The following is a 72,089-nucleotide window of genomic DNA, read 5'->3' as shown; positions in this document are numbered from 1 at the left end:
AACTTGGAGGAGAAAAGATTTATTTTGACTCACAGTTTCAGAAGTTTCAGTCCATGGTCAGCTGGCAACATAGCTTTGGGCTTGAGGCGAGGCAGAACATCATGGCAGAAGGACAAGGACAAGGAAAACTGCCATCTCACGGAAGCTAGGAAGGAGAGGGAAAGAGAGAGAAAGTCAAATCAGTGGGTAGACCAGTGACAAGATATAACCTTCCAGTGACCAACTTCCTTGGAATAGATCCCACTTCTTAAAGTTTCTACCAACCTCCAATAAAATTAAAACTGCACTGAGATTTCACCTCATTCCAGTCAGAATGGCAATTATCAAGAATACAAGCAACAATACATGTTGGTGAATGTGGGGGAAAAGGTACACTCAGACATTGCTGGTGGGATGGCAAATTGATGGAAAGCAGTATGGAGATTCCTCAGAAAACTTGGAATGGAACCACCATTTGACCCAGTTATTCCACTCCTTGGCATATATCCAAAGGATTTAAAATCAGCATAATATAGTGACACAGCCATATCAATGTTTATAGCAGCTCAACTCAAAAAAGCTAAACTACGGAACCAAGCTAGGTGCCCTTCAATAGATGAATGGATAAATAAAATTATATATACACACACACACACACATACATATACACGCAGTGGAATATAACTCAGCTATGAAAAAGAATGACTTTATGACTTTTGCCAGTAAATGGATGAATCTGGAGACTATCATGCTAAGTGAAATAAGCCAATCTCTAAAACCAAAGGTCAAATGTTTTCTCTGATATGCAGATGCTAATACACAATAAGAGGGGAGGAGGAAGAATAGAAGTTTAATGGATTAGACAAAGAGGGTGAGGGGAATGGAGGGGGGATAGGAACAGGAAAGAAAATTTAATGAATTGAACATAACTTTCCTATGTTCATATGTGAATATACCACCAGTGAAATTTCACATCATGTACAACCACAATAATGAGATTCTAATTAGAATAAGTTATACCTCATGTTTGTATGACATGTCAAAATACCTTTTACTCTCATGTATAACTAAAAAGAACAAATTTTTAATGAAATGGAATAAAAACTCAACCAATTAGTCTACTGTTGAGAATAGAGCCTTCAAGATCAAATCACTTCCCAATGTTCCACCTCTGAACACTGCTGCTTTGTGGGGCCAAGCCCTTAACAAATGAGTCTTTGGCAGACTTTCTAGATCCAAACTATAACAGAAATTCATGCTTCTATATGCTTCTAAATAATTAGTAGGCCATGATGGGTAGGGATACTTTCACTGTTTAAAGTTTAGTACTAACAACCATGAGAATATTGCATATGCAACATATGGGGTACTGCAAATTTCCATGCATTTATACAGTCAAACCCTTTATTTGTATTAAGAGAACAACTTCAGATACATTAATACAGCAGAGTTTATTAGAGCAAAGAAATGATTTATGAGTTAGGTAATACCTAAGCTGAGAAATGACACACAGAAACAGCCTGATGAAGTAAAGCCTTATCTGGACATGTCTCAGTGGTTTTCAGCCTGTGATTGGCTGAGAGCTCAGCTGCTATAATTTGCTGAGACTCAGCTTCTTGCTAACAAGAATATAAGTCAATTAGATTGCACTTTATTTACACACTAAGTCAGGTTTAAGTTTTCTACATAAGGAGGCACCATTAGGCCAAATTTAATTTAATAGTGATTTCAATATTTAAAGAGAAAGAATACAGTAAATGAAATAATTATTTTCAAAAGTAAATATGAAGAAAAGAGGACAGAAGATAATTAAAAACCTAAAAAGAGCCATTGATAGACTTGAAAAAAGAAAAGAATGAATAGGTACATTCTAGAGCTAGATTGTTTACATATGTGTGTATGTAAAATGTAGGCATACATTTGAGATCTGAAATAGAGTAGAGTAACAATAGTCAAGTCCACACCATAGGGTATAAACCTGGTTCAATCACCTACTAGTTGAGTGGTATCAGTCAAGTTGCCCTGTACCACAGATTTTATCTCAGAAATGTCAGTAATGGTTCTGCTTCTTTCATAGGGAGATATCCACTCAGCACTCATGCTTTACATAATGTAAGTAATTATTATGTAGTATTCTATTTACTCTAATCCTTAAGAAATCAAAGAGAGAAATAGAAGAAGATAACATTGTATAATGCATTATTGGCAAAAAAAAAAAAAAAGTTCCTTTAAAAATAAACAATTTGTGGGGAAGGGATTAAGAATTACGCAAATTAACCAGAAATCTTGTCCAATATATTTATACTTTCAGGAAACAAATAATTATTTCTTTGTAACATCATGTAATATGTGGGAAAAAGTCATGCCAATATTTTATTTCCAATGAACTAGTGGGCTAAGGATGCGGCTCAGTTGATAGAGTACTTTCCTAGCATGTATAAGGCCCTAGATTCAATCCCCATCACAGCAAATAACAAAAAACACAAATAGCTTTTATATCAAAACTTGACACAGAAAAATTTTAAGTCAACACCTTTTCAAAAGGATTCTTCAGAGTCATACTATAAACCAAAAACATTAATGTTTTGCTTTCATATTGTTTTTCTTGGCCATTTTTCGTCTTTAAAAAAAAAGACTAGAATAAGGTAGAAATGAATTCTTTAAAAATAAAACTTTATATTTTGAAATTTAAAAATCATCCAAAAATATTACATTAGAGGCAGTTCCTGTTCCTTAATTCAGTTTTCGCAAATGAAACCTTTTATAGAATCACAGTCAAAACCAGGAAGCTGAGAGGGTACAACACTGTCAACTAAAAGCCATATCTCCTTAGATATTACAAATTGTTTACCACTTATTAAAATTTCTTTTTTTTTTTGAAATGAAAAAAAGTTACACTTTTAAAAGAAACACCATCCCACATTCAGATTCATATATTCACAACCCCATGCAGGCCACAGAGCCGCTCAGTCCATGAAGACACACCACCCAACACCTTGTGGGCACTATCTCCCTGTCCCAGTCTCTACCAACCTCCAACCTCATTTCTGTCACTGTAAATTTGTCCTCTCGTGAACTGGATATAGATAAAGTCCTGGAGCAAAGATGGCTTCTTTCACTCAGCAGAATGCCCATTCAATCCTCTAAGTCACACCATGTATTAATAGCTCATTGCTTTTTATTGTGCTTTTGTAAATATTTCATTTCATGGGTGGATTTACAGTTTTTCTTTGGTCTTTGGAAGGACATTTGGGTTGTCCCCAACTTGTTTCCATATTTTTGAGAATCCTACATTGTATGCCCTAAATTATACCTGTACACACATAAACACTATGCACACTAAATCTAGGTGGGAAATCTTGTGTTATGGTAGGACCTGGTCTCTCTTACTACAATATTTATCACATTTTTTTCTTAATTGCTTATATCTCCTAGCCAATTCCACATTACTTGGAACAAGAATTATGTCTAACTTTTGGTCATTGTATTTCTAGCTCTATTAATTTTTGTTGTTTTAGAAAGACTGTTATAGAAGAAAATACATTATAATCCAAAAGTTTTGAAAAACCTCACTTTAAAAAACCATTAAGCAGAAGTCCTGCCTACAAAAATTGTTCATTTCGAATCTCTTAACAGAGAGAGACAATATACATTTCTAACACTTATCTGAGGATAGACATGATTTCTTAAGATAACTTTAATACTTGTTTGCCCATGATATAAATTTAGGAAACACTCTTAATAACTATTTCACTTACAATTATTCATGTATACCAAATAAAATATGAGCCAAAGGAATTCACTATTTTATTTTTAAATCTTTCTCCTTTACAGAGTTTATCAAAAGAATTCAAGGATGATTGATTTTTAATAACTCTATTGATAAAGTTTATCAATAGGTCAGAGAAATAAAAACTATATAAATTTACACAGACACACACACATTTATACATATGCACTTAGAATATCAGTACTGAATTTTTTTTAATAAAATTTAACTCTCCAGAAGTAAAACTTCTGTAAATTATTGCTAGAAAAATACTTTCCTCATATGCGAAAATATCCATGTTATACCCAACAATTATAGGCATCTCACAAGCCACCTCCTGGCTTTCTGTTTTCCCTATTCCTAGCAAATTTCTTAACTCAGACCATGTGACACGGAGGCAGAAATTCATTCTGAAGTCTTATGCAGGATGAAGAGCTTCTACTCTAATTTTATACTTGAATTTATGTCTGAGTAATCCACAAACAAAATTAAAAAGCAAATAATTGAAGGAAATTTTTCCAAACATGAGAAAAAGGGAAAGTATCTTTATTATATGGAGTACTTACTTATTAATATGAAAAGTTATCTAGAGGAAAGTAAGTAAAAGGTATAAAAAAACTAATGAAGACACAGTATAATTCACATTTTATATTCTATTGATATATCTTCTGTGTTATTTATTATAGATATAGTATGTTATATATATATATTATATTATATATTAACTCTATATATTGTATTAACTTACTCTGATTTTTCTAATTCCTTGATGTTAAGTTTATTTAAAACCTTATAATTTAGCCAGGGGTATAGCACAGTGGTACAACACTTGCCTAGCATGCACAAGGCTCTGGGTTTGATTTAACACACACACAAGCTCATTATCTCCAACTGATTATAACAGTTCTATATTTTGCCCACTCAAGTAAATCATATATCCCATAAGATTGTCTAAAAACAAAATTCTGATGGTCTACACAAAAACCACCAAATACCAACCAAACTGTGAATATAGTTTTCTTCCAAACAGTTTTGACATTAAAGAAAAACATCTTGTGCTTTGGGAAAGCATGTGGACTCCTAGAGAGGGCCATCATCCGAGCCAGAAATTCATTCATTTATAAAAGTTGTGTAAGCCTCTAATGACTACAGGCACTGCACCAGATGCTGGGTGTCAAAAGTTGAAGAAGATATAGTTCTTTCCAACGGAGGATCTCAGAGTCCACAGTAGATAAGCAGAAGATCTGATTCTAGAATTATAGTAAATTAAGTGCCACATTGGTCCTGTTTATAAAGTGATGCAAAAATATAAAGGGATGTACTTAACACAGAATCTAAGTCTTCTGGGAAGATACTATGCCCACGCTGAATCTTAATGACTGAGTAGGAGTTGCTCAGAGAAAGAGAGAAAAGGGACAGAGCTTTCCTGGTAGAACTGACAATATAAATAAGGGCAGAGAGCACATTTGGTATTCGATGAATATTGCTATATCATAAATGGTAGAGAATTGTGAGCAATACGACAGACAGTAAGAGGTAAATAAAGATAGACCATGGGAGTTCCTTTCTAAGGTTCTAAAAATTCTAAACTTCTCTAAGGTTCAAAAATTACAAGTAATTTTTACATAAGAAAGAAGACTCTAGTAGGTTTGAGGAATGGATGATACTGTTATTAGAGACCCTGCAAGATTTCAAAAATGAAGAATTTAAGGAAGGAAGATGAGTTATAGAATAAGAAGTAAATCGTGAAAGTGGCCCAGGGTATAAAACATTCTAGCCTGAATTAATGTGAGGTTATCAGACATGGAAATTGAGGGATGGATTTGAGAACTGTTAAGAAGATGATATTCAGGGTTTAGTGATAACCTTGAAATTTATCTAAGGAAGGCTTGTGACATGTGTGCATACAATAATTAAAACTGGGGTCTGCAGAAAGAGAGACCCAGTGGAGGGGAGAAGAGGAGTACTGTTTAAGCAAGTTGATTTTGAGATTCTTTTTAGTGACTCAGGGCAACATATGTCTCAAGAAGTTGGATATGTAATGCTGAAATCTGGAAATGTCACTGAAGCTAGAGACACAGTTGTGCAGATCACCAACACCCAGGGAATGTTACAGCCCATAGAAATAAATAAAGTCACCTTAGAAAAGGGACAGAGCAGAAGGCAATGAGGAGAGCACTGGGCACAGGATGAAACACTGAGAAACGCGAAGTATGAATAGAAGGCAGTCAAAAATAGGTCACTATATTCATACCATCAGAAATGTGTGTTCCACTGAAATCAAAGAGGTGTTAAACTGCAAGGAAGAGGGCAATCTGAGATGGCATGAGCAGCAACAGCTAGCTCCAGAGAAGGCAAAGACTGAAACTCTTTTAGCTTCAGGAGATGTTCACTGACATTAGCCAAATGGGTATTTGAAGAGGGGTGGGGAAGAAGTCCAAGTTAAACAGCTGAAGCTAGTAGATCAGAAGAAAAGACTTTGGATAGAAGGATTAGAAGGAAAAACAGGATAAAGGGAAGATTGTTATCTGAATGAAAGGAACATTGCCAAACTTATATGCTGCAGATTGAATATTCCTTATATCTGAAATGCTTGAAACAAGATATGCTTCACATTGGGGATTTTTTGGTTTTTTAGATCTTAGTATATTTTCTACTACATAATGAGGTATGTTGGGGCTGAACCCTAAGTCAAACATAAAATTATTTCATATACACCTTATACATATAGCCTGAAGGTAATTTATACAATATTTTAAATATAATCATCATATGAGGTCAGGTGCAGAATTTTCCACCAGTGGTTATCATATCCATGCCCCCCTCAAATTTTCAGTTTGGAGCATTTTGGAATTTGGGTTTTATGACTGACCAGTCTCGTATTATGAAGGATCTAGTAGGAGGAAGATGTGGAAGGTACTAGAAGGAATGCTGAGGAAACACATTTTGAGAGGAAGCAGGAGGGAAGAATATCCTGCAGGCTCTGTTCTGACTGAATATCTACTTATTCTAGATCAGAGTGTTTCAAAGTTTAGCATGTAGCTGTGGGTGTAGCTCAATGGTAGAGCTCTTGCTGAGCATTCACAATGCTCTGGGTTCAATCCCCAGCACTACAGGGGGAAAACACACACACACACACACACACACACACACACACAGTTTAACATGCATCAAAACGACTTGGGAGTGCCTTATAAAAAATACAAATTTATAGCCCCAAACCCAGAGATTCTGATTTAGAAGGTCAAAGCTAGGCCCTAGAATTGGTGCTTCTAATAACTTCCAGGCGATGCTATTGCTACTTGTCAATGGACCACATGTTAATTATCTTTCCCTCAAGTTCCACTCTATTTTCATTCTCTATGCATCAGTTCATTCACTCTGTTTTCTCTGTCTAAAGAACAATCTCTAATATAACCTGCAACTTTCTTTCTACCATCTAATATTTTTTAACAAATGCTCTCATTTAAAAAGCCCTTTCCAATTTATTCCAACTGAATCTCAGTTCTACCTCTGTAGGGCCAAGTTAGTCTATGTTTGATAGCTTCCTTTCTCTCAGCACCTTTTATTATGAGTATGTGTTTACTTCTCTTTGCTCCTAATAAACTATAAGTTCATTGAAGGTAGGGATTCCTGAATCTTCTTTACATTCTTACACATATGGTAGTTAATAGCCACTTATATCAGTCCATCTTTGCATTTTCAAATCAGCTGGAAGTAGGCAAATGTTGTGCCTATCATAAAACCCTTGTATCAAGCTGAAAATTTATGTTTTTAGGGCAAAGATTCTCAATAACTCAGAATGCACAAACTTTATTTCTCTGGGGCTTGTTTCTCACTCCTCTAAACCCCTGACATTGAACTTCACTGACTCATTTTGCTAAGATATGAAGTAGATATAACCAGAGGGAGAATGCGTTTGAACTCAAGGTTTAATTCAATTCCAAACCAGAGCTTCATTGTATGCATTATTTATCAATAGCATTTAAGTGCCCATGGTGAGCCAGCCCTGACTTGGCTCTATAAATAAATCACATCATACTTGGTTCCTGTCCTCCTAGTTTTCATATTCTGAATAGTAAAAAGAACAACATATATGCAGTTTCATCAAGAATTTCATAACTAAGTGATGCTTAGCTAATTGGCCAAGCATGACAATTTGCCATTTAAACCTAGGAGACAAGAACTGCTGTTTTGCACCATTTTTCTTTCTTTCTCTTTTTACTTTTGTTTTTTTAAATAGCATGTCCCTTCTACTAGTGTAGAGATGTTTTAACTTGCTTCATCTCATCTTTAAAGGGAAGATCTCCAAGTAAGAATGTCTTCAGTGATGGAGAAGATGTTTTCTGGCTTTGTAACACCTAATGGAGAGCATAGAATCTCAGGAACTGAAAGGAATTTAGTGGACAAGAATGCCAACTTCCCTTTCTACTTCTTATGGGATAGTGTTATTTTTGGGTATTACAAGAGGTACAGGGGAAAACCATGAGGACCTTGGAGTTACTCATAGTCTGAGATCTTTAGTATTGGTGAAAAAGAAGTAGGGAATGGAGTACAGAGATTGAAATATAGAAGAGATCATATGAAATGCTGTGGTTTGAATAATACAGAAAAGTCCTAAGGCTGGTATGGACTCAACAAAGAAGGTGAAAAGATTCTGTGCATAGTGGGTAAAGTAAGCACTAATTAGAGGTGATGGGACACAATTGAAAAGGAATGGAAGATGGTAGACAATAGAAAGGAAATCCTGAAATTGAAATAAGGAGGAGATAACATGGCAGGAAGTATAGACATGATGGTTGTAGGAGCCATTGGAATTAAGTGACCTGTCTACTGATAAGAGGTAGCCCTAAGGAAAGAAAGAGGATTTCTGTAAAAGAGGAAAAGAAGGAAGATATGGCAATGGGTAAGGAATTAATGCCAGATATAAAATCAAAGCAAGGAAAGACTCCAAAATAACAAATATGCATTGAGTTAATTTCGAGAAATTGAAATACACAGACTGCAACGAAGTCATAAGTAAAAATAGAATGCTGGGCAACAATCTCATACAACCAGTCCAGGATGCCCAATGATTCACTACCTCTGTAGCAAATTTTCTGAAATGACCAGGACTGGATCATTTCGTTGTTGTTGTTCTTGCTTCCAATATGGAAATGATTAGAGAAAGCCAAATGGGCCCCCCTACCTAATCACACAGGATACCCCACTTCAAGACAGCCTGTCTCCAGCTTAGCCCCATGCCAACATTCTCCAGTCAGAGTATACCCAAAGCCTTCCTCATTCCCTGTGATAAAGCTTTGTCACTCTTCTGCCGACCTTTGAGTCTCTGCTAAATGCAGATGATGGAGGCTGACTTCCTTACTATAACAAGCTCTGAATGAATATCCTTTGCTTGCTCTCATTGGGTGGACTGTGTTTATTTCCATACCTCTACACAACCAGCACTGTTCTAGATGCAGGGAATAATGGTGACCAAGGCAGAAAAATATGTCCCTGACTGTATGTGACTAATGTTCTATCAGGACAGATATCACCAAGTAGAGAAACTGAGCAATGTGATAATAAAGTATTAAGAAGAAAATAAAGTAGGATGATGTAATAGACAGGGCTGTGGATGATGTTTTGTGAAATAGCAGAGGAAGACCTCAAGTAGGTGATATTTCAGCTGAAATCTGAAAAAGAGCCAGCCTTATGAAAAGCTAAGGGAAAGACTCCAAGATGAGAGAACAGCAAATAAAATAATCAGCCAGTGCTGAAAGCCACTGGTTTATTTGGGAAACACAGGAAAGGCCAGAGTGGCAGGAATGTAGGAAGTGAGGCCCAGAGGGAGGTGATTCTGCAGAGTTGAGTGGGGTTGGATGCATGGGGCTGAAGCTGGACATTTGAGGGATGTCATTGGAAGGTTTTAGGCAGGAACACTTGAGATCATAAGACAAGTGCAAACGTACAAGCAGAGTGTTTTAAATGTTTCTTTCCAGTCAATTACCACTATGGAGTCAGAGCAGTTCATCCTAAAGATTTCAAGTGTTTATAGTGATAACAGAAGTGCTGCTGGGATAATGGTGCTTCAGTGTAATTAAGCACCTCTGCTCTTCCATCATGAGATACAACAAGCATCCAGCTCTTTTCTGAGATCCCACACACAGCTGATAATGGACAATCCATCAATATCCTCTTCTCGCCACCCTAGGACTGTTTTATGAGGATGCTGAAAGCTTTAATAAACCCCCTTAGATAATTTCTTTATGAGGCAGAGAATTAGTAGAGCAGAGAATGAAATAGGTTAGGATCTGTCAACAAATGGGCCACCATTGTTTTTATGGCTCCTACCACTGGTCCCCGGGTAGAATGTTCTAATTAGCTAGAATATTGATATCATATGTAGTTGCATCGATCTGCTCTCTAAACAGCAGCTACCCCTTTGCTCAAGTGGAGATGCTGCTCAGATTGCTAAATCACAAAAGTCATTACAGGTAATGAGCCAAATTCTGCCATCATGAAACCTGCTCCATCACTGAAAGCAGGCCCCTTCAAAAGCTAAGTTCACTCATTTCCCCCAGTCATGAAAGAGTGCTAGCCTAACACACTCACAAAGAAAAGGAAGTGTCACAGCTGGATGATGCTTATACTTTCTTGTAGTTTCTGCCTCAGTCTGATTTATAACTGCAGAGTCGTTCTGGTATCAGTGTAATCTTGCTCTGCAAACTCTGCAGCCCATTCCAGAGAAGATAATGCATAATGATGCAGCAAAGGCAGTATTGTCTGAGCAGCATTGTCAGGCTCATGGTCAGTAGTACTGGGAAAGACTCCTTCTATTGAAAAAGTCATTCACTGGAGATAGCATCGACATGTGCCTAGTGTGTCTTGCTATAGCACTTGCAAATCTCAGATGAGGAAGTGAAAAGAGAGGTGAGGAGAATTTTAGCTAGCACTTTGTCAAGTCTGTTTCTTCTTTGTCCCAGGCACATTGGCAGACTATGTTCCCAGCCTTCCTTGGCTTTTGATGTGGTCAGATGATAGAGTCTTAGCCAATAAATGAGAGTGGGAGTGAAGTTCATCACTGCCCTCCACCACTAACACATAGGGACTTTCATGCTTTCCTTATCCTCCTTGGCTTAATGCTGATGAACAACACATTCTTGGGATCTACTTTTAAAATATTCAAGATGGAACGAGTCTGGGTCCCTGAAAAAGCATTCGAATTACAGCTTCCTACCAATGGGGGGGGGGGGGGCATGCATTTTTGAAGACAAACAACAAGGATAAATATCTACTATTTTTGAATATATATGTCACAGCTGCAAGTTGAGCCTAACTAAAATAATGGGTTTCTAACAAGCAAAGCCAGACTTACAAAATTCTCTCACAAAAAAAATATGTTCGGGATATTTATCACATTAGGGTAACTGCTAGGGTCCAGTGATAGACCAGTAATGCTTTTAAGAGTTTTATAGAGGTTTAAGTTATAAACCATGAGATTCACTCATTGTAAGTATATACTTGTGTGATTTTTAGTAAATTTATACAATTGTGTAAGACACATGCCTCATTTCTAATACATAAATCTCTCTGTGTTAACTACACTATGAGTTCCTTAAAACAAAAAGATGCTTTTTATGACATGCTAATATTTGAAATAGTGATGAGTACAGAGTTGGGTGTTTATTGAACAAATCAATAGCCAGAAACCTTGAGATAAATCAGCTATTGCCTAGTCCATGTGCTGGATTGTGTTATGTCAACTTGGTTTACCCTAGGAACTGGGTTCCAGGATTCTCTCTCTTTGTAATCCCAGTTAGAGTTGGCCAAAGAGAAAAAATATTCATGAGGTAAGGGAAGAGGAAGTGAAACAGAAACAATTCCTCTCCCAAGGTCATGGTGCTGAGATGCTGCAGTGGACAGAGTGGAGGAGGCTGGCAGGTCCCGTTTGTTCCTATTTCCTCTGCTCTCTCTTCTTGTTCCTCTTTCTCATTTCAGGTCCTGCTGCCCAACAGCTGTCCCAGGTCCACCACCAGATGTTTGGCACATTGAGGTGAGATGACCCTCCTTCAGTGCCTCCTTTTGTGATCTCACTTGAAGGACCAAATGCCCTTGTTTGTAGAATGTTCCTCTAACTTCTGTTATCACTCACATCAGTGTTGCAGTAAGGCTAGTTAGCAGATGGTTCTCTGTTTCTTCAATTTCTCCTCCCAGATTTGCACTTCCCACCAGTTTCCACAATTGTAAAAGACCTGATTCTCATTGTAAAGCCCTCATTTAGTACTGGTCATGATTGCTCTTCTTCTTCCAGGCTGAACTGTGAGCAATACAGTCCTCCAGGCATGGACCATATGTAAATCCTCATTCTCCTGAGAACCTAGAGTTGCATCCGCTGCTCCTGCAAAGCTGCCTACTCTGCACTGAGAGGTGGGCCGTCCCTGTCCTATGTGACATTTATGTTAAAAGGCCTCCCCATGCACAAAGCATTATCCACAAAATCTAGGAAGAATTTCGTTTCCAGAAATAAAATGTCATTATAGATTTTGTTTCTCTTTCTCTTTGTCTTCAGTTGGAGTTTAAATTTTTCCTGATAACATTTTAATTGCCATTAGAATTCCTAGGTAATTGACATCTCTTAAATCTCCCCTATTGGTGTTAATTGCATGCCTGAATCCTGGGGAAGACAAAAACAATTTAAGGTAAACATGGAAAGAGACAGATCTAGTATTTAAAAAAAAAAAGGACAGAGAAAAAGGGAGGGAGAGAAAATCTAAAAAGCAATTAAGGGCACTGTCATCTCATTCTCTTATTTTTTACTTTCTTTTCACACTTGCCTTCAATCGTTTACTTTATACTAAAGATACTTTATTGGGTAAAATCAACATTTTCTATCCTGCACCTTTCTCAAACAGCAGAAGGCACTCAATATTCCTGCCTGGCTGTAGACTGTCTCCTGATATCTTGTCAATTGTAATTGGAGCATACTGCAGATCAGAGACAGGAGTGTCACCATTAGTGGTCTTTTCAGTGAGTTATTAGAGACGGATGTTCACTGTCAAGCAGGTAGTTGTCTAGTCATGATCTCCTGTGACAAAAGCAAAGTTCTCTAAGAGTCATTAGATAATTGGTGGTCATGTCAGTACTTAGGGGCATTAATGAGTCTGATTTCTGAGAGCTTAACTTATGAAGTAGGCACAACATTTTGCTGAATCTTGTTTTAACTCAGACTTCCTTTGACCTGCAGAGAATCACTTGAGCAGTCCCCTGCAGTATACATTTGGAGGGTCAGTAAAGGAAGGAGAATTTACTATTTTTAAAAAGCTGTCCAAAAGATGCCACACCTGTTGCCAACTGTTCACTGCAGAGGAAACCATCAACTTAAGTACAAGTAAACACCAAGAACCAATTTGTGCTCCTAAATGGAAGAAAATCATCCTCATTAGACATGTATCTTTAAAGATAATGTGAAAAGAGGATAAATTTTGTGATAGAAATTCAGGCTAAAAAACAGGACCAAAGTGTTCAGTGACAGTGAAGGGGAAAAGAGCTGATGTGAGCACAGCCCATGACGTTGCTTGAAGATCCTCTGACCCTGCCACTCCTGATATCCTGGTAGTCCCTGCATAGTATGCCATGGCCATTCTACAGGAGACTCAGAACAGCACAGCTGTATAACATGGTTGATAAGTCTAAAGTCTCACCACCTGTGAATCCCAGGTATTGGACTTAGAAGTTGAGAGACTGTGAGAAAGTGATTCAAGTGTTTTTATGTCTCAATTGCTTTTCCTAAATGAAATATGTCATTTCCAGGAAAATGGATGGAACATGAAAGCATTATGTTACAAGAAATAAACCAAACTCAGAAATTTAAGGGTCCTATGTTTTTCATATGGAAGCTAGAAAGGATAAAGGCAGGAGGTCAGGTGGGGCGTGGGGGGGCGGTTCATGAAAAACAAGGCAGACCAGTAGAGAAAGAGGAGGAAGAAAAGGGAAAGGAGAAATACTGAACAAATTATATTGCTCTACCATATGTATATACAAATACAAATATGTAGCAACAAGTTCTACTATTAAATCTAAATAATGTGCCAATAAAAATATAGAAAATAATTTCCTGTCCTTAAGAGTGATCATAATAATAGTAGCAACATCACAAAGCTAAAAAATGAATTAATATATGTAAATCTCTACAAAGTGTTTGCATCAAGATTTGCTATACTATCTCTGGAACCATGGACATGCATGCATATCATCACAGGAGATTCAGAAACAAGCTTACCCATGTTTCATAATCACAGCTCCATATTGGTATGGATCTGAGTGTGTATTCATGCACATACACACACCACCTTTTATTCCATTCATGGGCACTTGGTCCATTCAAAATATATACACCACTTAGCTACTGGTTGCCAATTACAGCCTCTGTCCCATTTCCTATTTCTGAAGAACATGGTCTAGAGTGCCTTTGTATTCCCCCTGGATTCACTATCCATAGCCAGTAGATTACTAGTCAGACAGCCCTAGGAGCTTCATTCTGAATGTCATATGAGCTAGGGACAGTAATCTATATTCCTTGTCTTTCCACACTGTAGTTTATACAGAATGTCATACACCCTATGACCATAATATAACTTTTTTCTTCCACTCCAGCTGATAAACCAAGCAAGTTGATTGGACTACACCAGAAGTTCACTCATTGTGGGCTACCTAAGAAATGCAAGGAATTTATTAATATTGATAACTTTTCATTCTTCTCACAATAAAGCATTCACTGACTTCTTTCAAAGTTTATGCTCAAAAAACAATTTCCACTTATATTTCAATGTGGTTTTTTCCCTGGTTTATTATTTATTTAGTCCAAATCAGTTGGTCTTTTCTTTGTTCTTTAGGATTTCAGCACACTTCTTAATATTTCCTGAAAAAAATGCATTTTTTACTTAAAATAGCCCAGAGATTGGCCACCAGTTGATCCAAGTACATTCTATTTCAACAACCTCATCAATCACTGTAGGTTTATGTATCCTGCAGCTTATGAGATATTTTGGCCTCATAATACTCTCTCATATCTTGTAAGTCTTTGTCTCATCACTACAATTTTAATGAATGGTATTCAGCCAATGTAATAATGCATGCATTCATTCATTCCTTGCTTTTTTTTCTATATAAAGCACTAACATAATTTTAAAAGACAGTGTGTGGTTAGTGAAAGCAAAGCAATGGCTGCAGAGTACCCCTAAATGTTCTAAGTTCTGCAAAAATGTCTAACCTGTGCCACAGATTAGACTCTGAGCTTCCCAGCAGCAGTGTCAAGAGGGAAACTTTCAGTGGCTATGCACGTGAGTCTATTTGTGAACTCCATGCCAGAGATTTGTTGGGAGTTATCTGTAGATATTTCTGTCATTAAAGTCTTAGAAAAATTGAAACCCTGACAAACAGCTTAATAGACTTTTTTCCCCTTCATCAACTCAAAAGCTACAAAACTTCATCATGCACGTACCTTTGTCACTATATGCAGCTGAACTGCTTAAACTGCATCTGTCTCACAGACAAGAAATACTGGAGTTGGATTTCAAAACAAGAGGTTGGTCCTTAGAAAGGTCCTGATTAACCCCAAGAGGCTACATTTCTTCTCTTCATCTGTATGAAGCAATATGTTATTAATTTGCATTGATCTCAAATTCTGTTTGTCCCTGGTATTTTCTAGGGAACAGAATCCAATTTTCTATAAAAGCAAGCTGGTATGCCTTCAACTGGTTTAAAGATCTGCATGTAGGCATCACAGTGACATTATCCAAAGTTCCAGATCAATGATTATATAATGGCAACTCATTCAGACACTGGAGGGATTTATTATCAAAATGAAAAATCATAGCAATGGTATAAGATGCAGTGCTTCTCTATTTCTCTAAGTCTTTTTGTTTGTTTTAATCAAAGCAGTAGTATCCATGTGGCATGTATAACTTACTAAGAAGTTTGAGCTTACATAAATAAGGTTCAGATTTGAAATCAAGCAGAAGTTTAATTGATCAATTTTGCAAATTTAATAATATATACAGTAATTTCTTTGCAGAATGGTAATGAGGTATACATAGTAGGCAATGCGAAAATGATTATAAATTGCTTTATATTACAACCACAATGAGCATTTCGTGGATAAGCTACAATAAAGGAGAGTGAAATGGGGAGGGGTGGAAAAACAAGTTCTATTGATATCCCTCTGAATGTCCTTGAACCAGAAGCGGAGAATGCCAAAGTTTAATATTTCCAAAAGGACTCTGGTAACTAAACATTTGAGAAGATAGAGACCATAATCTCCTTTTCAATAAGAGAAGTTCTCTAAGTCCCCCAAAATATTTCATCTGAACAGATTTTATTAAATGTTTTTAAGCCTGGAACTAAGATGTCAATTGCTGACATTATTTTTCATTCTTTAGATATTTATATGTAACTACTAATTTTAAATTGGCAATCTAGATAATATATGCATTGGATGACACAGACATGGGGAAAGGAAGAAAGATTTGTAAGTCATGTATCAGTACTGTTGACCAAGTACCTCTAATTCTCTAAAGTAGAGGTAGTGTTGTTCCCTGCATTCTTTCAGTTAGGTGGGTTTCTCAAGATGTGGGCAACAGTGGCATGCCTTAGTTGCCTGCAGAAATTTTATGAGCTCACACTTGGTTTGCCATGGAAACCAGGAAGTGTCAAACTGGAAGCTCCTTTGTCAGCGCAGGTCCCTGAATGAGGATGACAAGGAGAAAAGCAGCTGGTCAACCTATAGTATACTATTAGCTGCACAATGTCATTATGGAGTTCCTTGTTCTAAGTGTAACTTAACCAGTGTTTACTGATTGGGTTATAAAGCAACTAGATCATGATGGGTAGATTATGCTGCAAAAATCTCAAGTGATTAAACTAAGATTCATTTGTTGATCACACTACATTCCCATCATGGGCTATCTGATAACTCTGCTCAAGGTAGTCACTCAGGGACTCCGGACTCCATTGTGATTGGACAAAGGATGTCACTCACTAGTTCTTGAAACATCTGTTTATAAGTTACACTAATCACTTCTACTCACATTTCTTTGACCAAATGTGAGTCAAATGGTCACATATACCTTCAGTGGATGAAGGGAAATCATATTGTATGGCCAAGAAGAAGATTAAAACTATGTTCAAAATAAAAGTGCCAGGTGCACTGGTGCACACCTGTAATTCTAGTGGCTCAGTGGCTGAGGTAGGAAAATTGTGAGTTTAAAGCCAGCCTCACTCTCTAAATCAAATACCAAAGGATCTGGGAATGTGGCTCAGTTGTCCAGTGCTCCCGAGTTAAATTCCTGGTACTCCCCACAACACACACACACACACACACACACACACACACACACACAAAATTGTAGTATGACCCTCTATGGTTTGACTTTGGAACATCCATCAAAGTCTCATGGCACCAAAATAGACATGTAGACCAAAGGTACAGGATAGAAGACACAGAGACCAACATAAATACATATAGCATGCTAGACAAAGATGTTAAAAGCATACATTGGAGAAAGGATAGCCTCTTCAACACTGGTGCTGGGAAAACTGGAAAAATATATGTGGCAAAATAAAATTAAACCTCTCTCTCTCACCATGCACAAAGCTCAAATCAAAGTAGACCAAGAACCTAGGATTTAGACCAGAGATCCTGAACCTAATAGAAGAAAAAGTAGATCCAAATCTTCATCATGTTGGATTAGGCCCTGACTTCCTTAACAATACTCCTAAAGCACAATAAATAAAATAAAAATCAATAAATGGGATGGATTCAAACTAAAAATCTTTTTCTCAGCAAAAGACACAATCATTGAGGTAAAAAGAGAGTCTTCGGTATTGGAACAAATTTTTTTTTACCACGGACACATCAGATAGAGCACTAATCTCTAGGATATATAAAGAACTCAAAAACTTAATACCAAACATCCCAAACAACCCAATCAATAAATGGGCTAAGGACCTGAAAGACACTCCCCAGAAGAAGATATACAAGTGATCAACAATTACATGAAAAAATGTTCAACATCTCTACAAATTAAAAGTCTCACGTTGAACACATGCTCTCCAATGCAGCAAGTTTCAATGAGAGGTGGGGCTTTTAGGTGAGGGCTCTGGCCTCATCAGTAGATTAACCTATTTGATGGTTTAATCCACTGGTTGCTGAATGGACTCCTGGAGGTAGGATCTAGTTGGAGGAAGTAGGTCACTGGGACAGAAACCTAAAAGGATTTACCTTCTCTCAGGTCTCTGCCTCTCTCTCTGCTTCCTGGCAGTCGTGATCTGGGACTCTTTCTTCTGCCATGCCCTTCCACAGTGGTGTTCTGCCTAATCTCTGGCCCAAGATAATGAAGTCAGTTGACCATGAACTGAAACCTCTCCAAATGTTAGCCAAAATAACCTTTTCCTCCTAAAATTTGTTTCTGTCTGATATTTTGGTCACAGCAATAAAAAGCTAACAAATCCCATTATCTAGATGAGAATGCCAATTAAAAAAGACAAATTAACTAGTTTCAATACACAGAAAATGGAAGAAAAATAATCTAAGCTCTCATAGCCCAAATTCCAGATGTGAGACATCTTTAAACTGTACAATCATAACAATACTCTAATACAATTACTAATAACTAGCATTTGAGGGTGGTGCAGAGAAGTATGCAGCATTACTTGGTATAATTAACAAATGGTAGTAATGGCTAATAGCAATAGCTAATCAGCATTAACTAATGATAATGGAAAATAAAGAAGCAAAATAGCTTAATAGTTAGATGAAGTACCAGCTCCTGGATACGTGACCTTGGACAAGTAAGTTACCGTCTCTGTTTCTTAGTTGCTTCATCTGTAATATGGTGAGAATAGTAGCATTTCAGCACAATTTTCTGTAGAATTGTGCTGAAAATTAAAGTTTAATAAAAAGCACCAAACAAAATACATAACCCATGGGAAACCCCCAATAAACATATCCCAAGTTGTCACTATGCATTGGGCCCTCTGGCAGAGGCTCTGCGTAGATTGCATGGTACAACGACCCCAAAGCTGATATTTTTTATGGCCCCAAGGGGTTGGCTTCTATTCTGACCTTACCTAAAGTACTCTAAGTTATGTACCAGTCTAGATCTTTATTCCGATATGATCTTTATTCTGCTTCTGGAATTCTGTCCAGATAACTAACACACAGGCATGAAAAGTCACTTCCTCCAATTATGAACATATCTATTTATTGCTTCATTATTCCCATTAATAAATTTGTATATATTCCTAATATAAATATGTATCAGAATGAAGAATAAAATAGAGTCTAGTCCCTCAATGGATGTAAAATCTAATTCAGAAATAAGAACTTTCTAACAACAAAAACCATATAAGACTGTTTTTACATGTGAAAGTCTGACCTCCCTAAGAAAAGATTTACCTATAATTGTTCCTGGCAGTTGACTAGCTCAGAGTATGAACCTAAGGAATTGTTATTTAGGAATTTCAGGTATGCATCCAGAACACACAGTTCTACCAAGAGAGTTGAAATCAGGTTCCAACAATGAACCCTCAGTAATAATTCTTTACAACTTCATGAGAAGCTGGGGAAACCAATGACTCCTCTCTACCCCTGCTTAAAAAAAAGAAACCAGACCCACTACAGAAGGGGTTGTTCAGAAAGCAAGTCCATGGTGAATAAGGACTGGCGGTTAATACAAGCGCTTAGCTATAAAGCATGTGGAGTTAGTTCTATATATGAAGATGTGACCACATCTGGATAAAATCTTATTGTATTAATTAATTTAAAATGGCTCCTTGGGAACTTCAAAATAGATTGACACTCTAGACTTCCATCAGTCCTTTGGTAAAAAATCAAGAGGATGGCCTTCATTATTTTTGGTTCCATTTAACCTCTGAAAATGTCGGCACTTCTCCCTTGAATTGGTACAAGATCATCAGGAGTCGATTTACGGTGAATAAATTCTAATAATAATCATGCCTGACAAATTAGCTTTACCCACAATTCCCAAAGAGTCCACCATATGAAAGGATTTGCTAAGAAAAGGTTATTTCAGAAATGAGGAAGAGATGCATTGTTATGACACACAGGGAACAAGAGATACCCAGGCAGAGCACACAGAGGCTGGGAAGGGGTAGCCAGTCTGGATCCTGCTGATGCTGTGGTTAATTTGGCAAATGGCTCATCCATCCCCTGTCAATGGCCAGGGGCTGATATACTGTCAAGCTGATGGAATATATGTTCCAAAATTTGAGAAAACACCCAGCAGCCCTTGACCTACACACCAATCAGCATAGCAGGATTTCTTAGATGCATCTTTGCTGTTCCACCTCAATTCCCTCTGTTACCCACAGAGCTGTACTTGCCCTCATGCATTTGTGCTGGAGAAACATTAAGTAAAATACCAATTAGGTAACTTACAATATATTTGTGTGGGGGTATATTTAAATAAAATTTATAAAAGGGCATGAATTTGGACTGGGCTTGGCCCAACAGACCAGACCAACAAGGGATTTCATCATAGTAAGTGGACTTTGGTTAGCTAAAGCTGGCCTGTTGCCAATTAACTAATTATGCTATAACCAACTGCCTGGTTGATTGACTAAGCTGTGGCCAATTCAGTTGTTTTCTATGCCTCATTTCCATTTTTATATAAATGCTGCCTGATTGCATTGTTGGTTGGCGTCTTCATAACTTGCTCTGGTTCTAGAAGCCACCTGATCCTTGCATTGTTTGTTTTGTTTTGTTTTGTTTGCTTTGCTATGTTTTTCTTTGCTCAAATAAACTCTAGTTGGTATAATTGGCCTACAGAATTTTCCCTTTTAACTATATACATGTATACGAACATATATTGTAGTCAATATTTGTATGTCTTAGCATACATTTTGAGTATAAGGCTGTCTCACAGAAAAAGAAGAGCTTAGTCACCCTTGACAGGATTTTCAACTTTGCTGACTCTTTCTATGTGTGGTCCATTCAGATACAATTACCTCCTGACAACCACCTCCATATGGAAAGCATAGATACATCTTACTGGACTCACCACAATAATTTCCATACCCTGCACAAACTGTATAGATATGCTATCGTGACCATTTCTAAATCATAGCATGGTCCCTTGGGATTCATGTCCACCTTCTCTAAGATCACCAATTAGAACTCCCCAAGGGAAGACTACTTGGGTCATTCCCTGGATCCATTAAATGCTTTGGCCCCTGGTTTCTCTCACTCTCTTGCCCCCACCTGGTGTTTGAGCAAAGTGCACCCCTTGATCATTCTGTCAGTCCTGGTCATTACCACTATTCACTGAGAGACCTGTAAGTAACATACCACTTCTTTTTATTACATGTGCCTTGTGTTGTCTCCATGTCTCACCTAATTGACACGTCCAAACCTAATGTCTTTACTGTTTTGTATTCTTCTAGAGACTGGCTCTGTTGGTAGGAATAAACAGGAAAGAGGTCAGATGAGAGCACTTAGGGCACCTACCAGTATAAACAAGTTTTCTGTGAGAAGGACACCTGATTATGGATCAGACACTTAGACATTAGTCATCCAACAGATAAACAAATCTCATGAAATGCACACTGTAAACATCCAGGACCAAATTCCTTTGATTTCCAACAGAGATAGAGTTTGAAGCCACTGTACAGAGAAACCTCAAGACCAAATTAGAGAAAAAAAAATCACAATTCACATACAAATATACTATGTATGTGTGCATATGTACATATTATATATGTATATAATATGTACATACATATTTCATTTAAAGTATTTAATAATTATGCATCATATGTAAAATCATATTTTTAAATTTCCTCATTTACTATGAGATGCTGAATTATTTTAATTTTTAAAGATACATAACAACTAGTTTTGATAGTAAAAATATAAAACTGTAGTTTGAAATACTTCATATCACAACATTCAATATAGACATGACTGATATTTGAAATGAACTGATATTTGATGAACTGATATTTGAAATTTTTATATTTTGCATTAAAATGATTTATTTTTATAATTACTGATATCCAATATTTACTGATACTCAAAGATTGATTTAGAAGAGAAGGATTCTGACTCATTTTTAAAAGACTCTCTTTCCAAATTACATAATATAAATGTGGTTAGTTTTATTTCAATAACTGATATGACAAATTGGATATAATAATTGTTGCTACATTTTTCCTTTTAAGCATTGGCTCCTGGCATGCCATGGAAAGTTACCCATGATCTGTAAGAAATTAATTAGAGGACTGCAGCCCACATGCCTGGTGAAGGCAATCTTCATGGGATTTCTATGAATCTCATTAATTTTCCAAATTAGCATGTCTTTGTCCTGCTCTCTAACCATCAGTCCTACCTAGATATGAATTAAACAATAAATGAGTAAAACTGAAAACATATACCAGATAATGGCCTACACCTCATGATGATGGCTTATGTCCCCTTGAGTGAGAAACTGAGGGAGGTACAGGGTCCTTGCACATGAATCTGATTGCCATGTGACTGGTAAATAAGTATCCTGAGCCTCTCAAATTTATTTTAAAACAATAATTTAAAAATTATTATATTTATTGAATTTAAAAATAAACTTTAAAAGACATCAGTTCTACTGATCCCCAAGAATATCCCGAGTTGGAAAATACCAATAGATCTCATGACAGACATAGCTAGCGGCCTAAATAATACCCTTTTTAAATTTTCTCCCTAATATAGTCCTAATTTTATGAGCCAATTCTATCACTTGTTTTTGCATCATAAACTATCCCAAATCTTAGGTAGTTTAAAACAGCCATTTGGAGATACAGGGTGGGTTTTTGTGTGGTTTTTTCTTGGTCCCAGATCCCAGCTAGCTTCACCCATATGTGAGGTATTAGCTGTTCAACTTGATAATTCAGCTTCTAGAGAAGGACTAGCAATTGACTGATGGTAATGGTGACTGGGCCCTGTGTCTCACCATCCAGCAGAATAACCCAGGTTTGATCCAAAGGCAGATCAATATACTTCTGGGAAAAGTCCCTCAAAGGACCTCCTTTCTAGACTGCTATGGTTTTAATGCTTGTCTCCTCCAAAATTCACAATGAGACTTTGCCATTATAACAGTTTCAAGAGGTGGGCCTAAGGCAAAGTGTCTGGGTCATGAGGCTCTACCTTCAGGCATAGACTAATGCTGCTATCACAGGAGTGAGTGAGTTAGAGCAGAGAGCAGAGATCTTTGTTGTTGTTGTTGTTGTTGTTGTTAACCTGGAGGTTGAACCAAAGGGTACTTAATCACTGAGCCACATCCCCAGCCCATTTTTAAAATATTTTATTTAGAGACAAAGTCTTGCTGAAGTTACTAAGAGCCTTGCTAAGTTACTGAGGCTGGCTCTGAACTCAGAATCCTCTTGCTTCAGCCTCCTGAACCACTGGGGTTATAGGCATGCACCACCATGGCCAGTGAGACAGTTGGTTTTTGAAAGGGAACAGTTTGGCTTCCTCTTTATTTCTTGCACGCACTCTCTCACCATGTGATCCTCTCCACCTAGCATCAAAGCCCTCACCAGATTAGATGCCAGTGCTCTTTGACTTCCCATCCTCCAGAACCATGAGCCAAATAAAGTTCCCTTCTTTATATATTACACATTCTGCATATTCTGTTGTAACAGCAGAAAACAGACAAAGATGGGACCCTGGGCCAGGAACTGGCACCATGTGACTTCCACTTCATCCTATAGATCAAAGCCCCACCTTACAGAGTGGAGAAACAGACTCCAGGGTTTAATGGGGAAAATTCCACATTGCAAGGTAAAAAACAGCAGAGTATTGATCATATTTTTATTTTAACTTTCTATTTTGTCTGAGTTTGACATCATAAAAGCTGGCTAGCTGGGGGAAACTGTCTTCCTGTGGCTAACCAATTCTTAACAGATAGCAAGGGGTGCTGCCATTTATATGCAAAACAACCAATTCTGCTTCCACAATCCCATTTACTTACTTAGTTTTTACAATCAAATTAATATATCTCTTGGGGCTGGGGATGTGGCTCAAGCGGTAACACGCTCACCTGGCATGCGCGGGGCGCTGGGTTCAATCCTCAGCACCACATAAAATAAAATAAAGATGTGTCCGCCAAAAACTGAAAAATAAATATTAAAGAATTCTCTCTCTCTCTCTTTAAAAAAATTAATATATCTCCTGCTTTAAGGACTAGATATTAAGCAACTAGAGAACACTCCTATGTCTGGAAGCCCACTGACATTATGTAAACTAGCTAGTCCTAAGCTGTTTACCCTCCTGTACTCTGTATGTCTCAGGGAAACCCCCATAGAGGCTCTGACCTTGAGTCCTGACTTCTGCTCATGGAGCTTTCCCTGTTGCAGGGATCCTTTCTCTTGGGCCTCTGAGCATAATAAACTTCTTCTTTCCGAGTCATTCTGTGGCTTCCTCTGGCCACATGTAATTTATCATATCATCTCTTATATTTATATTCTTAGAACAAACAGCAATGTGTCCACATAGGGGAAAAAATAAAGAGCAACAACTAAAAAAGAAAACAAAAATTCTTCCATTTCCCAACATCCCTTGCACTGAAGTGTAGTCAGATAACAGGGTTCCCAGTCAAGAAAGAGAAACTAAAAGTCTCAGGCTGGAGTTTCTGGGAAAGCTACCTAAGGGAGGCAAGACTTAGCCGGCTTACCTATTTTGCTTTGATTCTTTCACTTCTTCCTGGCAGGAATGTGGAAGCAATGCTAGAGGTTGAGTGGCCAACTTGAAATGGTGAGACAACAGGGTGAACATGAAAAACATATCCTGAGATGGCTGAATGGAGAGAGGAAAAAAAACAAAAACAAAAAACAAAAGAGAAAGATTTAGCCTATTTACTGACCACATTTTCACAAGAGAAAAATAAAACTTTTTTTCTTGTTTAACTCACTTCAGGTCATTTATATCACTCAATGGTATGGGATATAAGGTGTAGAAAACATAATTAATACATTTACAACAGTGCACAGAACCACCTCACCAACCTGCGCAGGAGCCCAGGGCCCGGGATAGGCCTCAGTCTTTCCGACCTCATCACCACCTGGGAACCCAGGTCTAACCCACTTTCATCTTAAGACACTGCAGCCATTCCCATAGCCTTCCACACAGTAGCCTCTATCTTGGAACAATTGACAGGGCCTAGAAGCAGCTGCATCTTGGAGCAAGCATCCCAAAGCCAGTGTAAGGCCCACCCTTTCAGCCCCATCTCTGAAAGACATTGCATCCATCTTGGGGCACCTCCACTGCTATCTTGAGTTACCTCCTGCTATTGCTATCACTATCTCTAATTGTATTAGCATCCATCTTGGGACACCTGCAGGGTCTGGAAGCCCAACACCAAGGTGAGGTACAGATAATCTGCACAGATACTACAAGATTATAGGGCAGAGACTGTAATACCTCAGATCCACACTGAAAGAAAGGAAATCACATAAACATGAAAAAACAAGATAGGAAAGTGCCCTAAACAAACCAGGATACTACAATAACAAAACCCAGGGACAGTGAAGTTGATGAAAAATCAGAGAAGAAGTTCAGAACATTCATAATCAAAATAATCTGTGAATTAAAGAATGACCTAAATGAGCAAATAAATTTACAAAAGTGCAGTTATACAAGAGAGAGAAATAAGACAGCCTTTTTCTAAGTCAGTCCCCAGGTGTCTGAGAGAGGGAGACCATTCAATAAAAGAAGGACACAAGGACCATTCAGACAATCCCCCTGGGTCCATCCCAGGGGACAATCATAGCTTCTGCTATAGAGCACAGCCTAGTGTTGGACACATATCACTTCTTAAATTGTATTTCTGAAGAATATTTGTTGCCATGGAAACAAAGATGAAAACATACACAAAATATAAATAAAAATGAGAAGGCCTGTGGATAATATTTTCCCTAGAAATATTAAAATTTATTTGACCTACTATACTTAGGAAAAATCAATAACATTGGAGAATTAACTGAATTTATGGAGTAAGATCTTTGGAATTTCATCAATTTATTCAAGAAATATTAATCAAGTTCCTGATACTTGATTTATAAGGATTCTTTATGAATTTAGTTAACACTTCCTTATTTCACAAGATAATTTGAAAGAAAATAAAGAAAATAACCCATTTCTTTTCTTGTCCCTCTCTCCACTCCTCTAATCTCTTGTTTCTTTGTTTCCTTCCATTTCTCTTATAATTCCCTTCTCATTCCCTTGCATTCCTTTTAGGAAAATAAGATGAGAGAATAATTGCAATAACATCTTATTTTCTTTCTTTAGTTCTGTGATTCTCAAAGCATAGAGAAAGTGATATAGTGTGATACAAAAAAAAATTTAGACGATATTCAATAATGCTGAAACACATGGTGGGAAGTTTTTTTCTGTTTTCTTACTTTTATCTTTGCCCTTTTTTTTCGATTACAAAAGTGCTATAAAATAATAGCATAAAATTACTCCTGTGTCGCCCTCCTCCTTCTTGAATCAAATCACTTATTTCCCTCATTTATCAAATATTTCAGTTTCCTCATTTATATAATAAGATAGTATTGTTTTCTATGCTTAAAAATATTATTTTGTAAATAAAGTTATGAAAAACGTAAAATAGTATTTCAGTGTAAGGAACTATAGATATTACTATTGTTTTTCTTCTACACGCTAATACTTGAAAAGAAGTCAGAACCACTGAGCCTAGTGAAGATATTATTCAGGACTGAATTGTGTCCCTTCAAAACTGAGAGGCCATATTGCTAACTATTCATGTGAATGAGTTGGAAACAGTCTTCAAGGAGACAATTGAAGTTAAATGGGATCAAAGGAGCAAGTCCCTGATCTGTGTGATGGAATTGGTGTCCTTATTAAAAAAAGGACACCATAGGCTCCTCTCTCTCTCTCTCTCTCTCTCTCTCTCTCTCTCTCTCTCTCTCTCTCTCTCTCTCCCCCCAACCCCCCAACCCCCATACATGAGAACACAGTGAGGAAGCAGCCATCTTCACCAGACACTAACCCATGCTGAAATCCTGTGAAATCTTGATCTTGGACTTTCTGTCCTCCAGAAATGTGAGAGACAAATTCCTATGTATACCCTGTATACAATATTTTGTTACAGCAGCAAGAGCATAGAAAAACAGAGATCTTTTAAAAAGTTAGATAAAAATTTAATTTTAGATAAGCCTTTTAGCTAGTTTTAATTTTCAGTGCTTTTTCCATACACTACTAAATTTCCTTCTTTCCCAGAATGTCATGCCTTAATCCAGATAGATATTCTACTGCCGGTGTGTGAAGCAAGTTATCATACTTGTTTTAGTCTTTTAAGCAGACATGTATTACAGATAGCTGAAGCAAATATTTCTTAAAGTTTCATACCATGGCTGTTTGGTTTTGCAGTGTTAATAACACATGGTAAGCCATCCCAATGCTCAGTGTCTTAAATCAAGAATCATTTATTCTTCCAGATGTTTCTATAGGGTCTCCATTTAGTGGACAATTCTGCTTCTGCCTTTGGGGTCAGAGTGGCTGTGCTCCTCACTGTTGGTCTCTAGAGAAGTTGACATGGCTCTTATCCTGGCAATGGTAAAGGCTTAAGTGAATATCAGAAATACCTGAGGCTTTGTATAATTTGTAATGGAAACAGGGTCACTTCATCCCCATTGGTTAAAGCAAGTCACATGGTGCAGTTCAAAGTCAAGAGGCAGAAAAACCATAGCTGTGGCAATGGTGTGAATGCAGGGAAGGGTGAGAACTGAAGACAGATGTGCAGTCTGTCACAGACACACAAGAAGTTACACAGGGTTTGTCTGTTTGCTTGCTTTTTCTTTCTATTCTTCACTTGTATACTCTGCTCATTCTTAGAGTTTCTAGTATTCCTTGGTTTTCTTGCCATTTACTGGGTTTCTTTTCCATTCTTCTGCCATGAACTTTAGGAGCATTAACCCCATTTGTGGGGTTTGTTGTTGTTGTTGTTTGGTTTTGGTTCCATGTATTAATGTCAAGGTGAGAGACTTGAAAGAATCAGAGAAAGGTAGCTGCATATCTTGCTACACACCTATATCCTGGCATTTTGGTTTGAATTGTATCCTATACAAAGGTAAGTTTAAATCCTAACCATCAGCACCTGTGAAGAGAACTTTATTTGGAATCATGGTCTTTAAAGATGTAATCAAGCCAATATGAGGACATATTGGATTACAGTGGGCATAAATATCACTCTTCTCTGACTTCTTTTTCTTTTTAGTACTAATTTACATTCTGTATATTAATATTTACTTATATATGAGGAGGACTGTTCAATGTCCTCACTAAAACATAAGGTCCATTTTTAAATGTTTTATCAGAGCAAGAAAGGATGAATGTTTTTGTAACAGTTCAAATAGTTAGTATTTTGGATTTTGAGGACCATTTAGCTGTATTGAAAATACCAAACTCTGTTATGAAGGTGTGAGAATAGTGGTGGATGATTGATAAATGAACCAGTTCATAGTTCATGTGGCTGTGTGCCAATAAATATCTGTGAACACTGAAATCAAAATTTCATATCATTTTCAACAGTCATGAATACTATTATTATTTTGATCTTTTCCACATACTTACCACTATAAAACTATTCTTGACTCACAAGCTTTATAGAAGCTGGCAGTGAGTGGAACCCTGCCTTCAAGACTGTTTTGCATAGAATAAGTATAGACTAAATGTTTGTCAATTAAGCAAATGTGAATGTAGTTAATATTTGTTACTGAATATTTCCTAACAAAGGAATGAATAATAAGTTCCATTATGCAAGAATTAGTTGACAGTCTTTAAAATCATAAAATAAAAATCTATTGTTATATTTTTCATCATTAATCTCACCTGAAAATATAGAGCATATCAATGCAAGAAATTGCACAATAGAAATTGTGCAATAGACATGTTGAATTTTGCATTCCACACTCAAAAAGATAATTCCTTTACCAATATTCAAAAAATATCTATGAATGCGGTGTGTCTGTTTTCAAAAGTCAATGTATATTTATTGGCATTCCTTACTCTGAGTTATTATCTATGTTCACTTTTCCTGAATCTTGCAATTATTTAACTAGGGTAATAATTATGATATGATTTTTTGAAGCTAGGCCTATAAAGGCCATTCCTCTTAAGCCTGGGTATCCTGAAGTGCCCCTCTTAGGATACTACATCTTAGATCCAGGCTTCCATGTTTTGAGGAGACCCAAGACATTTGGAGAGGTCATGTGTAGCTGCTGGAGTTGACAGTGGCATCTGAAACTAGGCTTCAAGATATCACAGCTTAAACTCCAAAAGTCCCCAAATGATGCCAGCTCCAACAGATGCCTATTCAACTCATTCCAGCAATTGCAGATGCAAGAACAGTAGGGCCCCAGACATCACATAGAATAGACAAGTCATTCTTTCCATACTCCGTCTGAATTTTGTAGCATAACATCAGACCAAAAATAAAAGTATAGAACAGTTCAATAAAGTCAAAGAACACTTTTCATTTTACCCATAAAATTTACTAAAAATTAAAGCACAAGTATAATGGAAAATCTAAATTTACTTTAACAATGGTGCCCTAAAAGGTAATTCAGTGAAGGATATTAGAATAGGCTCGATAACTTCTCTTAAATACAAGAAGTTGAAGTTTTATAGAGTTCCAGTGAATGCAATAATGTAATACAGAAGAGAAAAGGAAATTTTGAAAAATATTCTGGCTCAGAACCACACATTTTATTTGATTATTTCCATGACCAATCAGTTGTGAAATTCTGCAACTTTTACCAGGATTTCCATTATTTCTTCCTTTAAAGTGCTACAGACCAGGTTTATCTTTTTCCCAGCTCTTCTGCTTCATTACCTGATAACTTTTCTCCCTACTTCAAGCATCTTGCTCTTCAAGATAGCTCTCTTTATACCTCTAGAGTTTTTATTTTAAGCAAAAAAGCACAGGTTGCATCATGGCACTGTCTTCTTCAAAAAAATTTAATGGAATCTTTTGTGTATAAAATAAAGTTGGGAATATTTAGCATAGCCATTAAGGACTTCAAAGACTTAAACTTCAAACACTTAACCCAATTTTATCCTCCATTAAAATGTCCATCTTCTAACTCTATAACATTAATCACCATGTTTAATAATGTATTAGTTGGATACATCCATCATTCATACTACCTTAGACTAGAATGTTCACAATAACAACTAAGATGCTATGAAATCTAGAAACCTTGGATTTGAGGAAATATTATTTTATAGGCAATTCACAGAATATATATTAAAGGGTTTGTGGCCAAAAAAAAGGAAGGCTATACATATGAAAAGAAATGTTCTCAATCTCTTTTTCTTTTTCTGTATCAGAGATTGAACTCGGGAGCACTTAACCACTGAGCCACATCCCCAGCCCATTTTTTCTATTTTATTTTAAGACAGAGTCTTGCTAAAGTTGCTAAGAGCCTTGCTAAGTTGCTGAGGCTGGCTTTGAACTCACAATCCTCCTGCTTCATCCTCCTGAGCTGCTGGATTACAAGGCATGCACCTCCACACCCAGCTCAATCTCTCTTTCTTCCTCTCAGCATTGTCATCCTCTGGGCTCTCTCTGTAGGTGTTTACTGCTAGGATTTTGAGGTTATATGTCATCATTTTTTGCTTGGCAACATCAGTAGTAAGATTTTGTGGTTTTTATTTTTTTGTAGCTCCAATGAAAGTACTAAAATTGATTTTCATGCACCTGTCTTGGATTGCAGTTTCATCCCTACATAGGAGAAAGGAATTCACTACTTAGCCAGGCTGAGGAAAGTACTTCTGATATTAGAGTCAATATGATATAATTGGGGCAAGAATAGTTATACCAATATGCTGTCACATTGAAGAGAAATGAATAAAACCATGCATGGGCCATACTAATTTCTTGCAAATTACATCAAAACTAGTTGAAAAATTATTCTTGAGTGCCACTATCTATAAACATTTGAAATTTTACTTATGAGAAAGAGTGCGTAGATTTGATCTTTGCAGGTCGGGAGGTTGAGCATAGGGCTAAAGAATGGAAATAAAGAGAGGTTCTAGGTTGCTGATAAGGAAGGTGTTTTCTTTTTTCTTTTTTTTTTTTTTTTTTTGCGGGGGTGAATAGCAGGGATTGAACTCAGGGGTATTCAAACACTGAGCCACATCCCCAGGCCTATATTGTATTTTATTTAGATAGAGAGTCTCACTGAGTTGCTTAGTGCCTCACCATTGCTGAGGCTGGCTTTGAACTCACCATCCTCCTGTCTTAGCCTCCTGATCCACTAGGAAGGACGATGTTTTCTTAAAAATAAAAAAAGTGGGACCAGTTGTCTATACTGGTGCTACTCCACTAGACTACCTTAACAGGATAAACACACATGTGATTATAAAAAAAGAATTACTAGATTGGCTTACATCATCAGAAGCTTGATATAATACTATGTAATTATTAATTAAATGATTCAGTAAATGATTTGAATCTGAGTTCTCACTATATATTCAATTCTATAGAAATGAACTTTTTAATAATTTGATATTTATGATTTCTTTATCTGTGATGTGAAATAATATAATATCCTCATCTCTCAAAATGCTTTGAATACCAAAAAGATGCTTCATCTCATGCAAAATTCAAGTTATTATTACTATTATTAAAATTCAAGTTGTCATTACCATTTTTATTTGTTCTTTTTAGTTATACATGACAGTAGTCTATTTTGACATATTTATATAAACATAGAGTATATCTTATTCTTATTTGGATCCAAGTCTTGTGGACATATACAATGTTAAGATTCATTGTGGTATATTCATATATGTACATAGGAAAGTTGTGCCAGATTCATTTCACTGTCTTTCCTAATCCAATCCCCCCTTCTTCACTAATAAATTTATTAACTTGTTTCCTAATAAATTTACTGTTAATTAAAAACTAGTTTCTTATTCAAAGAACAATTAGATTCTTTGAATAAGAAACTATTTTTTTTCAAAATTTAAGTTTTTCATTATTTTGTCTTTATTAACATAATAATTGTATATATCAATGGGGTACAATGTGACATTTCAACACATACATAAGACATATACTGACCAAATCAGGATAATCAGCATTTTTCTCTCCCTATCATTTCTTTATGTTTGGGGTTTTCAAACTTCTTTTTTCTAGATCTTTATAAAATACACAATAAGTTTCTTTAAACTGTGGTAATCACCTTACATTGGAAAACCATACTGTACTCCTATCTGACTGTTCTTTAGTACCTGTTATTCCTTACTTGGCTTTAAGAAGTTTACAATGTGGGAGGGAAAAACAATTAACCAACACAAATTAGGAGTAAACCTAAATAGAAAATAGTAAGTTGAATCTAATGAGGTCACTGATTACATTTTTAAATCAATCTTATTTTACTCTAAAAATAATGAGTAATTTGATTCTGTTTCCTTACAACCCACTCTCTACTTCCTTCCCATAAACTATTTTTATTAAGTACTTATCAATTCATCTGATGAGTTCCTCATGCAAAATAAAAAGTTTCTCTCATTTTTTTCTCATAGCGTCTGTTTGAGAAATGATTCTTTGCAGAACTTAGAGCAAAAAAATATGTTGCTAGAATATTAAAGCAACAAAGATGATTAAAATATCACACCTTGCCTGTTTCTTTGGCAAGCTGAATGAAAAAATAAAGATGAAATATTAGCATGTGTTTTACACATGAATATGTTGAAGGAAAAAAGTACTTAAAAAACAAACTTTTTACTTTGTTTTTACTTACATTTGGTATTTTTAAAAAATCCTAATTTACGCTGATGCTTCTCTTAAATAATAGCTTGGATTACCTATATAGGGAATACATAGTAAGTCAGACTTAGAAAAGTATAATATTTTTTTGACCAAGAAAATAATACCAATCTTTTTCTCTTAGTTTTCAGGATATTTGCTCTGCGTTAGCAGATTTGACTTTAATACGTCTAGCTTTAAAAAAATGAAAGATTTCTTAAATGCCTTGTAAATATTCAAATCCCTTGAATCCATAATTATATGGTATGATCAAGTAAGCCATCCAATATATATTTTGAAACACAACAATTTTATTGGAACTTATGTGTCATAAAATTCACTCATTTAATGTATGCAACTCTGAAACCCTCACTATAGCCTCATTTAAGAATATTTTCATCATCCCCCCAAAACACCCTATACCTTTTAACAGTTACTCCCCATGCTTTCTCCCACCAGCTTCTGGCACTGCTAATATTTTTTGTCTATATAAATCTGTATATTCTAGAAATTTCATATACATAGGTAGCCATTTGCAACTGGATTCTTCCACTTAGTATTTGTTTCAAAGTTTGTCAATGTTATATTAGGTATCAGTAATTTATAATTATTGTTTACAAATACTATTACTTTTTTACATTTTATTATCTATACATCTATTGATTGTCATTTATTAATTTTTTGTCTACTATGACTAATGCTACTATGAACATAGTATACTTGTTTTATGTGAATTATTACTTTCATTTATTTTGGGTTAATATCTAATAGTGAACTTGCTGGTCATAAGTAACTGTTTAACCATTTGAGAAAATGGACAGATTATTTTCTAAAGTTGCTGTACCATTTCACATTCCTCACAAGATTTGAATTTCTCAATATTCTTGCCAACACTATCAATTCCTGTCTTTTTTATTATAGCAGTCCTAGTAAGAATGAATTGCTGTCCCACTATGGTTTTGACTTGCATTTCCCTATGACTAATGACATAAAACGTCTTTCATGTGCTTATTGACCATTTGTAGTTGAATGTCTACTGAGATATTTTGCCCATGTTTTAGTCCTTTGTTGTTGCTGTTATTGTATTGTAAAGGTTGTTTAAATATTCTGGATGCCACAGTCTTCTCAGATGAAGAATGTCTCTTCTGAAGGTTGTCATTTCACTTTTTTTTTTTTTTTTTTGGCATATCCTTTTGATAGGTAACAGACTTGAGAAGTGGGAACATGAGGTTAAGGGAATAAATTCTATAAACTAGACCCACTATGCTGACCCTCACGTGTTTTCTTTTAAAAAACAATTTCCCTGAATCCCTGCCTGGCTTAAGTCAACAGGATATGTTGCATTCCTCAGCAAACAACCTGTTATCTTCAGGAGACAAACAGGCCCAAATTGCTGATAGGAAGAACACAAGTTACCCTGAAGGGTGCAAGAGGGACTTTGGTGACCCTTACACAGTCTGGGTTCCAGAAATCAGGAAGATAAGGATAATACCCCATAACTATATAGTCTCTTAAAGAACAGGTTCTAAACTGAACTAATCTGTATGCTCCCTGAACGTTTACCAAGCACAGTGGGAACATGTAAGTCTAATTCAACTCAGCTGTGATTCAGAAGTCAAGAGGTGGACTTCAGTGGGACTCTTGGAAACTTTCCTGGGACCTCCGATAAAACCAGAGGGCTGTAGGAGCACACCATCTTTCTCCTCTCTGAGAAGACTCCTTCTCTCTCATCAGAGTGTCCCCTTTTCCCTTTTTCTATGCCTTCTATTAAATTCATGGCTGCCACACTGAACAACATGTCTGAAATCTTGCAGTGAGGGCAAGAACCCCTGAAAAACAACTGTGTGGCTGTCTGAGCCGTGCAGCAAGCCCTGGCCCTGAAATACTTTGAAGTACAAATGTGTTTAATTTTGAAGAAGTCTAACCTCTCTCTCTCTCTCTCTCTCTCTCTTTCTTTCTGTCTCTGTACTTATGCTTTTGGTATTATATCTAAGAAGATTTTGCTTAACCCCTGGTCATAAAAGAAAAAAAAATCAAGGAGTAAATCTTTATGTTAGCAACAGTGTAAGAGTTTTAGCTCTTGTAGATCTATAATCCATTTTAAATTAAGTTTTTGTGTATTTTTGAGGAAGGAGTCCAAATTCATTCTTTTACATTATGTATATCCAGTTTTTCAAACATCGTGTATTGAAACAACTATTCATTCTCCATTGAATTGTTTTGGCACCTTGATATCATTACTTATACTTGAATTGGTTGTTGGAAGTCTAAATAATCTAAGCTAGATTTATTTTTTTCTTTCTTTTTTTTTTTTTTTTTTTACAGTGCTAGGGAATCAAATCCAGTATCTTACACATGTCATTCAAGCACTCTACCACTGAGCTACATCCCTAGTCTTAAGCAAGATTTTTGACTATAATGAATCTAGATGTTAAAATTTCCTTTAGTTTTCTATAGATTTGATATTCCCTTAAAAGATATAGATAGCTTTTCTGTCTTAAATATTAAAGAGGCTTTTGGATCAACTCCTAAAGTAATCTAATTCTTACTATCTGTGAAGATGTGAAAGTTTGTGGAATATCCATGGACATATTTGAATATTACTCAGCAAATCCTTATCTCTTTAGTTAAGAAACCAAACATTCTAAGTAATGTTTCTTTGTGAATTTTACAGCTGACAAAACCCAATATATAATCCCAGTTCAATTACCTGGGAGTCCTTTTTAGTTCTGGCAATATCTCAAGGTAGGATTGATGTACAAAGCACTGCAAAGCATAACCGGAGTAGATTTATGTGAACTGAAATAGGTACAAGTATTTTTAGCAAGAACATTTGAGCCACAAAACAGAACAATGAAGACAGCATCACATAAATGCTGTGTCCTGAAAAATTCACCAACTACTTAAAGATGTATTTATCAAATATACACTCTTAAGTAAAGATGTACTAAATTTTCTTTCCAAGTCCTATCTCAAGATCTTAACTAGTATGATCCTGTTACTATTCACAACATCTGAGATGGTGAGAGTCAAAAGGCTCCTATTTATAACAACTATGAGAGTTAGCTTTTACTAAAAAACAACCACAGCAAAATATAAAATAATGACTACTTGCTTAGCTCACAATTTTGTGGAACAACTGGCCAGTTCATCTAATCTGGGATCATTCAACTGATTTTGGCCAGAAACATTTAGGAGTTTATGGCAAGCTAGCAGGTCAGCTCACAGCTGAGCTGAATAATCTAGCATGGGCTCACATTCTGGAGGTTGGTCAGTCCTCAGGAACCATGTGCTTCTCATCATTCAGCAGGCCTGCCTAGATGTGTTCACACCAAAATCTCACATTCCAAGAGAGCAAGAGAGGGTAAATCCCAATTTATATGTACTTTCCAAGTCTTTTTTTTTTTTTTTCAAATTTGCTCCTACTCCATTGGCCAAAGCAAGTTAGGGGGCTGGCCAGATTCTAGGAATGGGGAAAAATTTGCCTTTACATGGAAAGATCTGTAAAGAATGCATAATTATGGAATTTATCATATCAGGCAAAATAAGGGCTACGTCATAGTGGTGCCAATATAAGGTCTTTAGCATGAAATTTCCAAACATGAGTTCTGTATATGGACTACTATTTAAACTTTATGGCTACTTCTAGGTAATTCCTTTAATAACTATTTACATATTACTTGAGAAATCTTATTAGTTATTAATTGAATGGATATAATATAAGTATGTAGAGGTAAAACATAAAAAAAAGAAGTTCAAAATGAGAAGATTTTCCTGCTTACCATACTTATCCCCTCACCACTCCATACCTTCTCCTTGTACACAACAATTTCTAACTTGTTCTGCATTAGGGTTTTTGGAAGTAATACAAAGTAAAATATTTGTGTTTTTATGTCTGAATTTATCAACACTATGCCATATCTGCAGAGGCTTTATGATCAACAAGGAATCAGTTAGCATATTTTTTCTATATTTTTCCAATCTATTCTCTCCTTCTTATATTACTTGATTATATTTCTAAACATCTTAAATCACATGCTAAAGTCTCTATTTTGGACCCACCAGTTTGTAGCTATAGCTCTCAATTCCTCACCTAATAGGATGAGGTATTTAATGTTCTGACATGTTTTCTCCTGACCCTCACAGCCTCCACCTCTGCCACTGGTCAGAATGTGTCAGTGACTGCATCATTTTGACAGTGTTAAGTTGTGTAGCATTTGTAGTCTCATCTCTATTTTAAAGTTTTACATCTATAATTTGATCCTGGTAATTATGAGCTCATAAAATTGTATTAAAATATAATTAATATATAAATACCATATGCAGAAATCAGTGATCTTGCTTGAACTCACAAAGAGGTAATTCTGTGTCCCTTAACTTGAGTCCCTAGAAGGAGAATATTTTAACGTTAATACCAACTGTATTCCATTACGTTTCATCACCTGTTCAAGATAATGGCACATTTCATTTTGCTTCCGTATGTAACATGATTTTCTCATACAATGTTGGAAATCTCTTAGAGAATTGGATTGCACTTATTTATTTTTCTTGTTATAAGTATTTATGTTTTATCGAGTTCCTAGAGCATCTACTTTCCTTATCCCACTACTTGTTAGATGATATAAAATACTTCTAGGCCATGCACAGAGCTGTCTTCTTATTTCTTTTTATTGTTCTCCTGGGTTAGTTCCATTGTTTCCTAAGGCCTTTGATTTTTTTCTTGGCTTCTTTTAGAAAGTGTGTAAAGATGAACTTAATGAGTTCTTCCAGAAATGAATATAACTTTTATTTTCTAGAATTCTAGGTCCCCAGATTTTTTTCCCCTCAGAATTTTGAAGGCATCTTTAAGATGCAAGGTTGTTGAGGTGATAATTTTAATGCCGACACAATTCTTACACTCTGGTATAAAATTCAGTTGTTTTTGCTTCATCTTTTTCATAATTATAATGTGTGTACATAACAGAGAAACTGATTGAAACTGATTTTTTGTATATGGTAAGAGGTAGATATCCATATTTTTCATTTTAATATTCAATTGGCCTAATATAAATTATTAAGGGGGAAAAGTCCCTTTGTCTCTGGTTTGCAATGCTACATTTATCATGAAATGCTACATTTGTCACAAGTCAAGTCAATTAATACACAAGCCTTCCAGGACTCTCTACTGTGTTCCATTGTTTTATCAGTCAACCTTGGCACTATGATGCCCATTCTTATGGTAAATATATACAGTGTAGTTAAACGTGGTAACATAGGTGTGTCAAATTGTCAGGATAATTTTAGTCATTTTGACTTCTTACATTTTCATGTAAATTTTAGAATCAACTCTCCAATTTCTAAAAACTTAATCTGCTAGGAAGTTGATATTTTATTGAATAGATAAATAGATACATTTGATGAGAACTGGCACCTTAATAATATTAACAATAGTAATTCTTCGTGGTTATGAAAATAATATGCATCATTATGTTTTTTAATTTCCTTATTTTCTACCAATAACATCTTGTAATTTTCCATGTGGAGGTACTGCATATTTTTTATTAGATTGTGTCTAGACATTTGATATTTTGGAATCTGGGTAAATGATATCATGTAGCTTAATTTTATTTTCTAAATATTTGCTGCTAGTGTATATGCCATGTGATTTTAATGATGATCTTATAACCAGTGAGTAAACTAATTGTTAATTCTAAAGGTTCTTTAGATTTTCTGCATTAACAAAACAATCAAGGCATTTTATCTCCACATAATAACAGCTTTTTTTTTTTTTAATTTGCTTGCTTTTTTCTACCTTTTAGCAATGGGTAGAACCTCTAGTTCAAAGTTGAAAATACATAGTGATAAGACATTTGTACATCAGTCCTGGTCTCAGGTTTCTTTTCATGCAGTCCAAGTTCACCATATGAAAGCTTCTTTTCATTTCTAATTTACTAAGGAATTTTTATCATGAATGAAAATTTTTCATAAATGATGAAAATGAATCAACTCAATGAATTGCTTTTCTGCATCTATTGAGGTGACTATATAATTTTGATTATTCTTTATTAATGAGATATAATATATTAAGACTTAAGGTTTAAACAATCTTGTATTCCTGAAATAAACCTAACTTGGCCATAGTTTTTTTTGTATGTTGATATACCTCATTTGCTATTTTTTACTGCATGCAAATTTTAATGCAGGAATTGGTACAACCAATCTGGGAAGCAGTATGGTGATTCCTTAGAAAACTTTGAATGGAACCACTTTTTGACCCAGCTATCCTAATCCTACCCTAAAAGCTTAAAAACAGCATAAGACAGTGATGCAGCCACTTCAATGTTTATAGAAGCACAATTCACAATTGCTAAACTGTGGAAGTAACCTAGATGGCCTTATTAGATAAAGAAAAAAGAAACTGTAATATGTATACAGAATGGAATATTACTCGGCATTAAAAGAGAATAAAATTATGGTATTTGCAGATAAATAGTTAGAGTTGGAGAATATCATGCTCAGCAAAATAAACCAATCTTAAAAAACCAGGGGCTGGATGTTTACTCTGATAAGTGGATGCTAATCCATATGAGGGTGGTGCATGAGACAAGTGGAGGAACTTTGGATGAGGCAAGGGGTGGGGGAAGGGGCAAAGGGGCAGGAAAGACAGTGGAATGAGATGATTATCATTACCCTAGGTACATGTATGATTGCATGAATGGTGTGACTCTACTTCATGCAAAACAGAGAAGTAAAAACTTCTACTCCATTTGTGTAAAATAAACCAAAGAGCATTCTATAGTTATGTATACTGATTAGAATAAATAAATAATTTTAATGCATGGATAAAAGTTTTTGTATGAGTTTTTTTTTCATTTTTTATATTAAAGCCTGTATCTGCAGAAAAGCCTTGTTGTAGGGATTTTTTTAAAATTTAAAGTTGTTTTACCCATTTTTTTCTCCCCCAGCTTTGGCAATGACCACTCCACTTTCTAAATCTGAATTCTACTACTTAGTTATGTCATATAAGGGAAGTATTTGCCCTTTTGATCTATTTTACTTAGCAAAATGTTCTCAAAATTCATCTGTATTGTATTAGTTTTTAAATGCCTACCAGAAGTGTAAAAAGTTCCATTTTCTCCACATCCTCAATACTTTTTTTTTTTATAAAGGACAATCATACATGAGTGAGAGGATATATCACACTATGTTTTTTTTTAAAGAGAGAGAGAGAATTTTGTAATATTAATTTTTAGTTTTCGTTGGACACAACATCTTTGTCTTTGTATGTGGTGCTGAGGATCGAACCCGGGCCGCACATATGCCAGGCGAGCGAGCGCGCTACCACTTGAGCCACATCCCCAGCCCCTCACTATGGTTTTGATTTGCATTTTCTTGTTGATTAATGACACTGAGCATCTTTTCATATACCTGTAGAAATCTGTACTCTTTTTGAGATAAATTTCTATTCAAAATTATTTTCCAACTTTTAAAATAGGATTCTTTGTTTTTTGGAATACTTTTTCTATGGAGTTGTAGGAATTCTATACTTGGGATATTTATACTTTTGAGATATACAGTTTGGAAATTGTTTTCCTGTTCTGTAAGTTACTTTTTCACTGCTGTTGCCTTCATTCTGCAGAGACTTTATGGGTTTTGTTTTTGTACAGGGGATTAAGCCCAGGGTCACTTAACCACTCAGCCACATCCAGAGACCATTTTAAAATTTTATTTAGAGACAGGATCTCACTGAGGTGCTTAAGGCCTTGCTAAATTATTGAGGCTGGCTTGGAACTCATGATACTCCTGCCTCAGCCTCCCGAGACACTGGTATTAGAGGTCTATGCCACCACATCCCAGCTGCTTTACTGGTTAATATAGCCCTATCTGTCTATTTTTGCCTTTGTTACCTATGTTTTATTCTCATATTCGTGAATTCATTATGAAAAAAAAATAAAAGTCAGGAAACTTTTCCCCATCTTAGATATTTTAGTTTCTAGAAGTATCTAGAATTTTAGTTTTTTTTCAGGTCTTGTGTTTTAATCTCTAACCCATTCTGAGTTGATGGTTGTGCATGGCATGAGATCAGGGTCTGATTTAATTCTTTTATATGTGGATATCTCATCTTCCCAACATCATTTGTTAAAGAGCCTCTCCTTTCCTCATTTCATTTTCTTGGCATCCTGTCAAAGATCACTTGACCAGAACAAGTGGGGGTATATTTGTTTTGTTCTTTTCTGTTTCTGTTCGGCATGTCTGTCTTGATGTCACTACCATATCCTTTCTTCTCCTCCAGCTTTGAAACATATGTTGAAATCAAGCAGTGTGATGTCTTTAGCACTGTTCTTTTTTCCTCAAAATTGCTTTGGCTATTTGAAGTCCTCTGAGTTTCTAAATGTATTTTAAACTTTATTTTCCTTGATTTGTGTATTTTAAAGTGCTATTGTGATTTTTGATAGGTATTATACTGAATCTGTAGATTGTTTTGGGTAATATGGAAATTTTAAGAATATTATACCTTTCAATCCATGAACCCAAGAGGTTCTTCCATTAATTAATTAATTAGTTAATTATCAGTGTTTTGTTGACTTTAGTATATGTGTATTTCATCTCCTTATATATTCCTAAGTATTTTATTATTTTTGTGGCTATTAAATATGGAATCCTTATCTTAGATTCCCTTTTGGATAGTCAATTGTTAGTGTAAGAAATGTAGTTGTATGTTGGCTTTGTATCATATGGCTATGTTGATTAAATTCATTTATTAGCACTACAAGATTTTTTGCTTATTTAAGTAAGAGTTTTCTACATATTAAGATCATGTCTTTGAACAAATCTTCTTGCTTTCCTACTTGAATGCTTTTCCTTTTCTTACCTAATCGCTCCATTAGGACTTCCATTACTACGTTGAATATACATGGTGATATCAAGTGGGTACCTTGTTCTAGTCCTGATCTTAGAAGAAAAGCTTTTAGTTTTTCACAGTTGAGTGTAATATTATGTTGAGGAACTTCCCCTCTAATCATATTTTTTGAGTGTCTTTTAACATAAAGCATGGCAGCTATTATAGGTGGGTAGGGACCACCATATACATCTCAAGAATTAGGTAACATCTGTTGCTCAGGGCCAAGTAATGTTATATAAAAGAAGAGAAGAGGCTGTGTGAGATAGCAGCCATGTGGGGTGACCCCTGCTCATGCTGGAATGAGCAGCAACAGAGGCCGAGATGCAGGCCCAATCCTGTGTGAAGTAATTGCCGAAGGAATTGAAGCTAGAGCATGAAGCATGTTTAACTCAAGCAGAGATTACCGTGTAATTACTTGCTCATATGAGGAGTGCTAATGAAAATTTGGAAACTCTAGCCTGCTGCTTTGCTAAACAAAGGTAAATATTTACCACAAGGTAGAGCAAGGGTGGTGGTTCTGCAAAAAAATAGGACCCCCATAAGTGGGATTCCTGTGAACACCTCATAAGAAGAAGATGAGGAATGGCATAAGTTGATTGAGGTGCCAGAGCCAAGGACCAGATCAGTCATAAATCAAAAGACAAAGTCAGACAGATAAGCCAAGACCAGTAGGAGTAGATGTTGAGAATCTGCCCTCTCCTGACCAGCACATCCATTTCTCTATGAGACACTATACAGCAAACTACACTGGTCCTGATAAATGAAGCATTCACAACAGGAATGAAGGACACACACAACATAATGTTATTTAGACTTTAAAAAAGGAGATCCTGAATTTGTGACAATGTGGATACATCTAGAGGACATTACACCAAGCCAGACACACAGACACACAAAGCAATATATTACAACATGATCTAACTTTCTTACATATAAAATAAAAACAAAGTCAAATGTATAAAGGCACAGAATAAAAATGGGATTTACTGGAGTTATAATGGGGGAAAACAAATGGGGAGATAAGCATTAAGGATACAACACAGCAGATATATAACATAAGGAAGTCAAAAGATGTAATGTACACCCTGATAATTACAATTAATAATAGTATTTGGAACATTTGCTAAATGAGTAGATTATTCCTGCTCTCAGCACAGGGTAGAGAATGGGTAAGCATGTGAGATGATGAATATGTTGATTTTTTCCACACCAGAATTCATTTTACTCTATATGTACCATATTTTATAGCATCCTATTGTACACCTAAAATATGCATAATTCAGCCAGGCATGGTGTCACATGTCTGTAATCCCAGCAGCTCTGAAGGTTGAGGCAGGAGGATCAAGAGGCCCTAAACAACTCAGTAAGACCCTGTCTCTAAATATAATACAAAAAGAGCCTAGGGATGTGGCTCAGTGGTTAAGTGCCCCTAGGTTCAAATCCCAGTACAAAAACAAACAAAAAATGCACAATTTATTTTTAAAGGGTGCTTCTCTACTTGTGGGCATAATATTCCTTCAAATATCACTGGGAATTATAAGTGTTAGTTGGCATCTCTTCCCCTCAGTCTATGGATCCACTTAAGTCTAGTGGTCTTTTTTGCTTACCTTGTTCTTTCTCTTATCGTTGCTAGTTTTCTTCAATTGTCTATAGGTTATTAGTATCCAGTTGTTTACGGTTGAAGGACTATGTTGAAAATATAAGCCACTGTCTTGGGTGTATTCAGACTTTACCGGCTTCTACACTGAAGGAGAAGATCCACTGTACACCTGTGTATGTTATGAGAAAATACCCAATTGTCAGGCTTCTCATGAACCCCCGAAAACTGGGTACCTACATAGATGTGCCCCTCCTCCAAATGGCATAATAAGACAGGACTGAATTTGGAGAATTCATCTTGTCCATGCCCAAGCTCTGCCCAGAAGAATTACTCTTTAGAGGGAATCTCTTGGATTTTTCTAGAGAATGAGTCTTCTGGCTGCATTGGAGGGATGATCTAGGAGGGTTCCAGGAGTTATTCTAGAAGCCTTTAAGCAAAGGCATCAGCTAGCCCCTTGCTTTCTATTTCTCTTAGTTCTGCTGTAAGAATCTGCCAATTTCACAGGCCACAGCATGAATAAGTCCACACTCAGTTGCTAACTTCGGTGCTCATTCAAATCCTATGTTGCTATGATTACAAGGACCCTCTGCCTTCCAGTCACCTGTGGAAATCTTTTTGTTCCTGTTCCTATCTCCTGTTAAAATCACTATCTGTTCAATAGCCTACCTCTGTTTTTCCTTGTTTATTATTATTTTAGGAACAGATAAGACAAAAGATTCAACAATGCAATGTCCTTGAATTTAAATATTAAAATGTTTTAAGTTGAATATTATTTTTTTACATTTAATGTTATAGCAACAACATGCACCAAGGGAATTTAAAGTAACAAAGTCAAATATACTGAAGATTATTTTGATAACACTTGGAGAGATACAAACACACAAACACAAACCTAGATAGGAATAGGGAAAGCAAAAGCAATAGAAATACTCTCTCCCCTCAGCCATCTACTTAAGAAGTTCTTTGATTTTAATCTGATTTTTTACAAATCAAAGATATGGTGGAAGAAAATTTAAAATTTGCCTTTGTTATAAATCAACAAAAATTAGAAATTAAGAAACATTTTAGAAATCCATATCTGAAAAAAAAGTTATTTTATCTTCATTTTACTCACACATGTCAAGTAGATTACACATACCATATTTAAGATATATCATTTTAAAATATCCTAAGTTACCAAAAAAATTACTTATTGCACTAACAAGATAACTTTCTAATTTTCTATTTTAAAGTCAAGTATATTGTTGAATTTCAAAATTAAAAATATATGTATCTTCACCCTCCCTTTCCCTGCCTCCCACCCTAGTGCCAAACTCATTTCCCTAACTCCAGTAAGATTGGCAGCCATTAAGAAGTCCAACAACAACAAGTGCTGGCGAGGATGCGGGGAAATGGGTACACTTGTTCATTGTTGGTGGGACTGCAAAATGGTGCAGCCAATTTGGAAAGCAGTATGGAGATTTCTTGGAAAGCTGGGAATGGAACCACCATTTGACCCAGCTATTCCCCTTCTCGGTCTATTCCCTAAAGACCTAACAAGAGCATGTTACAGGGACACTGCTATATCGATGTTCATAGCAGCACAATTCACAATAGCAAGATTGTGGAACCAACCTAGAAGCCCTTCAATAGATGAATGGATTAAAAAATGTGGCATTTATACACAATGGAGTATTACTCTGCATTAAGAAATGACAAAATCATAGAATTTGGAGGGAAATGGATGGCATTAGAGCAGATTATGCTAAGTGAAGCTAGCCAATCCTTAAAAAACAAATGTCAAATGTCTTCTTTGATATAAGGGGAGTAACCAAGGACAGGGTAGAGACGAAGAGCTGGAGAAGAAGATTAACATTAAACAGGGATGACAGGCGGGAGGGAAAGGGAGAGTTAAGGGAAATTGCATGGAATTGGAAGGTGAGCCTCAGGGTTATACACAATTACATATAAGAGGAAAGGAGGAGTAGGAGAAAAATTATATAAGTGGAAGAAACGATTTATAGTAGAGGGGATGGAGAGAGAGAAGGGGAGGGGAGGGGAGGGGAGGGGGGACAGTGGAGAATGGGATAGACAGCAGAATACATCAGTCACTAGAAAGGCAATTTGTAAATCAATGGAAGTGTAACTGATGTGACACAGCAATCTGTATACGGGGTAAAAATGGGAGTTCATAACCCACTTGAATCAATCTGTGAAATATGGTATATTAAGAACTATGTAATGTTTTGAACAAGCAACAATAAAATAATTTTAAAAAAAAGTTATTCTCCATGGAATTGGAAAAATAAAACTAGAGTGGATCCCTGGGCCCACGACTGACAAGTAAGGAATTTAAGTGGCAGTCACTACCAACACAGGAAACAAGTTTGGTAAATTATTTCTTTGGATATAAAGAACCCCCATGTTACACCACTTTTTAATTTTCAGAATGCATTTCCTTAATGTACATAAAAAATCACCTTCAACATGTGGTGATTTATTTTCATTTTCCTCTGTCATTTCCATTCTATTCTCTGCACTGCCCTTGGAGGAGGCCTTTTCCCTCTGAATAATCTTTTCTTCATTCTTCTACTTGGTTGGGGTCACCAGGAAATACAGGCTAGAGATCAGAAGGTGGGAGGTGTCAATGACAGGGTTTCTCCCAGCTCCCTCTGTGTGTCCGTCCCTGGTCTCCAAAAGGAGCTGTGTCCCTCCCATCTACAGTTCTTCATGCTTTTCTTCAGATCCCAGCGTCCTCCCACAACAGGTAATCTTTACTCCTGCCCCTCTCCCTGGGTCTTTCTCTATCCCTTGATCATTCTGTGTCTCACTCACATCATTAAAATTACTCTTTTCACTCAGACTGTGGTGGGGAAGGGCTATGTTTCTGGTTGAGACCTTAACAGGTTTCAGAAATGACTTAATTTAATAATTTAAACCCCATGGGTAGTACTTCTCTAGGATAGTATTTCTACTGAGATTCTCAGAGGGCCCCAAGTAAATCTATGCTATCCTTATAGTTTGAAATTCTATTGATGTCCCTTGATCTCTGAAAATTTTTGAGGATTAGAGGATTTATTTCTTTAAAACATTATTGTGTTAAAAGGTCAGGTAATACTTCACTATTTGAAATGTTTAATACCTTTTGTCCAGGAGTTCTTAATCTCAGTTGGAGGGTGTTTAATACCAATGAGGTAGGCAGAATTCTAAGGTAATCCTTAAGAAGTCCTGCATGCCATTCCCACTTTATACTCCCTCATCATCCTCAGGACTGAGAATTGGATTGATTTCACTTTCATGATCAGATTCTGTTACAGAGTACCTTTGCGGGAAAGGAAAATTATTGGGATAGACATGGCTTATTGACTCAAGCCCTTTCACAGCCAAAACTTTGTCCAACTGGTCACACAAGAAAAATAAGAAAGATTTGAAGTTTGAAGAGGGCTGACACCAACAAGGTTTCTTGTTGCTGAGATGGAGGAGATCATATGACAAGGACCCTCATTATGCCCCAGCATAATTCCCTGGCCAGTATCAAGGAAGGCAACAGGGACTTCAGTCCTAGAACCATAAAGAAAATAACTCTGCCAAGAATCTGAGAGCTTGAAAGAATAAAGAATCCCAGGGAGAACTGGAGCCTTGGCCAACAAATTGATTTCAGTTTGATGAAATCCCAAGCAACAGATCCAACTATTATGTGCATGAACTTCTGACCTACAGAAACTGCAGGGTAATATATTTATGTTCTTTTAAGTGCTAAATTAAGCTGGTAATTAATGAAGCAATTATAGAAAACTAAATGTTCCAAATAAAAAAATCAATACTCCAACCTCCAAGATTCTGGTCGGTTGGTTTGTCTGGGATGGGGTCAAGGCACGGGTATTTTCCAACACTACTTATTTCACCCAGGTGATGCTAATATTCAACCAGGAATGAAAATCCCTGCCTGTATTAGTAGTTTTCCATCACTTGATAAAATACCTGAAAAACAAAATCAACTTAAAAGAAAAACATTTTTTTTTTGTTTTGGTTCATGACTTCACAGGTTTTAATTACTTGCATTGACCTCTATAAAATACTCTGGGCTTAGGCACAATACATCATGGCAGTAGGAACACTTGGCAGAGGAAGACTGCTCACCTCATACCAGCCAGGAAGCAAAGAGAGAGAAAGGGGCAGGGGTCTCAATAGCTCCTTCAAAGACACTCCCCCAATGACCTAACTTCCTTCCACTAGGCCCCTCACCTTATAAAGACTCCACCATCTCTCAGTAGCACCATAGGCTGACAACCAAGCCTACAATACTTGGTCTTCTGTGAGACATAAGATCCCAAAACTCTGCTCTTCCTCCTTTACTGCATGGGAATAATTTGAAAAATAAAACTTTTAGTGTAGTTTATTCTTTTCAGTTCTTCCATTCAATAGACATCTATTGAATATTTTCTAAGTGCCAAGTTCCATGCCCTAGAGATTTATTTAATAAAAGAAGATCAGACATAGATGCTTCCCTCATAAATCTCACAGTCCAGTGTAGGAAATAACACAGTTTTAAGCATCATGTGTTTTACAGCACATAGAGCAAGTTTCATGCTCATGAGAAAGGTTGTCTCACAGAAAATGAAGAGTTTGTTTTATACTTAGGTCCTTACAATGCATCTCTTATTATGGTGTGTTCTCTCAATTACTTTAGTTTGAACCACAAAGCCCTGTTTGGGGAAGATAAATTTGCCTGGAATGACCTCAATCAGCACTCATTTGGTCTGTGGACAGAGGTCACATGCTTCATTCAGGAAAAAAAAAATGTAGGGAAATTATTTAACAAGAATTTAGTCATTATTCTTGGTAGCAGGACACTAGGATTGCCAGTGTTGGATGTCACAGTAAGTCAGTCTCTTAAAGATCATTTGGCAAAGAGTTTGAGGAAGACAAATATTAAACAAATATCATCACAAAGAAATGTAAAATGCCTAGAGTGATAAAAATTCCAAGGGGGTGCATGTACAATAGAGAGATTTGACTTAGAGTCAGGGCAGGGGAGTATTTATGAGGAAGTGTCCCTAAGCAAGGAAGATGAGCAGGTAGGATGTGGAATCAGACCCCTGGGGGACTTCTACAAAGAACTGATACATAGAGCTCAGCCCAGAGATCCTGATTTAAATGTGTTTGGGGTGGGTCTGGACATCCCCAGATCCTCCAAATATACACCTACCCCCAACAGGAAAAAAACAAAACAACAACAACAACAAAAAGGCAGGTACAAAGAACTTGTGGCAGGAAGGGATCTGAGAGTCTGGTTTCTGAAAGAAAGCAAGGGTGAAGGAAAAACGTGACCCTCACAGATTTTCTATAGCAATAGACACATTATGATATGGACTTGCCCTCCCTAGGTTGCTGCTGTCCCAAGTAGTTTTAAACATTTTTCCTCATGTCAAAATTTAACTGCTAGGAATTCAAGATATAAAATTTAAAAAAAAACTTCAACAAAATTGAAAGGATCATCCCAGCTTAAAAACATAAAGGAAACTTAAAATTAATTTTTATAATCCTCCATACCCAAATTCTAATGTAATGATGGGACAGGAATGAGAAGTCTCCTATAAAGAGAGGAAGAGGACCCCATTTAGCAGCACATGCATTTTCTTTTTGGCTTGCCCAGTCCTGCAGTCAACATTGTATTGCAGACATCAAATAGAGTTCGCTAATACAGGAGTGCAAATGATCTTCTTAATAGTGTTTTGGTATCAGATTAATAATTTGCATATGGCATATAAATAGAAAGAAATGAAGTTGATTGACTTGGGATAATGCTCCTAAATCTTTTTTTGGCAAAAAAAAAAAGAGCTGATTGTTCACAGACTACTAAATCAGAGGTTTATGCTACTTATTCAGCCACTCTCTTCCCCTACTCTGCTTCACCCTAGCAGGTCCAATTGTTCTAACTCCCTAGCATGCCAAGGCCGTTGCACACTTACCTCCCCTCAGATCTCTTTTTCCCTTAACCTCATGCTTACTTCCTCACTTGTCTCAGTATCACATCAGAGACACTCCTGGATTCCCCCCTTCCCATTAAAAGCACTAATGAGATTCTCTATACACCTACCTTCCTTCAACCTTATTTGTAGCATTTATCAGCCTGTGACATATCATAAAATTGTGTGTGTTTGTTTTCGTGTGTCCTGGGCTAGTAAGCAGGATGAATCACCAGCTATATATGATTGGGTTGCTAATTTATCCTTACCACCCAGAATGGATCCTGGCACATATGTTGTGCTCAATATATGCTCGTTACACTAATACATGAATGTCAATAGTAATAGAACAAAAATGTGCTTTCACAGAGAATGTAACTAGTCTATAGAAGTGAAAGCTCTTCAGAAGTTACACAAAGCAAGTAAAATAAGATACAAACGGACATCTGAATACAAATTGTAATAACCTTTCATAGCCAGCTATTTCTGGATTGTTGGTGATTAAATTTTACAGAATTTCAACCTTCATTGAAAATGGCTCTCTGATAGATGTGACCGCTAGAATAAAAGTTAAATTAGTTTTTATGAACCATATTCCATTAAATTCCACAGGCATTTTATTTCATTAAGGCAAATAAAACTGTGATTTGAAGCTGAACCATCCCTCATCTTTCTGTTAGAAATCTCTGTGAAATAGACAGTGATATACTTGTTATATGACCAAAAAAAAAGAGCTATATCATGTTTTCCTTTAGAAAGCAATGTAGAAGTGATACCCAAAATATGGGAAACAGCAAGTGCACATAATTTTTTGTTGTTGTTCCATCTCAGTTCTTTACTTCCCAACTTTGGTATTATACTAAGATAACTAGTGAAATAGTATATTTCAGTGCAATCACATATCACTGCATTTTTGTGAACATATTCATTGCTTAGATGTAATTAATATTCACTATAAGGAGGAAGGGGATGACAGTTCTTTTCAAAGTTGAATATGTTCCAAGAGCAACAGGAAGGCTTTTTAAAACACAGAATGATGGCTCCGCTCCCTGGTAACTTGACTCAGAGATTTGGGGCAGATCGGTAAAATTTGCATTTCTTGCAAAGCTCCCAACTGCTGCCAAACACTGTTCATGGTTCTGGGACCACTCTTGGAGTAACACTGGTCAGATGGCTTCAGGGTATGCCATTTTCTTCCTCCATCCCTTGTCCATTTCAGAGCCACCCCGTGAAACAGAACCACCAAAGCAGACTGAATTATGCACTCATTAATTGGTTTTCACATGTTGCAGCAAGGGATAGATACACAGTTGGTCAGAGTGTACGATCCTTTGAAATGTGTTGTTAAAGCTGATGTCTTAGTATTGTGTTGAGGGCTTTTGTATCTAGGTTTATTAGGAATTTGATCTGTGGTTTTCTTATGGTATCTTGGTCAGGCTTTTGTATAAATGTAATGCTGGCCTCATAAATGAGATTCATTTTTTTATAGAGATTAAGGAATAACATTAATTTTTATATTTTTACTTGTTCTTTTTTAGTTTTACATGATAGTAGAATCCATTTTGATATATTATACAAGCATGGAATATATCTTATTCTAATTAGAACATTAATTTGTTAAATGGTTGGTACAATCCACCAGTAAAGCCATTTGATTCTGGGATTATCTTTGTTGGGAGGTTTTTGATTACTGGGAAATCTCCCTCTTACTTATATTTCTATTCAGATTTCCTATTTCTATCCATGATTCAGACTTGGTACATTTTATGTTTCTATGAACTTACCATTTTAAGGTTATCCAATTTGTTGTCATAACTGTTTATTATTTCTGTGGCATCAATTTTTTAAATTTTTTTTAGTTGTTGATGGACCTTTATTTTATTAATTTATTTATATGTGGTGCTGAGAATCGAACCCAGTGCCTCACACACGAGCAAGTGCTCTACCATTGAGCCACAACCCCAGCCCCTGTGGCATCAATTTTAATGTCTCTTTTATCATTTAATTTTTTCTCCTCTTAGTCCAACTATAGGCATACCATTTTCACATTTTCTTTTCATAAAACCTACTCTAAATTTCATTGATTTTCCCCTATTATTTTTCTATTCCTTATTTTATTTTTTCTGCACTTATTTTTAGCATGTGTTTCATTGTTCTAAATTTGTGTTCAGTTTGTTCTTTTTCTTCTAGTTCTTTTAGGTACAAAGTTAAGTTGTTTTTCTTTGAAATCTTTCCTTCTTAAGGTAGATATTCATCACAAGACTTCCCTTTTATAAAGCTGATGATGTATCCAAAAGTTTTTAAATGATGTGGTTTTGCTTGTCTCAAGATTTCTTCTAATTTCCTTTTTATTTCTCTTCAATCCATTGATTCCTCAAAAAGTGTGTCAATTAATTCCCACATATTTATGAATTTTCCAGCTTTCCTTCTGAGATTGATTTCTACTTGCATTCCTTTACAGTCATGTTTTCAATCTTTCTATTAGGGCTTATTAATGACAGTTCCGGACTTAAAATCTAATTTATCTGATACAACTATAGACATCCAAGTTCTCCTTTGTTATCACTTGCATGGAACATTTTTCTTTTTTTATAATTTTTTTGTTGGTCGTTCAAAACATTACATAGTTCTTGATATATCATATTTCACATTTTGATTCAAGTGGGTTATGAACTCCCATTTTTACCCCGTATACAGATTGCAGAATCACATCAGTTACACTTCCACTGATTTACATATTGCCATACTAGTGTCTGTTGTATTCTGCTGCCTTTCCTATCCTCTACTATCCCCCCTCCCCTCCCCTCCCCTCCCCTCCCCTCTTCTTTCTCTACCCATCTACTGTAATTCATTTCTCCCTCTTGTTTTATTTTTCCCTTTCCCCTCACTTCCTCTTGTATGTAATTTTGTATAACCATGAGGGGCTCCTTCCATTTCCATGCAATTTCCCTTCCCTCTCACTTTCCCTCCCACCTCTCATCCCTGTTTAATGTTAACCTTCTTCTCATGCTCTTCCTCCCTACTCTGTTCTTAGTTACTCTCCTTATATCAAAGAAGACATTTGGTATTTGTTTTTTAGGGATTGGCTAGCTTCACTTAGCATAATCTGCTCTAATGCCAACCATTTCCCTGCAAAGTCTATGATTTTGTCATTTTTTAATGCAGAGTAATATTCCATTGTGTATAAATGCCACATTTTTTTAATCCATTCGTCTATTGAAGGGCATCTAGGTTGGTTCCACAGTCTTGCTATTGTGAATTGTGCTGCTATGAACATCGATGTAGCAGTGTCCCTGTAGTATGCTCTTTTTAGGTCTTTAGGGAATAGATCGAGAAGGGGAATAGCTGGGTCAAATGATGGTTCCATTCCCAGCTTTCCAAGAAATCTCCATACTGCTTTCCAAATTGGCCGCATCAATTTGCAGTCCCACCAGCAATGTACAAGTGTACCCTTTTCCCCACATCCTCACCAGCACTTGTTGTTGTTTGACTTCCTAATGGCTGCCAATCTTACTGGAGTGAGATGGTATCTTAGGGTGGTTTTGATTTGCATTTCTCTGACTGCTAGAGATGGTGAGCATTTTTTCATGTACTTGTTGACTGATTGTATGTCCTCCTCTGAGAAGTGTCTGTTCAGGTCCTTGGCCCATTTTTTGATTGGATTATTTGTTTTCTTATTGTTTAATTTTTTGAGTTCTTTGTATACTCTGGATATTAGGGCTCTATCTGAAGTGTGAGGAGTAAAGATTTGTTCCCAGGACGTAGGCTCCCTATTTACCTCTCTTATTGTTTCTTTTGCTGAGAAAAAACTTTTTAGTTTAAGTAAGTCCCATTTGTTGATTCTAGTTATTAATTCTTGTGCTATGGGTGTCCTATTGAGGAATTTGGAGCCCGTCCCCACAGCATGTAGATCGTAGCCAACTTTTTCTTCTATCAGACGGCGGGTCTCTGATTTGATATCTAGCTCCTTGATCCATTTTGAGTTAACTTTTGTGCATGGTAAGAGAAAGGGATTCAGTTTCAGTTACATTTTTCTATTCTATAAATAACTACTTAGATGTAGTAAGTGAATTAAACTTTGTAGTCAAAATACATAGAGTAGCCAAATGCATAAAAATCAAGTTATATGTTGTCCATAGAAATTCACTTTAAAGGACATGCATGAGTTAAAACAAATAAATAATTAATATATATTATTATTTATTTCAAAGTAGAAAAAAGTATACCGTCACCCATATTCTTACTACCAATTCCACATATTTTAGACAAAACTGAATCTATCCTGAACCATTCCTCTTTGCCTCTTTCTTCTTTTTTTTTTTATTCTCTATTTTTTTTATGCTCTATCACTGGTAACACATTAGTTGGCAGACAGTATTTTACTGCTTACATTTCTACCAAGAAACACTTGTCTATATGTGTGTTTTCTTTAATTTTAACAAATAGCATCATCTTCTTCATATCCTTCCTCAATATCTCATAAAGTTAAGACTCATTGAATTATCCTCAGTTATTCTGAATCATAATAATAGGGTGTATTTTGTTTTGTTTATCTTTTTGCAGGAAGCAAATATCATTATTGTGTTTAATTTAACTATGGAGTAACATTGCTGGATTTGTCTTAAAACAACAACAGCATCCCATTTACCTAAGGCAAACAATCACAGAATGATCCCGGTTATGTCAACATTCTTATTTTGTAAATCCAAGAACTGAAGTGATGTGCTCAGCTAGTTCATGAAAGATCCACATCTTCTGTGTCAAAAATCAAGGACTTGGGGCTGGGATTGTAGGTCAGTGGTAGAGCACTTGCCTAGCACATGTGAGGCCCTGGGTTTAATCATTATTAGAATGACATAAAAATAAATAAAATTATTGTGTCCATCTACAACTAAAAAAATATTTTAAAATAAGTAAAAAAATAAAGAATGAAGAACCTTTTCACTGAATCTAAATGATTCCCTTCATTTACTTATTAATGATCCAATTTTAAAATTCCATATAAAGAATTTTCCAGGTTTACCCATTTCAACATCAGCAGTTCCTCTTTTCCACTCAACATATTAAAAGAATTATTTTCTTAAATGCATATATACATTATTGCTTTTATGCATATAATTTTTTCAGTTAGTAGTTTCCAGATAACCTTCACTAAATTTACATTACACTTTTTTTTTTTAGAGACTCTGAGAATATGTCAACATTTATTTCCTTCGGTGGAACCATAAATACTTTTTATTCATTTTCTTTCTAAGGCAACATCTTACACTGCCTGACATTTATTGAATGTTCGAAAAATGGCAGTAAAAGTATTAATAGCATTAGAAGTAGTGATAACAGAAAAGAGCAAGGGAAAAAATAACGAACACGGATGAGCTCATTTTTATGACCTTTCTTTTCTATCTTTACCAACTGTTGTTTTTTCTGTTATCAATTATCACCTCTGGAGAAGGGTTTTCTTGTGAGTCCATCCTTCTGACACAACAATACCTATGTATACTGTGACTTCTACTTTTTGCTCTAAGTCTTTACATTTCTAATTGTGTTGTTAAGAAGTCAGGAAGTTTGCTGTGCAGGCAAATGGAGAGGCTGTGTATTTCAATACTGCAAATACTGTTCAATAAGAGCCAAAGACAATAGCAAAATACCAGAATGTGTAACATGAAATGGTTATGGTAAGATGCTTAAGATACATAGCAAAATATTTTAATTATCTATGGTAAAGGAGGTATTTTTTCAAGAACTCTGCCTAAAGTACTTCATTTAATCTTCATTAAAATGAGTAAATAAAAATTACCTTCATTTTACAGAGAGGGACATAAATGTTAAGAAACTTGCCAAGGTTTAAAAGTAATGGAATCCACACTCAGAGAGGAAAATTCTGACACCCTCTTTTCTATGTCTATAGTGTGTTTTCCTTATGTTTTGATATGAATGCTGTTGGTACCTGGCTCAGTGCACTCATTCCCCAGATGTGGTGAGTGCTGGATGCTAATTACTCACAATTGTCTTTTTCTCTGGAGATCTGGCCCTGGCCAATTGGAGTCACCTGGGTAGAAATGCTCAGGAGGTATAACTGTTTCCTTCAGTTGGTAGGGAGCAGCCTATAGTTAATGACCAAATCAGATGGAAGTATAAAGGCCTCTTACTTTAAAGTGACCAAAGTCACAGTACCTGTATGTTCCAGAGCTCTCTATGGGATCAGGCTGAGGCTTTCCATGGGATCAGGCTAAGGCTAGACTCCACCTGAAGCTACATTTTGGCTTGGCTTCTTCTTATGTATCAGCTTGCTTCTCCCACTGCCCCTTTCCTAAGAGCACTTTCTCAATCTCTTGCACAAGAAGCCCTATCTTGGCTCTGTTTCTAGAGACTGAGCTTAGACTTTATTGCAGATTCAGGCTTTACACTCAACATTGGTCTGCAAGCTTTTCTTTTTATGTCCTCTTCATCTACAATCCAGCGTCTCCCTGGCGCCAGGTCCTATAGCTTTGACTTAAGACATTCTACCTGATCCAGCACAGGCACCAGAATGGGTTACAATTCTATATATACCACCCATCCTAAGAATTCAATGAACACTTAATGACCCAAAACAAGATAATCAAATTCAGCCAGTCAAATATTGTAATAGCAAGGGCAACAGTAGCAGAAAGTGCCTCCCTGAGACTAGCTGAACTAATCAGACAATAAGAAACTGCTGAAGTATCACTGAGAGCATGCAGTCAACTGATAAGGATTGGTTTAAAACTTTAAATGCTTGTATTAGGCCCAGTGGAGGAAATAATTGCTAATTTCTTGGTGTACTTGATGACCTCCAACTCATCTCTAAAGACCTAGAGCAATAGCCTTTTTCTACCATAAGCTACCCCATCTCACCAAGTCTGAAATGACCACACTTCCTTGGCACCAAGTGACAGCTGGTGCCCATCTCTATTATAACAGTAGTCGTATTGATCAACAGTTCTGTCGACATATTTTCACTCTTCCTTATTTCTGAGCCCTTGTGACCAATAGCCAAGTATCGTTATTGATGTATCTCTATCTCTATCAAGCATGCAGTCAATGAATAATTAACAAGAGTTTGTTCATAAAATGAATGAATGAATGATGGTAGAGATGGAAACACACAGGACCGGAAACAGATCTAGATTCTCATGGGATTTTTTTAATCGTCTCTCTTGATCATGAGTCAAGGAACTATATAGCTTCAGATGCAAATTTCCAATATCTATATCTATGTCTCCATTCTTACATTAAAATGGAATCATTTCTCAAACTCAGAAAATGTGATAGGAATTGTCCTTTCATTCTTTCCATGAGAAACTCTATTTTGCAAAACAGGATTCTGCCAGTTAAGATGCTTCCTTTCTCATTTAAAGAAATCTTACTGCTTCTTCATGTTCAACTCAGTCCTTCTTCTGCCCCAGAGGATGCCTAAGGACTTAAATTTTTCCCGAGAGTTATGCCTCATGCTGCACTGTATCAGCACTTATTATCTGGCCCATTCCATCCTGCATTGCTCTGGTGTTGTCACTTGAAGTCTCTACAGATAAAATTTGTACTCTCAGAGATCATACCTAGAATACTACTGAGAAAAACTATTATTGCTTTCAACCAGAAGAAAGTCTCCATACTGACTTTTCTTCATCTGCAGTCCTCTCTTATTCTTGGTCATTTCTGTATCTGCAGAATCAAATAGATCTATGTACACACACACTCCAGCAGCTACGACAATGCAGAGACCTTGTTGAGACATTTGATGCTTGCTGAAACGTAGTAATTTTCCAAGTAGCTTCTGAATTCTTAGCAGAAAAGTTGAACTAGTTATCTGTTGCCACAATAACATTGCCATGTAAACAAGCATCACACTTAAATGGCATACAGTGATATGTTCATTGCTCTCTTATCTGCAATCAGATGGTGTAACCTGGCTGGTTTTGCTAATTTTGGCCATGATTGTTCATGTGTCTAGCAGTTGAGTAATTGTCAAGAGGGGCTACTGAGGTGATAAGGCCATGCTTACTGTGTCTCATCCTCTAACAGATTGTCCTGAGTGTTCTCACAGAGAGATAATAGGGAGCCAACAGAAACATTAAAGTTTTCTTGAGGCCTACACTTAAAACTGGCATATCATCACAATGTAGCCCCCTTAAACTTGGTCAAGTTGGGTCCAGGAGGTCAATAAGCTCATGCTTTTGCGACCCATTCTCAATTTTTCCAAATTCCCCCAGGGCCTGGGAACAGATGGGATTGACATTGTCATCTGGCAAAACACCCACCCAAGCCTGAAGCTGTTCTCACTGGTCTTTTAAAGAAGGCACTTATGTTAGCCTTCTCTAAATCCCTCCCTGGCAGCTGTGCAGCATGGACAGCACATGCCAGACCAGAACAGGGTTTGTGTAGGCTCTAGTCACTGTTTCTTGCTTCAGAGAACTTTCTGACCCTTTACCCCATGCAAGGAGTTAACCAAATGCCCCAAAGTTGACCAGGACTCCTACCTGTGAGGTTACCTGGGGACCCAGGAGGGTGGCATGGTGAGCAGACTGACCTAGTGCCCACCAGAGCACTTCTTTTATGAGTTTTCATGGAACTGAGCCACCAGAATAGTGGTGACTTGCTAATTTTGGGTGACTCTCACATCTGATATAGGACAAAAATCAGGGGTTCTGGGATACTGATGACCCACAGCCTGCCTATCACCCATCTGCATTTTGACCTTGGTGTCTGTAAGGGTCTGCAGTACCTGACAGCCTCGGGTGTAGCATGCAGTTGATTTTCAGAGTGTCCCACTTCCCTCTCCTCAGACACCACATCACATATCAGGAAATTTTCTACCATTGGCTATCTTCTCCAAGGATTTGGTAATAACTAGTCTCCAATGCCAATGAACCCTTCCAAAAGATGAGGCAACGTAATGCTTTCCCAGATACGTCTTAGTTGTGCCTCACAAGAGATGGGCACTCCTTGCTCTAATGGGATCTCTGCTTTCTCTTCCTGTATGTCCCTCATCAACCCCTCCTGCAGAGATTGATGTGTTGTCCGTAAGAGTGGGATCAAGATTGAGAGATCACATTTTAGCAATACAGTGATTATGGCCTACAGATTTCAAAAAAAGATGCAGTAGAAAGATATGTCATTTTATTTATATTCTCTGAAATTCCAAATGGTATTAACATGACCATAAATCAAGTACCATACATATTTTCCTGCATACCCTGGGTGAGAATTAACAATTGTGGTCACATCCAATGAAGCAGCGAAACAACCGTTAAGTGGTGAAGAATAAAAAATTATATTGCAGTCTTCCACATCTTATTATTCCCAGTCTGTTTGCTTTCTTCCTGATGATTCAGCACCCGGTGGCATTTACTTCTCCAGTTTGCTTCTTTTGTTCTTTGTCACTTTTTTACTGTCCACTAGGTTTAGGATTTTCCTCATCATAATGAACCCCTAGTGTAATTATTCACAAGTTTTCCTCTCTCCCTGTGTCCCCTCTTCTCTTTTCTCCTCCCCTCTCCCTTTCCCATCTTCTCCTTTCTTCCTGTCTCTTCTTCATTTTCCTTGCTCCTCTTCCTCTTCCTTCCCCATCCCCTCTCTGCTCTTCACATCTATTTCTATATCCAATTTTAATGAATATTTATTAGGTGCCTACTTGTGCCAGTGCTGTCCAAAAATTGGAGACGCAGCAGTGAGAGGCCAGCCACAGCAACTTTTCTCATGCCCCACAGAGAAGAAAGACATTTAAAGGTAATTAAAATTCTCCTGGGGATTCCATTAGCCATCTATTATTAGTCCATGCCTGAAGTCACAGCTATACTTTAATGCTTTCCCTTGAGTGACTTGAAACTTAAATTAAAGCATAACCCACATATTGATATGTTTAAGGCTAGGTTTGGTTTCTATCTTCATTCTACAGTCAGATCCACATTTTCTCATTCTCATTCTCTCTATAGTAAAGAACACACACACACACACACACACACACACACACACACACACATTTTTAAAGGAATAAATTTAATTATAAATATGAACAAAATGTCACATTTATTTCAATCTTGTAGAAAACCTGGTTAAACCTCCCAGAGGATCCCTCTCTGTGTCACAACATCATCATCTTTGTGACAGATTTCACATTTATATCAGGGGGTAATGACTAAATTGCTGCTCAGGGAAGTGGTATTTGGCTAAGGGGAAAAAATTGGTACCGAGAGAAAGATGTGTGACAGCCAGAATACCTAGGTCAATTTCTGACCTGAGTAATAGAATACCAATTATATAATTAATAAACATATTTCCCTATACCTTGGCAGAAAAGTGGCTGTGGCTAATCCCAAATGAGCCACACTGTAGAACAGAAGGTGTTACCAACTCATGGAAATTTTCTCCCATATGTGTCCCCCAAAAAATAAAATATAATAAAGGAAATGGAAAAGTGCTATTATGCCAAACACATATCAGATAATGAGATAATGAAATGCACACATCTTCTGAGGGAAAAAAGATGCTATTATATTCCATTGAGAGACATAATGTATCAAGAACTAAAAGCCTTCTTTCCATGCCATAATTTTCTTCGAAAATATTCTGGAAGCATTATGCCACTGTAAAATATACCCATTAAGACTGATATTATCTACAATAATTTGAAAGACTACAGGTTGAAATGTAATGTAATCCTTCCTATATGTTCTCTCACATAAGAAGAGAATAACAAGAAATTCCATGTTTCACATTATACACATCAGAACTTTATAATCATTCCACATTTCTCTACAGAAACTTCATGACTATTTTTTCTCCCATCTCTATATTATTATTCGACAGATGTAAATTAAACACCTACTATGTGCCAAGCATTCTTCTGGGATTGAAGATAAAATGGTAAAAAGAAAGATGAAAACTTAAGCTTCATAAGCATACGCTGGGAACAGAGATTTTAAACTTTTATAGAAGTAGATTTAGAGAGTGTAATTGCATCAAAGAAAATGACACAGGACCATAAATATTGATGGGTAGAGACGGGAGATACATTACAGAGGGAAGCCATGGAAAGCCTTTTGGGAGAGGTACTGAGACGTGAAGGATGAAGGAGGCACTCATGTGGAGATGTGGGGTTGGAGTGTCTGACAGGAGGCATGGAAGAGCTAAGTGGTTGCAGAAGATGAGAGAAGTTAACTGCTGCCATGGCCTTTGCCTTAGGAGAGCCCAGTGTTGGAACTCAACTCAGATCCTCTCAGATGCTTTTGTCTGGGTCTGTAAGTCATGCTTCATCACCCTGGATTTTTTACTTGATATCTTATACCTGATGCTTCCTTTAGAGAACCTCTCTTAGACTACAGAAGCCTTTTGGGGCACAGGATCAGAAGTTCATGTCTTCAAGGGGAGTTCAAGGCAGTGACTGATCTGATACAGATGTATGAAAGCTCATTTCTTGACTCCAAAGGGAGAAATCTCTGCAATTCATTTGCATTCCTGAGATACCAATGGGAGGAGATTGAGGCTGAAACTTGGCCCTAAAGCATGCCTTTGCCTGTCTCCTTCCTCTTACTAGCGTTTTCTGCAACCTTACTGGTTGGTTTCTTCTGGGAACACAATTTGAAAACATTGCCTTTACTCAAATTCCCATTACAAGATGTTTTAAAGGAATCAGTCCTAAGATATCCTCCATGCCAATACAAAATGCAGAAAATATCTCATAGTACATGCTGTGCATTATTCTGGTATGTATGAGTGGCAATGGAATTGTGGGAAGAAAACATTGATGACAATGATGAGTTTGGGCTCCAGTTTTACCACCATGAAATTTCGTAAACCTAGGCAACATCAGAACTCTGGGATTCAGTTTTTCATCTCTAAGATGGGGAAACTGAGTCTGTGGTGATCTCTGGGGAACTTTTCCTAGTATATAATGTCATGCTACATGTATGCATGGTTATGAATGACATATTAGTAACACATTTCCTAACTCTGGAGAGACAATAGTGCTATACACAAAATAATGTGAAGGGATTGGTGAGCTATTTTTCTAGTACATAGTCCACTTGGTTTACTGCCATAAGCAGTAATGAAGAAGAGGCCAAGGGGAATGACCAGAAGTCAGGAGTTAAGGGGCTGTGGAACTATTAAGATGGTTTTCCCTAGATATGAGTAAGGTTAGAAACTAGGCAACCCAATCACTGAAGGAAAAGGAGGAAGAGCTAAATGAGAATGCCCTAAAGAAATGTGTGTTCTTTAGGTGGGGAAAGTGGAAGCTGAAAGGAACCATGAAAATAACTGTCAAATCATGATCATGACTGGGTCACCAGACTTAGACATGTTCACTAATTTCTGCTACATCATAGCTAGAATGGTATCAAAGCTTTAAAAAAGGAAGTTATAACTGGGAACAAGCACAAAAAAAAGAAGCTCAATCGTATGCTAGGCAAAGGAAATATAACAGATGCTCAGAATTTCATAACATTACCTAAAAACCTTACAGTTAAGAACATAGATTTAAAATTAGCTGCACAATATCAGGGATATGATTTGATCTCAGGTTTCCAACTCTGTAGAATACCAGAACTTCAAAGAGATATAGTGAGGTTATAGCAGAAATAGAGATGACAGGAGAGGTAACACAGCACATAATAGCTAAGTCCCTCAACTCTGATGGCTGTTAGACCTAAGACAAATCCTCTAACTTCAAGTCTGGGTCCCTCAATTATGTGATGATAATAACTGTACATACCTCATAGGATTATAAAAAGGCCCTTTTTTTAATATTTATTTTTTTAGTTCTTGGCGGACACAACATCTTTTGTTGGTATGTGGTGCTGAGGATCGAACCCAGGCCGCACGCATGCCAGGCGAGCGCGCTACCGCTTGAGCCACATCCCCAGCCCCATTGTTTGTATGTACTTAATAAAGGTATGGGCTTAATAAAGATATATTCCCTTTGGTCACATTTTCCCACCAAACTTCTTCTGAAATCCATATAAGATGTAGGTAAATATCCAATCTGACACTTTCTGAGCTTTCCCCCCCTTACTCTGCCTTCTCTCTTCCTGTAATATGTCTGGCTGTGTTCTCACTACTTACCTGGTGACTTCTACCCCCTACATAAACTATCAATTTTGCACATTGTTTTCTAGATTAGTCTCTGAGATTTTCTCAAAATGCTCTGGCATTCATTACTAAGTCAATACTACTGGCCATAGATAGAAGAGATCCCCCTCCTTCTGCCCCTTTGTCGTCTGAGGTGCTTAATTAGCTAAGCCAACTGATACTGGAGAGGGGTTCCTGCCATTTATGCCTTAATCCCTGCATTTACTTCAAGTGAAAAACTGTGACATAGTTCACATGTACTTCTTGCAAGCTTTTTCATACAGAGTTGGTTTTGTAACAAAATAATTTAGAAGATCTTTACATCCCCAGGCATTTTATGGCCTTATCTAAAATTAGTACCGTCATGGCTATACTATTTTTGGAAAGCAGGACATCTCTCACTCTTTGGGCTTACCAGCTTTAACCAACTGAGTAGCAGTATGCAATATGGCATATTGAGGTTTGGCAGCCATCCCTAAAACCACCAGGCAGCTCCACTGACTCCAGTTTACCAACATATTTGGGAAGTATGCAATTATAGGCTACATAGACAGTAGGACAAACATGATATGGATGTGAAGATGGAAAAAGACGGTGTCTTTAAGTCTTGGTCCTTATAATTCATTCCTGACATGAAGAAGCTTGGAAAGTGAATGAGTACTATCAGGAGGAAGCTTTCTAAGTGAGAAAAAAATAAAATAGGGCAGGGAAAGAAGGCAAGCAAATATGTAGTTTCAGGTGCAGTCTAGTTTCAGCCTGGTTGTGCGAAGAGTTGAAAAGTGTACATGGAAAGTACCAGTCTCATTGCTAAAAGCTGCCTCAAGAAAAGGGCACAACCAATAGACATTTCTAGCTGATGCACTTCCTGGAAGCCTAAGGCAATTCTCTCAGGAGAAGAGGACAGATGTGAGCCAATAGCAGTTATCCCCAGTGTTTAGGAGACAGGGTTCTCTCCAGGTTAAGGGGATTTGTGTGGGGGATCAACCTTGATGAGAAAAATAACAGAAACATCAGAGAAAACAAAAGAAAAAGCTATAAAATTGAATCGAGGGATCATGTCTTACACATTTATTAAATTTCTAGCACTAGAACTAGTCCTTAGGTTAAACAGGTGCTCAATAAATGATTTAACTAAAAAAAAAACTGGGGAGTGGGAGGGAGTAGCAAAGCGGGAATATCTGAGTTGGCAGAACATGGATACTTTATTTCCAAAGAAGTGAAAAACTATCTACTCAAGTGGTTGATTATATCTAATAAATTCTGTCTTATTTTACCTTCTCTGCTCTTTGGTAGTATAAAAACTGTATGTGGTAAATAAAGGAATTATACTTTCTTTAAAGGGGGATGCTCTGATCTTAGCCTGGTCACCTAGTTCTGTCTCAGTACCTTAGTCCCAAATGACCATAACCTCAGTTAATTCTTCTCCAAAATGGAAAATAAACTTCAATAACTGTGCCACCCAACGTATGGTATTCTTGTAAAGCTCCAATGAGCTAAAGCAATGGAAAAGAAATACAGGATTTTGTTTAATGCAGTGACAAACTTTGATCCCGAGAGTTTAGGGGGAAAGAGTAACTGTAATGACACCCTAAGAAAAGGTGTAGGACAGAGGAGCAGTTAACCTCATGGACTGGGGCCACCCACACTACCAAATCATAACAATTCCCCCTCACCATCTCTTCTTTCCCTTCCCATGTGAATTTCATTCCCATGGACTGCAATATTTTCCTCATGTGACAGAGATGATGTTGAGGGCCACAGCCGAGTCAGAATGACGCATGGCATTTTTGCCAGAAGTAATGGTTGAGAGGTGATGCCAGCGAGCCATTAAGATGATGACTCTTTTGAGTTCTCGCGGAGTTCCCATTGAGTTCCAGTTGAGCTCTCGCGGGGATTCCTGAAGAGTTTGCGTTGGTTGGTGAAGTTCCGGTTGGTGTGTGGTGTTCCTGGAGGAGCCACATGGGTGGTGTTCGGGAGAGTTCCCAGGGAGCATGTGTGGAGTGTGCTGGTGGAGTTCAGAAATAAAGTTTGTTCCTGCTTGAGTGGCTCGTGATTTGTGCCCAGCCAGACTGCGGCAAGATGAGATGTATTTTCTGAAAAGGAAAAAAATCCTCCCTTTGTTCCTACTGGATAACATTTCTGACTGGTACACTCTTTTTTAAAATAATAATAATAATAATAATAATAATAATAATAATAATAATAATATTTTTTTATTTGTAGAGGGACACAAGAATTTTATTTGTTTATTATTATGTGGTGCTGGGGATCGAACCCAGTGCCTCATGCATGCTAGGCAAGCTCTCTACCACTGATCCACAACCCTGGCCCCTGGTACACTCTTTTTATTGTACAGATTATAAACCCTGCGAAAAAGGTGTCAACTGAGCACAGTGCTTAGTATTCACGCTATGACTTTCATTTAAAGTCAGGAAGAAAATACTTTACCCAAAGAAGGGATGATCCCAGGAGAAAAAAGATTTGAGGGGAGACAAAAGATAAACATCTACCGAGATATGAGATGAGGTGTCAGAGCTATAAGCTCAACTATCATTCTTTTATATATAGTATTTGACCATATCAATAAATCTATCTGAACATCTTCATCTATAAAATGGGAATACTAATGTATGCTTCACCAGGATATTTGTGGATTAAAATAGATAATTTATGGGTAAAGATGCTTTGTATAAAGTAATGTGCTTTCAAAATTATAATAAGATGCTCTTATGAATTATTGTGTATTAACTACAGAGCACTTCACAAGCATATGTGCATTTTAGATTAGTGTTTAAAATGGAAAAAAAAAACGAGAGAAAATATTTAATGGCTACCTTCTCAAAGCTCACAGGCAAATCCAGTATGCCATGAAAAAAATAAAGACATGTGCTTGCTTTAAGGAAAAAGCCTTAGCTGAAAGTGGCACTATTTTTCAATCAATTGTCTCTTCAGAACAGTTGTTCTCTGATAAAAGTGACACAGGATGCTGTTTGGAGAGGTGTCAGTTCTATACAGTTTTCTCTTTTCACTCTGAGAAATCGAAAGTGATCCCAGAATAAAGCATTTGCAGCTGTGTTGGGAAATGAGCTAGTCACGCCTCGGCAATTTATGGCCAATTTTCCATTAATAGGAGAGAATGGAGTGTGGTTCAATCACTTAACAATCCAAATACTTGTTCTTAAGAATGGGGAAAAGAGAGTACGATAGTTTTGCTCTGTTTCTGAAAGAGCACTAATTCAATATTGTGCATCTTTGAAGAAAAACATTTAGATGGCTCTAAGTAACAGGAAGGTAAGTTTTATAGGAAAATGTTCATAAAGTCATGCATTGGAAATGCCACCTGGAGTTCACAGGTAAGAAACAGGACCTGAGGGCCATGATTACAGTGTAGCTAAGGGGAAGCTATTGGAAGGAGAAAAACTATTAAGAGGAAGAAAAAGAAAGACAGAGTGGCAAGCAGGACTGGAATTTTCAGGGCATAAATCCAAGATGGGGGGGCGGGTCTCAGTTAAGTGTTGGATTCCTATAGCAGGGGCCCAGAAGCATAGATAAGGTGAAGGTCAAAGAGAAGTTGAGATAGATATCAAGGGAGGCAACAGAAACTGGTACACAGAATGTGCCAAAGACTCCGGATGGCTAATTTGTAATTTCAGGGCAAGAGAAGTGTCGAAGAGAAAAGATTAAGAGAAGGAGGATGAAGACAAGACACCAGCCAAACTCTTTTCCCAGCTTGTAACAACTCCTAGGGTTCTCAAAGAGGAAGGCAAAAAGTTGGTTGCAGGGACGGCCCATGTGTTTAAACATAAGGATAGAAACTGCTTAACAGTCTGTAGGGGGAGAGACCAAGTTAGATTTCCAAATGTTAGGTAGCTTCCACTTAATTTACCGATTAGTTTTCAGTTCTCTCTATATGAAATATTGGTGGATGCAAGACAAGGATTTGGGTACAATGAAGACACATAAGGGGCGCTTTAGTCGGCTTTATCACTGCTGTGACTTAAAGACCCGACCAGAACAATTGTAGAGGAGGAAAAGCTTATTTTGGGACTTACTGTTTCAGAGGTCTCAATCTACAGACAGCAGGTTCTATTCCTCCCAGCTTGAGGTGAGACAGGACATGATGTCAGAAGAGCGGGGCAGAAAGAAGCAGCTAACATGATGATCAGAAGCAGAGACTGAGAGACTCTACTCGCCAGATTCAAATACATACCCACAAAAAAAAAAAAAAAAAAAATACATACCCTATAGCCAAGCCCCCAGTGAACCACTTCCTTCAGCCACACCCCACCTGCTTCCAGTTACCACTCAGTTAATCTCATTAGAGATTAATTCACTGATTAGGTTACAGCCATGACCCAATCATTTCTCCTCAAACCCTTCTTGCCATTGTCTCACACATTAGCTTTTAGGGGACACCTCACATCCAAACCATAACAAGGGATTACATAAAATCTGTTTCAGAACCATCCCTCTGATGCAAAATAAATCTGGGATATTCACCCCTGAACACTCATCCCCCATGAATCTTATTCCTTGGGGGCTGCTCTTTAGCTTGTTAAGCTCCACAGCATTTCCATACTTCCCTTACTTAGGTAGAGACACAGGGGCACTTGAGGAAGAAAGATGTCAAAGCGGCAAGTGTCACCCCAAGTAGGCCAAAGAGCCAAGGCAAGGCACAGCTAACATCTGCTATAGGGCCCTGAGTGTCCCCACTCCTCAAATGCTTCTCACCACAAGCCAACACACTTCCATCTAAGAATACACCTATTCTTTCCAAGAGTCAGCTACTTTTAGTACCAAATGTATTAGAGCAATAATTGCTATTGAGGTTATGTAGGCAAATAAGTCTTATGTAAATTGGATTTATGCAAATTGATGAAATATGAGTTCTTGAAGAAAGAGGTGTTTCCATGAAACATATGTTGAATGCTTCAGAATGGTTCGATGAAAGGAAGCCAATAAAAGTGAGTTCTTGATTACTGGCAACATCTGAACCCCCAAATTACTAATAGCTTGTTGTCCTATTAGCTCTGGTTGCCCACAGATACCATTTGCTTCCAAAAGGTAAAGACAGATTGCCAGTAAGTACTTACCTTTCAAATGTCTACCACATAGTTATCACCTGCCAAGGGAACTCCAGATTGGCTAATACCACCTTGACATTCCAGACCCCTTAAACTTATTATAATTGCATTAAAATGTCAAAAACACACCTCCCAGTACCAGGATGTTCCAGTCATGCTAAAATTAGGGAATGAAAGAAGTGATTTCCTGTTCAGGTCCTTGGCCCATTTGTTGATTGGGTTATTTGTTATCTTATTGTCTATTTTTTTGAGTTCTTTGTATACTCTGGATATTAGGGCTCTATCTGAAGTGTGAGGAGTAAAAATTTGTTCCCAGGATGTAGGCTCCCTATTTACCTCTCTTATTCTTCTCTTGCTGAGGAAAAACTTTTCAGTTTAAGTAAGCCCCATTTGTTGATTCTTGTTATTAACTCTTGTGCTATGGGTGTCCTATTAAGGAATTTGGAGCCCGACCCCACAATATGTAGATCGGAGCCAACTTTTTCTTCTATCAGACGCAGAGTTTCTGATTTGATATCAAGCTCCTTGATCCATTTTGAGTTAACTTTTGTGCATGGCGAGAGAAGGGGATTCAGTTTCACTTTGTTGCATATGGATTTCCAGTTTTCCCAACACCATTTGTTGAAGATGCTATCCTTCCTCCATTGCATGCTTTTAGCCCCTTTATCAAATATAAGATAGTTGTAGTTTTGTGGATTAGTCTCTGTGTCCTCTATTATGTACCATTGGTCCACCCGCCTGTTTTGGTACCAGTACCATGCTGTTTTTGTTACTATTGCTCTGTAATATAGTTTGAAATCTGGTATGGCTATACCGCCTGATTCACACTTCCTGCTTAGAATTGCTCTTGCTATTCTGGGTCTTTTATTTTTCCATATGAATTTCATGATTGCTTTCTCTATTTCTACAAGAAATGCCATTGAAATTTTGATTGGCATTGCATTAAACGTATAGAGAACTTTGGGTAATATCGCCATTTTGATGATGTTAGTTCTGCCTATCCATGAACAGGGTATATTTTTCCATCTTCTAAGATCTTCTTCTACTTCTCTTTTTAGGGTTCTGTAGTTTTCATTGTATAAATCTTTCACCTCTTTTGTTAGGTTGATTCCCAAGTATTTTATTTTTTTTTTTGAGGATATTGTGAATGGAGTGTTTTTCCTCATTTCTGTTTCAGAAGTTTTGTCGCTGATATACAGAAATGCCTTTGATTTATGCGTGTTGATTTTATATCCTACCACTTTACTGAATTCATTTATTAGTTCTAGTAGTTTTTTTGTAGACCCTTTTGGGTCTTCTAGGTATAGAATCATGTCATTCGCAAATAGTGATAATTTAAGTTCTTCTTTTCCTATTTTTATGCCTTTAATTTCTTTCGTCTGTCTAATTGCTCTGGCCAGTGTTTCGAGAACTATGTTGAACAGAAGTGGTGAGAGAGGGCAACCCTGTCTTGTTCCAGATTTTAGAGGGAATGCCTTCAACTTTTGTCCATTCAGAATGATGCTAGCCTGAGGCTTAGCATAGATAGCTTTTACAATGTCGAGGTAAGTTCCTGTTATCCCTAGTTTTTCTAATGTTTTGAACATAAAGGGATGCTGTACTTTGTCGAATGCTTTTTCTGCATCTATTGAGAGGATCATATGGTTCTTATCTTTAAGTCTATTGATGTGGTGAATAACATTTATTGATTTCCGTATATTGAACCATCCTTGCATCCCAGGGATGAATCCTACTTGATCATGGTGCACAATTTTTTGATGTGTTTTTGTATCCGATTTGCCAGAATTTTATTGAGGATTTTTGCATCTAGGTTCATTAGAGATATTGGTCTGTAGTTTTCTTTCTTTGAGGTGTCTTTGTCTGGTTTCGGAATCAGGGTGATGTTGGCCTCATAGAATGAATTTGGAAGTTCTCCCTCTTTTTCTATTTCCTGAAATAACTTGAAAAGTATTGGTATTAATTCTTCTTTAAAGGTTTTGTAAAACTCCACTGTATACTCATCCGGTCCTGGGATTTTCTTGGTTGGTAGTCTTTTGATTGCTTCTTCAATTTCATCCATTGATATTGGTCTGTTCAAATTGTGTGTATCCTCCTGACTCAGTCTGGGCAAATGGGCCAAGGACCTGAACAGACACTTCTCAGAGGAGGACATACAATCAATCAACAAGTACATGAAAAAATGCTCATCATCTCTAGCAGTCAGAGAAATGCAAATCAAAACCACCCTAAGATGCCATCTCACTCCAGTAAGATTGGCAGCCATTCTGAAGTCAAAAAACAACAAGTGCTGGCGAGGATGTGGGGAAAAGGGTACACTTGTACATTGCTGGTGGGACTGCAAATTGGTGCAGCCAATTTGGAAAGCAGTATGGAGATTCCTGGGAAAGCTGGGAATGGAACCACCATTTGACCCAGCTATTGCCCTTCTTGGACTATTCCCTGAAGACCTTAAAAGAGCGCACTACAGGGATACTGCTACATCAATGTTCATAGCAGCACAATTCACAATAGCTAGAGACTGTGGAACCAACCCAAATGCCCTTCAATAGATGAATGGATAAAAAAAAATGTGGCATTCATACACCATGGAGTATTACGCAGCACTAAAAAATGATAAAATTGTGGAATTTGCAGGGAAATGGATGGCACTAGAGCAGATTATGCTAAGTGAAGCTAGCCAATCCCTAAAAAACAAATGCCAAATGTCTTCTTTGATATAATGAGAGCAACTAAGAATAGAGCAGGGAGGAAGAGCAGGAGAAAAAGATTAACATTAAACAGAGACATGAGGTGGGAGGGAAAGGGAGACAAAAGGGAAATTGCATGGAAATGGAGGGAGACCCTCATTGTTATACAAAATTACATATAAGAGGTTGTGAGGGGAATGGAAAAATAAACAAGGATAGAAATGAATTACAGTAGATGGGGTAGAGAGAGAAGATGGGAGGGGAGGGGAGGGGGCATAGTAGAGGATAGGAAAGGTAGCAGAATACAACAGTTACTAATATGGCATTATGTAAAAATGTGGATGTGTAACCGATGTGATTCTGAAATCTGTATTTGGGGTAAAAATGGGAGTTCATAACCCACTTGAATCTAATGTATGAAATATGATATGTCAAGAGCTTTGTAATGTTTTGAACAACCAATTTAAAAAAAAGAAGTGATTTCCTGCTTGCTCCCAGAACGGTTTGGTTGGTACCAATGGTATTGAGTAGGAAAAAGAAACTAGAGGCCCCATAGCATTAGGTGTGGCTGAGAAAAGTGTGAAGTTGTCAGAAATTCTAACAACTAAGGAAGCTTATTCAATCAGATCGCTTCAAAACTCACTTTAATTCTTGTTTCAATGTAAAGAAACTGAAGTTGGAAATCTTAGGGGATGCATTAAGAGTGTGATTTATTATGAGAGACAATATATAATGCCAATTAAGGGACCCAGAGTCATAGGAAAGACCTCGACTTTACATCAAACATTGGCAAATGAATGCCAATTCATATGTTTTAGGTTAAGATAAAAGTCTTTAAAACATATATGAATCATTTTTTATGAGCTCTTGCTTTAAATATATTTTTTCAATTAATCAACCAACTATTAGCCTTGCATATTTGCCTGAGACTGACTTCAACTCCACTCTCAGAAAAATGCTGAAATGAAGAGGACTAAAGTGTTATATTTTAAGTTTCTCAGGAAAATTGAAGTATGAAGAGCAAGCACTTCCTTGGAAGAGTAGAAATTGAGGCCAAGGGTCAAAAAGCTAAGGCTGAGAATTGTTTAGCCCAAACACAAGGAACAATCAGACAAGCTTAACAAAATTAAACATTGTCTTAGGAAGGTAAATATTCTCCTTTAACTGCTGCACCTCAGTTAAGCCCTGCAAGGTCAGAAGAAGCACAGCAATACAACTGCAGGAATAAGAAAGGAAACACCTAAGAAACAAACCTTTAAGGAAATTTCAGAATTAGAAAGTTGTCAAATTCATAGAGGCATAAGGTTGCAAATGCTTCAACTCCAGAGAAGGCTTGGAGTCTCCTTCTCTTCTGATCATTTAACACTAAAATAATTTGTTTTATGCTTTGGCTGCTTGGAGACTTGTCACTTTAGAAAGATTCATTCTGTGGCTCTTCAGGGTGACACGCACGATTCAGAAGGATGGATGCCAGTCCTTGGAGATCAGAGCGTCAGCAATGACTGACTGTGGATATATTCTCATGATTCTGGAGATGCTCTAGAAGAGCAAAGCAAGACTGCAAGATTTTGCTTTTTGTAATTTTCTCAAAACTTCCAAAACAACATGGCAACAACATGTGGCTTCCCTTCTACAGAATAAAAGTATTCATTAGGTGATTAAATGAAATTAGACGTTAACACTATGTTTCTAATCTTATATGTATAAAGAAAGTTTCAGTAAAGTTCAAAAGTTTTATTTTATTCATTCCCCATGTTATTCCAGAAATAATTAAATTAACTTTTACAGTAACATAAAATGCAGCAAAATAACAGGAACATCTGTGATTTTAATTTCTCAGAAATACCAAAGAATTCACAGGATTTAGGTTTAAATGTTAATTAACTTTCTTTTAACCAGAAGAATGAAATACAATGTCTCCTTCCTCCCCCCTTTTAATAGCGTAGATTTCCTCCTCATTCTGTGAGTCCTGGAGCAAAAGTGCAAATAAAGGTTTACCAAGGAGGGCTGGTGGCCTCTCCCTCCCATGATTTCCACATATATACACAGCACAATATGAAATCTAATGTAAAATTCTGCAGACCCTCAGCCCCCATGTTCAACTGCTTTACTCAGCATCCACCAGCAGTGCCTCTTCTCTTTGCCATCCCTTGGCTATAGGATGCTCTCACTGATAGCGGGTCTGCATTCAGAGAGGATACTACATGGCTTGGGTCTGTTTAGGTAGAGAATTCTGCAGTCCTGCTG

The sequence above is a fragment of the Spermophilus citellus genome (assembly GCF_964194105.1).
Source record: "Spermophilus citellus genome assembly, chromosome: 4".
NCBI lineage: Eukaryota > Metazoa > Chordata > Mammalia > Rodentia > Sciuridae > Spermophilus > Spermophilus citellus.
Note: the sequence above shows the minus strand (reverse complement) of the source record.